The 60,948-nt window shown below is 43.0% G+C and overlaps 1 protein-coding gene across 3 annotated transcripts; it reads right to left on the bottom strand.

Annotated features, from left to right (window-relative positions):
- Positions 1–18,590: 18,590 nt before the first annotated feature.
- SERTM1 (serine rich and transmembrane domain containing 1) lies at positions 18,591–36,715 on the bottom strand. Of its 3 annotated transcripts, none has more exons than XM_063332871.1 (3): positions 36,592–36,715; positions 29,477–29,575; positions 18,591–21,957 (listed from the first exon to the last, which is right to left on the bottom strand). In XM_063332871.1, exon 3 carries the CDS (start codon positions 21,770–21,772, stop codon positions 21,449–21,451), a length of 324 nt encoding a protein of 107 aa, XP_063188941.1. In that variant the 5' UTR covers positions 21,773–21,957; positions 29,477–29,575; positions 36,592–36,715; the 3' UTR covers positions 18,591–21,448. The 3 variants fall into 3 exon arrangements, with proteins under 3 accessions (XP_063188941.1, XP_063188951.1, XP_063188959.1); XM_063332881.1 differs by lacking the exon at positions 36,592–36,715 and adding an exon at positions 32,718–35,552; XM_063332889.1 differs by lacking the exon at positions 36,592–36,715 and adding an exon at positions 33,422–35,552.
- Positions 36,716–60,948: the final 24,233 nt, after the last annotated feature.

Raw genomic sequence — 60,948 nt, 5'->3', positions numbered from 1 at the left:
AGTCGACAGCTTGTCTGTGATAGTTTAGGAAGCGAGGCCTTCAGAGAGCAGAGGTGTGTGGAAGTCATCTGTCCCAGGGTAAACCTCTGCAGTGTCAACACCTGAGCTCTTCAGTGTAGACTCCCTCGACTGCCAAGAATCGGTTCTAAGTCATGAAACACCTCCTCAGAAAACAAGCATCTGAATCAGGTCAGATGCCTTGGATCTTGGAATGTTTTGTTCCATTAACCCTATTTCCCTCCATTAATTGTCCAGGGAGACTGGAGTGGCTACTCCAGGAGTGGATATCTACATTGCAGATAACTAGGGTGGGATTCAGCTTGCAGATAAAGACTCTACATGTGGGTATTTACAAACAGTTTCAGTGCCTTGGCACCTGGTCTAGGTGATCAAAACCTGGTCAATACCACTGATGAAGCCTGGAGAGTTACACAACTGACCATTTACAAGAGTGTTTATGTTTAGATGAATAGATCCACTGTGTGTATTTACCTGTATATCTCACCTTCAGTAGGAGGTGTTTATTCTCTCTGGATAACTAGCAGTTAATAACAAACCACCCCACCCCCCTCAAACCCCAACCAAACAAAAAACCCTGTTTCAAGAGAATGAAAATTGAAACACTTCAAAGTAATTTTGATAGTGCAGGTCCCCACCTTGAGCCTTTTTTAACACCGTAATGTTTTGTCACCTTTTATCTGCTGATGTGTAAAAGATATGGCTACTTAGCACCAAGTGTATGTAGCTTCTGTTTGCTGTGCTAGACACAGGGCTGAGAGATGCAAAGCATGTCTGCCTTCTAACTGAACAGTCAAAGGAGGAGAGATCCTTCTAGGTGAGACCCTGGCCAAGGATTCAAGATACTGAGGTCCAATTCCTAGATTTGCCATATGCCTTTAATATGACTTTGGGAAAGGCATTTAACTTCCCACTTGAACGACCTAATCAGTCATCTGTAAAAGAGAAAAATAGCTGTGTTTTTCCCCTCTTGTTGTGTTTAGGCCGGGCATGCTCTGGGGGCAAGGATTGCCCTGCGTGCTATTGCAATCAAATAAGCAGCAAAGCCAAAAGTCCATTGAAACACACAGCAAAGGTGTCCTGGTCTGGTACACCTCACGGTGAGTCTAACTGTGACTCCTGCGAGCCAATGGTTTCCATTGCCCAACACGGTGGCTCCGTGGATGGTAAGTGATGGCTGCACAGCCTGACTGCTGCAGGAAGGATCTTGCGAACGCTGTGAAAAATTGTTGCTTCCTGAAATGGATGAGCCGGTAAACAGAGACTGCAAGAGTAATATTTTGGCAAAGGCTTTTTGTTCATGCGGTATGTGCAACACTTCTCTGATTTCAATGACCTTCCCCATTTCTTTACCATGTATGTAGATATATTCATGCCTCAGATCCACAGTGAGATCCAAGCTGGATGGTGAAATATTCCAAAAATCCTCTCAAAAAGATTTTGCTTTTATTGCTGTTTCATGCATTTTGCTTCAATTTAAAATTATCTATTTCTTTTAAGAAGTAGCTTTGCAAGTCATCACAAAAGATATTATCATTGACTGCTGAGATGACAAAGTGACCAGCCACATATTTGAAAACACTATTTTAAGTCCTCTAAAATAAAACTAAAGCTTTCCCCCGCTCCTGAATAATGCAGTCAGGCCTGCAATGTAGTATTTCATGCCCTGTTGACTTTTCCTTTAGGGAGACTCAGATACTCCCTGTTTTAGGTAGTCTTCTGTCACAGTCTTAATGTTTAAAAGAAAGGAAAGTAAAACACATTACTGCTGTACTCGGCTACCTCACAGGGCATGGCTTCTTGTGATAAGGCAAATGCCTCTGAGATGACAAAATACCTTGAAGTATTTATTTTTCAGCTGCTCTGGTTGAGTGGCTCTGATTCTCCATTCAAACCTCCACTGTCAACTTAGGTAGGACAGAATTTACTGTGGAAAACAAGTCTAACCCCAGCAGAAGTGATGAGGTGAGTTTGTGATTCTGCAGAAAATAGAGCCCTTCCACGACTTTCATACTTTTTCCGTTGCTTAATAGCAATATCAGCAAATATTCTCTCCAAATACAAGTGGAGGTGTGTATTATGCTCTGAATCTGTCGTGCTCAGAGGTTGCACGCCATGAGCTGGGAAGCTGAGTGCTTTCAGTGGCCAGGAGTAGGGTTATCTCTAGCACTGCTAAGCAATCTGTACCAGAAGGTGCTGCTCCTTTTATGAAGTGTTTAATTTCGTGCTTAAGGCTGGGATCTCAGGAATGCTTTTTATTTTACTTCCTCCCCACCGTCCTCCTCTTCAGGTCTAGACTAATGAGCTGCACGGAAGAACTGAGATTAAAGAAAACCTGCAAGAACAAAACAAAACAAAATGAAGAGAGAGAATTGGCTAAGGCGTTTAAGGAAAAGGTGTAAGTAGGAAAGCCAGTAGAAATGTAGCTGGAAGCGATCAAAGGACAAATGAAAAATATAACACATTTTAATGAAGGCCGCTTCCTATCTGAAAAAGGCTGCCAGAAAGGAAAACATCCAGAAAACAGTGAGGGGACTAAATTCGCACAAGAAGAGTTTTATCTGATGCTAAAAAGATTATGTCTATAATGAGAAAGAAAAAGAAGAGCATTTAGGAAGTAAAGGAGATCTAATAAAAGACCTGTTAATTGCTAAACCAGACATGGACTCCCGGAAAATATAAACATAAAAAAGTCAGTAGATTCAGGTCATATGGGGACTGTGGCATTTATGCAGCAAATGTAGGGTTTAATTGGGAGCAGCCACATTGCCAGTTCCGGCAGACCCCGAGACAGCTGAGACAGTGCTCGGGAGAAGCCATCAATACCAAGCAGCTTTAGTGATGCTCCCGGAGCTGGATGTGCTTCCTGGCCAAAGACTGGCTGCTGCTGAGACAAGGCAGAAAAGGCACATTTTGCAAGAGACTTCCAAGAGTTTTTTAAGGTTTGAACCGGGAAGAAGTGGATGAAGAGCAGCGAAGCAAACGCTGTCACTCCATGGATCTTGCACGAAGGGGAGGTCTTTTGCAGGGACTGTCTGTTAGTTGGTGGAATTGGCCTCAGGGAGCAGGAAACTCCCTAGCCAGGCAGCTTGTGCTCCAAGATGTATATGAACAAAAAGGGAAAGTCAAATGTAGTTTGCTTTCTCTGGAAGGGAGGAACGATCCTGGCTAAGTTCCCTTTGGATGGGGATAAGCTCCCATCCCTCATCATGCAATGGAGAAAATGCAGAGGGAGGAAAACTCCAAGAGATCTGTGAAAGGAAAGCAGGAGCCCCAGAGGACAGTACTGTAGACTTTCCAATGCAGCAGTCTGCAACTCTCCCAGCTGGATCTTCTCCCCAGTATCTCATGGCTCTGCCCAACCTCCCCTGTTGCTCCTAGGCCTTAGCTTTGCCTCAGACAGGCAAATTAGGGAGAAGAAAAACAGAGGAGGTAACAGCAGCAGATCTACAGATGTAACATGCCTAATTCTGTTGATAGCTCTGACAATTTACACCAATATAATTACAATTTAGTAATGCACTAGAGTCATTTATGAAATATTACTCTCATAATTGTCTTGATAGGTAATTTGATTGGGATGAAAACTCCCTGAATTGTAAACAAAAGGGTAATGATAAACATTGATGTATCAAGTTGGTGCTTGTCGACTTACTGCTAAGACTGGTATTACATGCAGGCTTGTTTAACACCTTATTTAATGATCTAGATGGAGTAAACAGAGTATTAAAATAAATCCCAAGGGCAAGCTGGACTGGGACAAGGTGAGCACAGCGGAGGCCAAGAAGTGGTGAAAAGATGCTAAAGGAAACGATGGCTTTGGGGTTAATGGAGTGGACCAGGGTTCAGTTTTCTGACTATATCACGCACAATTTCCCTCTGTCCAGGCTTTCAATGGCGCTGATTGATTTTAGACTCACCCAGATGGTTTGGAGGATAGGGGTGATGGTTTCTCTGTACTTTGTATATCCATGGGTTAAGCCACTGATAACTGCACTTGCTCCTTGAATTCTGCTTAATTGGAAACACTTCAAATACACAGAGAGGGCCCCAGGCAATCTCTTTTGTGGCTTTACAGCGCCATGGGCAAATAAATAACAATGATTCATGAAAAACGTGGGAAGAACAAAACAAAATGAAGTTCAAACTGGGAAAAGGTAAGACACAGTGTGTGGGGAAGCTCGGCTGAGGCAGAGATTCCCAATAGGAGCATGAAACCAGGGCAACAGTGTAACAAGGTTTCGTGAGATGAGGAGCAAAAAATGATTAAATGTGAGGTTGTCATGTTGTATGGACAATTTGGGGCTGTTTATGCAGAGGCACCTCCTTGCAAAGTGGGAATCCAGCAAATGCTCTCCATGCCTGTGGGGTGACAGGAGCTGCAACGTTGTGTGGGACGCTGAGCGTCTTCCCGGAAGCGATTGACAAATTCAGAGAAGAGCGGCAGAAGCGACTGGGAGGATGGAGGAGTTTGGCGGCATACACACAGGCACACAAATATGTAGATGTGTGTGTGAGAGAAAGTAAAATGAACCCATTTGGCATTGTCAACAAACATTTGCAGGATGTCAGACAAATCTGTGTTTCATACATAGGTTCTGAAAATCATCATTGGGAGGCTTCTTTTAGGCCGTAGCTTTGTGTGATCAAAGCCTTGACAAGTCCAAAAACCTGGACTGAAAGTGTTTCTTTAATGTTTTTAATCCAGAGTTTACTCCTGGATTTTGCAGGGGACCAAAATGATCCCTAAATAATAAATAAGGATGATTTGTTAATTAACACATTGTAATTCAACCCTGCAAAACCACAAATCTTTGGGGACTTCCAGAAAAGAAGGATGCAGTGGTGCAGAGGTCTAACTATTCAGATAGGGGATTTATGAAAACAAAATAGAAAGTAGCTGAAAGAACTTCGAAAATAACGTTTTCAGAATGCATATTATAGTGTTTTAAGAGAAAGAAAGAATCGTCTCTGAGGTGATCCCATCCCATAAAGCCTGGCTTCTAGGAATTCATTTGAATCATAAAGTGTATTAAAGTGTATTCAAGAACAGTTGTCAATTATTTCCTTTCAGAGAAGGAAAACCATACCATGAAACAAAATCCTCGCTACTGTATACTTACGACCCATTAAAACTCATGGACATCCTCTACTAAAGGAAATTGCTTTTGAAGGATTACTTAACAATTCCTTCACTGGACTTTAGCCCAGAGATATAAATTACTCAGAATTTTACTTCCAGATTATGGACGCAGATGTTTCATAGAAAATACTGATACATTTCTTTAGCTCTTGTATTACAGCTGTGGCCAGTAGAGAAGTCTCAATATGTCTAATGCCCTCAAGGAACCATGACTATTGCGTTCTCAAGTGTTAATTTATGGTAAGCATATTCTACTGCTTTAACTATGAGCTGTTTATCATTTTATCATACTGTACTTTATTAGGATTATGTTGTAAAACTTCGATGAAGATGGATCTGATATAGCACCCAATTATTGTTAATGTAACTAACAATGTTTTCCATTGCAAAATCCTGTTTACGCTTACAGCTGTATTGCCAGATATTATTTCTTTAGGCTGACAGTTCCTTACTAGGTGTCCAACTGAGATGATTTTTTTCCAGGGTTTCAAGAGGGAAAAAAAATAAAGAAAAGAGGAAAAAATGCATTATTTTTTCCCAAGTTCCCTTTTCACTAAGATTTTTTTTGTGTGTGTGCCTTCATGCACTGAGTCATGAATTTTGGATACTCCTTTTGAGTTTCCTATGAAAATTTCTCCAAGTTTGGGAAAATTATAAGGCCTAAACATTGAGCTAGCACATCTGGGTTTGTTGTGGGCCTGCTAGAATCAGGCAAATTCACTCCCTGAAGTCTTTCTGTACTATGTAAGCCCCCATCTGCTGACGTTAATGCCTGTGGGGCATTCGGTAGAACAAGTCAGCGCCTCTGCTGTGGGGCTCAAAGGGCTGAGCTGTATGTGCTGGCAGTTCCTTCTCCTGGCTGCCAGCTTTGCTATGATGCTGGACACCAGCCCTTGTAGCATGATGGGCAACCTTTTCATCCTTTTAAAGGAAGGTTGGAATCGTTTTTGGTGTCTAAGGCAAAAAGGCTCTCTCCAGATCTGAGTTTGTAGCTATGAACTGTGAGAGAGCAGTTGCATGCAAGCACAGGTTGTCCTACACTTAGGATGGGGAAGGAAAGGATTACGCTACGTTCTTCATCCCCGCTTCTAGGAGCAGTAATCTGCTAGTTTCGGAGAATCCCATGTTCAATCATACATCCTTCCCAGTGCTTGTATATAGGAAAAGGGCCCTGTATATACCTCAGGGATGAGTATTTTTCTTTGTAGCAGCCACCCTGGGAAATCTAGCTATATTTAAGAATGATTAGTATAGAAATGAAGAAATCATAGAATCATAGAATCATAGAATTGTTGAGGTTGGAAGGGACCTTTAAGATCATCGAGTCCAACCTTTAGCCTACCCTGACAAGAGCCATTTCTAAACCATGTCCCTAAGTGCCCCATCTACCCTTTTTTTAAACACCTCCAGGGATGGTGAATCCACCACCTCCCTGGGCAGCCTATTCCAATGTTTAATAACCCTTTCAGTGAAAAAATGTCTCCTAATATCTAATCTAAACCTCCCCTGACGTAACTTGAACCCGTTTCCCCTCGTCCTATCACTTGTCACCAGGGAGAAGAGGTCAGCCCCCATCTCTCTACAACCTCCTTTCAGGTAGTTGTAGAGGGTGATAAGGTCTCCCCTCAGCCTCCTCTTCTCCAGGCTAAACAACCCCAGCTCCCTCAGTCGTTCCTCATAAGGTTTGTCCTCCAGACCCCTCACCAGCTTTGTAGCCCTTCTCTGGACACGCTCCAACACCTCAATGTCCCTCTTGTAGCGAGGGGCCCAAAACTGGACGCAGTATTCGAGGTGGGGCCTCACCAGTGCCAAGTACAGGGGGATGATCACTTCCCTAGTCCGGCTCACCACACTATTCCTGATACAGGCTAGGATGCTGTTGGCCTTCTTGGCCACCTGGGCACACTGCTGGCTCATATTCAGCCGGCTGTCAACCAACACTCCCAAGTCCTTTTCTGTCAAGCTGCTTTCAAGCCATTCTGCCCCAATCTTGTAGCTCTGCATGGGGTTGTTGTGAACCAAGTGCAGGACCCGGCATTTGGCCTTGTTGAACCTCATACCATTGGTCTCAGCCCATTGGTCCAGCCTGTCCAGATCCCTCTGCAGAACCAACCTCCCTCAAGCAGATCAACACGCCCGCCCAGCTTAGAGTCATCTGCGAACTTAATGAGGGTGCATTCGATCCCTTCATCCAGATCATTGATAAAGATATTAAAGAGAACCAGTCCCAGTTACTAGTGATAGAACATTTAGTGATGATGAGAGCATTTTCATACAAAGGCTTTGTAAAGAATTGTGGCATCACCTTTAAGCACTGAAAGTAATTGATCTTTATCTCACCTAGCAAACATATTGCCCCAAATGGAATTTATACGCTTCCCTATTTAACTGTAGAGACCTTTCACGTTATGTGCTCATCAGGTAGGCACACTGAATTTACTAGGAGTCAGGAGTCGCTTGGAGAATCATTACTGTTACAAATCCAAAGCCCAAATGAGGTGCTGTATATGAATATCCAGATGACAGGTATGTGGCTAAAAATACATCTTGTCAGCTGTGACTTTTGTTGTACACCAGCTCCACTTAAAATTTGCTGCAGAGAACCAGGACAAACAGAGGCTGCCGGCAAGAAGTATGTGTTCCCTACCCTTTTGATCTAAAGCAGATGTTACCTATTATCAGCAGAAGGCCTGTCTTGCATGCTAAACAAAGTTGGCAATATTCAGTAAAGGGCATTGGTAAAGGTACACTGGAGAGGGAAGGGCCTGTATTATTTACCGCCGTCAAGTTACCCTCCTGATTCACTGCTGGTTTTATTGCGTAGGTTTTCTAGGTTCAGTAAATCAGCAGGAGGTGAAGTCACACCAAGTTACTGCACCAGAGGGTTTCGGATTGCTTAGCATAAAGCGCCACGTACCTAGGGCAAGCAGTAATTTTGGAAAAAAATGAAAGAAAATAGGAAAACCTAAAGAAAATAAGAAAACCTAAAGAAAATAGGAAAAATGTGCCTTCCTGAAGTACCTGCATAAAGGGGAGCCAGCTAAAGTCATTGCCATGTTTCATCTGAAAAAAAACAACATAATTTCCTTGTGTCATTGCTGACAATTTTGAGTCACTTCTTTCCCCCCGTAGGCTGAATTAATGAATGATGTGATTAAATCCACCCTGTGGACAATTTACAATTCACTGTCCTTAACACAGCTGATCTAGTCTTCTTCTTTATGGCTCCGGAGGTCTCTGTATGATGGTGCTCACGGTTTAGTTATCGACACTCGGTTTCTCAAAGCAGATGTTTTACACATTTTCAGAGATGTGGTTTTCTGAACGCAAATTAGTTGAAGTGGCAACGGAAATGGAAATTGGTGGTATTTGTAACTGAAATGAAAACATTCACATTTACCAATTGCTTTGTTTCTGGAGCTCTAATATAATGTTAACCATTCATCTTATCTGATTACATTCTCATTCCAGCATGCATTTCTTTTTTCCCATTAAAAGTCAGTAACTTGGGCTCTAAACAGCGGAAAAATTAAACACCAATTAAAGCAATTAGAAAAACACTAATTTTGTCTGCTGACTCTGGTTCTGCGTTCCCTTTAGATGCGTAACTTCCATGGAGGTCAACAGGAGGTCTATGTGCAAATGTGCATTAGGATCAAGTCAAGAAAGAAAATTAAATTAAGGTTTTATAAATAACTGACTTTTTGTTTTTTTCCGGATGAATTAAATAATTGGAAAAATTAATCACAGGTCAATCTGAAGTAAATTTTCTTCACAAAAACATGACCCTATTTTTGAAAAAAAAAATAATAAAAAAAAAATCTACTTTTAGGTTAAAAAAAAATTGTTTCATTTAATCTGTGTAGACATGCTTTGGATATTTCTTTTAAAATCAGAGATATTTGAATCACTTTTAAATATAGTTCAAAACAATTTTCTTTCAGAAGAGTGCTTGTTTCAAAAAAGTTGTAATAAAACATTTCAACTTATAATGCGTTTTATTTAACACAAACAATTTTGAAAGAAGTGCATGAAGCTCATCACAGTAAATTTTAACTTGTATTTTTCAGTGAACGGAGAAGATGGAAAAAGATAAGAAATATCTGCATAGGACTCGGCTGCAGGTTTGGCTGCGTGCAGGTTAATTCCAGTAGAATCATTGCCCGCTGCCTGCACATCATTTGTTTCAGAAATACAAGTGTCTAATCTTCTTTCTGCTGAAACCAGAGCCTCCTACCCTGCTTCCCGAGCTGCCACATTGTTTTAAGCATAGCAATTTTATCTATCTTTAGCTGTAAGGGCAAAGCAGAAGACAATAAGGTGAATGGTACTGAGTAATAACAGGATCTCCCAATGAAAATAATGACTGAAAGGCACGGTGGTCATTGATGGATTTTCAATGGAGTTGAGACATGGACATGACTGAAGTGAAAATCATTTTGATGAAGGTGATGTGGAGATGGGCAGAGCCCCGTCTTTGTGTTTCAGGATGCCCATCACAGTGAGGCATCAGTCACCTTGAGTACTATTATAATACAAATTACAAGGGGTAATGAAGTCAATGAAAGCTAATCATTTAACTGGGAAAAATGCCATTGAAAGTCATGCTCATAGCGTTACTCTTTTCCCGCCTCTCTCAGTTGCAATACGCGGAGACACAAACTGGTGCATTAATACATCTGCAAAACATCTTTTGGAGAAGAGAACAGGCAAAGTGATAGCGTATGACAGGCTGGGTTGGTGTCCCACCTCAGGAACCAGAGAGTGCTGACATACCAAAAATCCACTTCTGCACTGAAGGCTTGGAGTTACTGTAGGGCCAGTGATCTTCAGGGCTCCAGGAATGATGGTGGCCTCCTTCACAGACTTGGAAAGATCACTTTCCTCTCTTTGCCCTAGAAGAAGTGCATGAACTAGCATGGCTTCTACTTTTAGTGGGACTTTTACAACATTATGAAATAAAACTATCAAGGATAATGATAGGAACTGCTTGAATTGTAATGGAATCCATATTAAGTTTTACACCAAACTAGACTTTACTAGGTGCAAATGCTGGTGTTACGGCCAATAGCAATGGGCAAACTTTGCACTTCTACATTAATTTCTTCTCTGCTTATTCAGTGTTGGTCTCAGATAATTAACTCATATTATGAAATCGCAGAAAAATTAAATGGGAAGGAAGCTATAGAGATCATTTAGTCCAACTGCCTGCTCACAACAGGGAAACCTCAAAGCCAGAGCAGGCTGCCCAGGGCCTTCCCTAGGTGAGTTTTGAGTATCTCCAGGGATAGTGTTTCACAGTCTCTATAGCATGTACCTATAATTTATTACCTGATATATATACCAATACAACAGAAAGAAGATTGAAAGCATGTGTCTGCAGGGATGGATACAGATGGTTATGATGCTCCTAATGCTCTGAAGCTAGAAGGTCAAGAGGAGATCTGCTCTAGAGGTTATATAGGCTTATAGGACTGGGACTGCACTACACCCATGCAGGCGTATGGCCCCTACACCAGCGCTGGCCTGGGTCCAAGGAGCAGATGCATCATTGGGTCGTCTTGCACCCACTTGTGCAGAACAAACTATGTGGGCAAACACAGCTCTGGTGAGGGCTGGGGGGAACAGCTGGGTTGCTTCTATCATAATTTCTTTACAGTTTTAATTTTCAAAAAAGAACAGATTAAATCAACTGCAAATCCTGGGATCCTTGGGAATGATGTAAGACGAAGTCAGTCCCTCACTCCTGTACTCCGCCTTGCTCTCATTTGCTTATATTTCTTTATTCCCTTTGCCACAGTCCCTGTAGTAGCAGACAATGGCGGTGTAACAGAAGTGAGTATCTTCAGGTACAATTGAGGTCTGCTCTTCCAAGTTAATTTTATGTCTTAGCTTTAAAGAAAACAAAACCAACAAAGCAGGAAGAAAAAGGTTATAAAATTTTTTTTTCCAAGCAAGATATAGGCCACATATCTCCGTTAGGTGACCATGAAGCTGTCCGAAGGCGTTTATAGCTGGTCAGTATGCAGACGTTCAGAGGGGGAGTCACGCTATCTCCCAGCAGCTTCTGCAACATCCTGGCTGTGGGGAGAGGGGAGGCAGTGGCCAGTGGCCACCAGCCGTGGGCACCTGAAGCTCCCAGGACAGTCCCTGAGGCTGCCTGGAGATGGTGTAGGTGGAAGGAGGTGAGCAGCAGATCCTGACTTGCTCAAACCCCACTCAAAGCTCACGGATCCCAGCGTTACTGAAGGCAGAGTCAACCTGCTCATTATTTCTTGTCTGCAAGAGATGACTCTTTTTCTCCGTTCTCTCTGGCACATTTCCTGGAGCAGCTGAACACACGGGCAGAGCAGATACCGTGCTCCCCAAACACTTAATCATATCCATTCTCCTAATTACCCTTCCACTTATCTATTTTGCTTGGTGGGTCTCTAGTTGTAAATAGGAAGTAGTTAGTGGGTGGTTTGCCACAAAGCAATATTTCTTCTATTTTTTTTCCTCTTGTCTTTCTGCATCCATTTCTTTATGTATCTGGTTCTATTCTGACTAAACTTCCTTGGTTTTTGCTTTTCACTCTTCTGTCTGCTGGGATCTGTCCTTGGCCAAGCAAACTAAAAACCATCCTAGAAGATCATCCCAGCAGAGTGACTTTATGAGGACATCTACTCAGATGGATTAGGGCATGGGAGAGGGGAGCAGCAAAGCTCTGCCCTTTTGATGGCCGTTTTGAACAAATCTGGATGACAGACGCTAGGAGGACCTAAGTGAAAAAAAGCATTTATCAGCCAGTCTGTCTGTCTGTCTTACTGTTTTTTCCACATTCCCTTTCTCTCTGTAACCACCCTTGTATTAGAAAATTACATTCATTTTTTGTAATACAAAATCATGCAAAGCTATATTTTTTTGCTGTCTTCTCTTCCACTTGGAATGAAGCACTCTGACTCTAGTACCTAACTAATTGCTTTTGATCTTGCCGAGGTTCAAGCTACTGTATCTGATATTCTTTTTCATCGCAGCAGCCTACATTTCCACTTAATGAATGCTGATGAGTTAGACACTAGAAAGCGCCTTTGGTCAAACAGCTTGCCTTGTTCTGAATTCTCAGTAGATCCAACCAATTATAAATCTGTCAGTCCAATCTTCTTTACCTTCAACATGAGCTACAATGTTTTCTAACACAATGGGGAGTTTACCAGTATTTTTTTCTGGAAGTTTTTCTGGGGAGTGGGCTTGATTATGTTACATACGTAATCCCAGGGTCCCTTTTCAATACATGCATGTAGGTTAACCTACTGAGGCCAGCTAAAGCGTGCATCAATGAATCAACATTTTTATCTACCTACAACAGTCTTTATGATACGGAAGCCAGAAAAAAAACTTTGCTTCTGAAACTGAACTGCTGAAAAAAACAGAGATTCAAGAGGAGATGGCAGAGTCCTTTAGTCAGTAACATTTGACCCTACTTGCCAACAGCCACAGAAAGCCACTTGAAGACACCAGCTGGGCTGACAGAGGTGCGGTGCAAGTGTGGTTATGAGTAACAACAGAGGATGAGATGTTTGTTTTGTCGTTGGTTGTGTGCCTCCAGAACAACTTTGTTGGCCTCACATCAGTAACTGAGAACACAGTTTGGGCAAGGTGTGTAATACTTGCTAAGGGGGCACTTCACTGGGTTTGCTCTTTTGAAACATGTGGAGGTAGAAAACACACCTATGGCAACGGATGGAGTTTATTTAGGAGGTTACTGGAGTCACAGAGCCCATCAACCACGTGCAGCATGGACTTGCCCAAGCCAGGATCCCAGGCACAGTCCTTCCAGAGCATCTGTGCAAGGACCGGGTTTGCCCTGGGCCACCAGCCTGTGCAAAAACAGAGGATGGGGGAGAGTGTGGCAGTGTGGGAGGGAGTCTGTGTGCTAGACACCCATTCTGGGTGAGGACAGGACCACAGCAGCTCCCCTCACCTGCTGCAAAGCATTGACTTGCCCCTCGCTTTGCATCAGCAGGGCTGACAGTTTCTTCCATGCCTTGTAACACACACCAGGAAACTGGGACCACCTGGGTCTAGCAAAATTCTCTGGCAAACCTAACCCAGTCCTTAACACACTGTTGGGATCAGACATTGGTGTTACCCTTTTCCCCCCACAAGCACTTGTTTTCATGCTGACGGCTGAAATTGCAAACCTGGTAATTTCTTCATGAGTATATCACAGAGGTGTAATCTGGAATAGTGTATTTGCAAGTTCCCCGAAGATAGAAAAGTTAATGAAGGAAAGTTATCCCTGCAGTGATACAATGACGCGTTCACTCAGGAATTATTTTCTGAATAAACCCAACCTCTCATAGCATGAATGGAAACTGAAAACAATCAAGAAGCTGTTATGTTAATGAAACTGCTGAAAATTTATGTTACTCATTCTTCAGCCTTTTTACCATAGAGACTAGGCACAGTCCTGTGGGTTTTCCAACAGTGTCACAATAGCATGCAAAATCACTGTGAGGATAGAGGCATTTCTCATCGAAAAAGCCCTCTCCATATTTGTAAAGAACTGTTTTTTGAAAAGCAGTTAGTTCCAGATGCGCCGAAGCGCACAGCTACATTAGCAGGTGGTAGGATGAGATACACTAACTCAGTGTCTCCAGAAGACAAGGTACTTGTCGGGCCACAACGTTGGTACAATCCACATTTGGTGAAGCCACACTTGGGTCTAGGCTTTCAGGCCAGGCTGTCTGTGCCATCGGTCACAGCAGTCCCCATGCCTTCTCGGTGTCTCGGGGTCAGCAGGGGCTGCAGACCCATGGGCTTTGTTAGGGGTTGCCCCGAGGCGGCTGCTCTGGCTCCTGCCCTGCAGCCCTGGCTGTGCGGAGAGGCATCATGACAGCCTGGGAAAGCCTTTTGGTGGCATCCCAGATGAAGTGGGGTTTATTGAGCAATCCTTCAGAGATTTCAAATGCAAAGAGACAGCAAAAAAGCACGAGCGTAAGGGGAGGAGGAGGACTCTTGCATGCCCCGGAGCAGAAAATACTTTGCCGAAGGCCTGGTGCGCAGAGCAGTGACAGCCAGAGCTGCAGCAGGAGGGGAGGTCTTAAGAGGTATGCAACAAGGGGGGGCTTCCCGTGCATCGGCCGCTGAAGTTACTTGCCCAGGTACTAATGTCAGTGCACCCCTGCCTGTTACCTGTCCCCGCATGGCCCCCAGCACTGAGGATGGGAGGAAAAGGCACTGTGTCCCTCCAAGGGGATGGCAGCCCTACTCATCTTTTTGCTGCAGTATTGCCCATTTGTACTTAATTCACCACCCCATCTCACCAGAAGATGCTTTTCTGTCACTGCTGCCCATGTTTCTCCTACCACCAGGGGTCCTTTTTCAGTTTACTTCTGCCTCAGACATGTTAATTTGCATGTTTTTCAGGCTGCATCTCATTTTGCTCCCTGCCATGCTTCTGTTCTAGCTGGGTGTCTTTGTATTATTCCTTCGTCCTGGTAGGTGTTTGCAGCTTGTCCTAGTTTAATATCATCTGCAAGCCTCAGTGTTTGCTTCCATCTTCTGCATCCCCATGAAGATGTTAGGGAAGAGGGGCACAGTGGTGGGGGTACCTCGGCAGACAGCCCCTGCCACGTGGCTCCGAGCACTGGAGCAGCATCCAAGGAGCTGGATTCGCCCTGAGCAAACCATGCAGGGAACCTCTGACATACATATGTCCTTTGCATTTATCTCTTACTTGTCAGTAACTGCTGAGCCTGGGCTCAAGATAAAGCCAGGCAAATGATTTATTGGCTGTAACTAATATTCTAAGACAATAGACAAACTGATCTGTGTGTTTGAGGGGCAGTGAAGGTACAATTCATTAACAGCTTAGTCTCCATCTTATACTTTACTAATAATACTTTATGACAAAAAGAATGAATGTAAACATATCCTAGGACTTGGTCTGTACAACAAAACCAGTATGCGGTATTACAAGTGCAGCTTCATAAGTAAATACCTGTGGCATAATTTCACTGACAGACACCTACACCTGTTTATTGACGCTAAGGCAGAGGAATAAAAGTATAGAGTAATTATATGCCCCTTAAACCAGTAAAATGTCTTAGAAAAATCTGTGGGCAAAAATACTTATGTCAGCACAGCTGGAATAAAATGATCCATTTTTAATAATTCAACTAAATAGTTTTCCCACTGTTCTTTACAAATAGATATTTTAGCAAAAACATAGTTTTCCAAAGGAAACTTCTGAATTCTCTTTGAAAAAAAATTATACATTAGGTTATAATTAAAAAAACAGACTTCTTTTTGCTTCTAATTTTTTCACTGAAGCTGCTCACAGAAGTTACTTGTATTAAAGCTGCATCTTTTGGCAAGTGTGTTAACTGCTGAAACAAATGCACCCATTATGCTGTTGTCCAGAAGGCACAGAAGGAGAACTTAAACCATGCAAAGGAGCCCAATCCAATTTCCTGAAGGCTCATAGAGATCCTAGACCTGCTGATGGCCACCTGCCAGGATTTTCAGGCTTACAGTGGGTGATCAGCTCCCACTGATCTAAAACAAAGAAAACACCCAAAGAAGTGAAAAACAGCTTATCTCACCTAGTCCTGCATGCTGTCACCTGGGTGGTGATTGCCATGATTACACTAATGCCCTTACCTGACCTTGAAAGCACACACACGGGATGCTGATTTTGTCTCCAGTGCTGGGAGGAGCCATGAAAACATCTTCCTGTAGTATCAGCAAAGTGTCCCTGGCCGAGCCCCAGCCTGGGACAGCTTCTTGGCCAGTTTGGGCCACCCCACTCATGAGTGGTCTGGCAGAACCAGGAGTTTTATGGAGCTATGGTGTGAGAGCGGGGCTGTGATTGCAGGTGGGTCTTGTTTGCACGTCAGACTGGCTGGCATCACATAGTTCATTTAGTGTAAAGCAGCTTGAAGGCTGCTCTATGTTATGCCAAAGACAGAGGCAAGAGAAAGGCCATGTTTCTTAGAGGGGGGGGGAAAAAAAGGACTTCTTCAGGATACTTTTGCACCCTGAATTTGGGGCATGTAATCCTCTGCTCTAGACACAGAGTGGGGCTGTTGTCTTTGGGAGCGTACGAGGGGCTGCAGACATGAAAAGGCCATTCAGCTGGGAAAGCAGCTGGGATGTAATTCACAATGTTTCCTCAGACAACATAACAGATGCAGGGAAAATAGTCCTGTCAAGAAGAATGGGAGGTATATGGACTGTGTAAATAACTTTCCCATGCAGATGTCTTTCCCAGTGATCTCACGAAAAAAAAAGACTCTGAAGGAAAAATGGTCAAGTACAGTGGAGCACGATGCTCCGTGGGGATTCAGCCTCGCCAGAGTACTACAGGGTTAGACAGTGAAAGAGGAGGGTGAACAAGCTGCATGGAAGAGGAGTAAGAGTTCTTCCCAAGTTAAAAGGTATTTGTAGGAAGTTCTGGCAGGACTTTAAGCTTGGAGGGACAAACCTTTCAGTTCAGCTGGCAGACAGAGAAGGGCTGAAAGCAGAAAATTCATTCGGAAGAATAAACTCTCCACAGAGTTGAAGAGCTGCTAAGTGAAGAGCACGACGCTGTTCCAAGATGGCAGTGGGAATAACTTAGTAACATTGAGGATGGACGAATATGATGGATTAACCTGACAGTAAGGCCAGGGTGGCCAGCAGTGCAAGAGATTTGACTAAATGCAATTAAATGGACTGTATTTGTTGAACTGAAGCAAAATATTTTTTTTTCTGTGTGATCTAGAAACTCCTTCTGTTCTTTCCTTATCCATGCTTTATTGGTATTTTTCTTTCTACAGATTTCAAGGTATACTTTGCAGCTAGCTGAAGCCATGCAGTCTTGGAGTCATGGGTTACTGAAGCTGATGGCGCTATTGCAGTCTGAGGGCTTAGTAAAAATAAAAGGGACCCACAGCAAAAGCCGACTGTGAAATGTGAACCCACTCCACAAAAGAAAGCAGTAGAAAAGCTGGAGAAGTGTGTGGCCACAGGCAGGAGGAGGAACAGAGCAGCTCCTCAGTAACAAGTTATTGAACAAATCACCCCCTGGTAAAAATGTTGTTTACTCAGCTCCAGAGCTGATAAAACACATCAGGAGGAGGCAGCGAGCTAGAAACCACTGAGTTTTTGCACTGACATGAATCACAGAATCACAGTATGGATGGGCTACCTCTGAGGATCATGTAGTCCAGCCCTCCTGCCCAAAGCAGGGTCAGCTGCAGGCAGGTTGCCCAGGTCAACATACGGAGACTCCACAGCCTCTCTGGGCAGCCTGTGCCTGCGTTTGACCACCCTCACGGTACAACGTTTTCTTGTGTTCAGATGGAATTTCATGTATTTCAGTTTGTGCCCACTGCCTCTTGTCCTGTCAGTGGGCACCACTGAGAAGAGCCTGGCTTTCTCTTCTTCATCCCTCCCATGAGGTATTACTGTATATTGATGAGATCCTCCTGAGCCTTCTATAGACTAAACAGTCCCAGCTATCTCAGCCTCTCCTCATATGAGAGATGCTCTAGTCCCTTAATCATTTTAGTGGCTCTGCACTGGGCTCGCTCCAGTAGCTCCACATCTCTCTTGTACCGGGGAGCCCAGAACTGGACACAGCAATCCAGGTGTCCCACCACTGCTGAGGAGGGAGAAGGATCACCTCCCTCGACCTGCTGACAGTGCTTCTTCTAATGTGGCTCAGGATGCTCTTGGATTCCTTTGCAGCAAGTGTGTTAACGGCCCTTGGTCAACCTGTTGTCCACCAGGACCCCCAGGCTGTTTTCTGCAGAGCTGTTTTCCAGCTGATCAGCTCCCCGCTTGTCCTGGTGCCTGGGGTTATTCCTCCCCAGGTGCAGAACTTTACGTTTTCCCCTGCTGAACTTAATGAGATTCCCCTCTGTCCACTTCTCCAGCCTGTCCATATCTGTTTTGTTTGCAAGTGACAGAAAGAAAGGGAGACAGAGAGAGGGTGAGGTACAAATCACATAAATTTGATGAAAATCAAGAACCATATCTGGTTTTCAATTTAGCTTGGTGGAAAATCCCTGCAGCTCTAGCTCAAGTTTACACAAGCTCAGATTCTCAGGTTGGGTTTGTTTTTGTTTATTTTTCTTTTTTATTTTTTCTTTTTATCTTGAAGAATAAATACTTACTAATCCTCAAAAATGCCATTGTGCTTTTTGCCTGTGGCTTCTCCTGATGCTATTCTGTTGGATCCAACTTGTTTCTACTCAGATCTGTCCTGATGAGAACAGGTGCAACTCAGCTGAAATCACGATGACTGTATATAGTCCCATATGTCACTGCAGAGTGGAAAAAGAAATTAATAGCATCTAGTAAACTACAAAGCAGAATCAAATGTGTGGTTTCAGTTACCTTTGCTACTTTGTGCAGTCTGAAAAACACTTTTTGCTCTTGTGAAGTTTAATAACAGATCATTGAACAAAGCCAATCAGTTTTCAGCAGTCTGTATTTAACATTAAATGTCTCTACATCCACAAGCATAAAATCGTAATGGGAAACATATCTCTGGGAATAAATACCCATCTCAGACTGTGGTCTCATCTCTGGTTCTGATTAAATTCCTGCATTTGCAGCAAAGGAAGCAACAAATTTACAACTCTGTAGGTAAGAGAAGATAGTTGAACAGTTGCTCCATCTTGATTTACAGTTCATTTATTTTTATCTACCAGTCAACACACAAATACATTCTGTTGCAGGTTTGGGATTTGGAAGAGCTTTCAGAAAGCAAATAATGTTACCTGATCCCTTTAAAATAGTTAAGTCTTTTCCCAAGGGCTATCATCAATTACAGTGAAAAGTGACTTACAAGGACTTTTTGTCTAGATGAATAAAATATTCCAGAGACTAAATACATTCATCAAACCGGTTTGGCTCAGAGAACCTGCAGGCTTTAGTTCTTTATTAGTCAGCAAGATCTTTGACCTTTGTAAGGAGCTAATCACCACCATAAGTCATTACCACTTAATGTAGGTTCACTTTTAAAAATTGGAAACACCAACTCCAGCATCATCCGTCTGTGGCTTGGCACTGAACAGACGTGTTTCTAATGATTATATTTAGATGTGGCTTTCCCCATTTCTCTTCTAAAGCCTGTGCAGTTAATGGCAGAATGCAGGAGAGTATGTGTAACAGATCTGGTGTGGAGGTCTTCTGCAGTTCCCTGACCCCTCGGCCAGCTGGGCCATAGTGCCGTGTGGGGAGAGCAGTCGGTCACAGCTGTGACATTTCCGTACCCCTCCTTGGGTCTCTCCAGTGACTTGGATCCCGCCATGAGAGCAAAATTTGCATGGAGTGGAGTGGCAGGGCCGGGCTGTGCTCACACACTGCAGGGAGGACAGCGAGGAACGGCACAGCACAGCGTGGGGCTGCAGTCCCAGCAGGTCAAACTTGGCATTTCGAATCATTTCTTTGATTGTTTGGCTTGATTTAATTCCCAGCTGACCACCATATACTGTTCACGATGCTGCTAGTTATTTTACTGCAGAAATTGAGTGGTGGGTTACATTTCAGGCAGGGGGGAAATCGTAACCCAGAATCGCAAAGAGGAGTGAGATTGTGAAAGATCATCCATTTCTTACCCTCTCATCTCTGGCCTCTCCTTATGGTGATGGGGAAAAGGGGCAGAGCAACTGCCTTTTTCCTTCTGATCTCCTCGTACCTCGAGGCTGCACCTCAAATACTGTGTTCAATTTTGGGCCCCTCAATACAAAAAAGACATTGAGATGCTGGAGCAAGTCCAGAGAAGGGCAGCGAAGCTGGTGAGGGGTCTAGAGAACAAGTCTTATGAGGAGCGGCTGAGGGAACTGGGGTTGTTCAGCCTGGAGAAAAGGAGGCTGAGAGGGGACATTATTGTTCTCTACAACTACCTGAAAGGAGGTTGTAGAGAGGTGGGGGTCGGTCTCTTCTCCCAAGTAACAGGCGATAGGACAAGAAGAAATGGCCTCAAGTTGCAGGAGGGGAGGTTTAGATGATTGGATATTAGGAAAAAGTTTTACACTGAAAGGGTTATCAAGCATTGGAACAGGCTGCCCAGGGAAGTGGTTGAGTCACCATCCCTGGAGGTATTTCAAAGATGTGTAGACGTGGTGCTTAGGGACATGGTTTAGTGGTGGTTTTGGCAGTGCTAGGATAATGGTTGGACTCAATGATCTTAAAGGTCCCTTCCAACCTAGATGATTCTATTCTATGATTCTACCCTCTGCAGGTACACCTTGCACCCCCTGAGTGTCAGAGCACAAGCCTGCTTGGCCATTACGCAGATCCTTGTGTCCCCTCTCCACCCCAGTGTGCATTTGTGAAATTACAGGACACAATCCGGCCCAGAAAGTCCTCACCAGTACAAACACCCATGCCTAAAGGACAGTTACAGGAGCTATTCCGTTGCTAGCTGTGGTTGTTGTATGCAGATCTTGTAAAAGAAACCACTGCTTTGTACTGGTATCCAGTAAGAACAAACTACAGTATCAGTGAAGGATGCGAAGGAGTTGTGTGATATTTATGATTCAGCAGCAAAAGCTGCCCCCTAGAGGAACAAGTCATCAAGCAAATTAGATGCAATGGGGTCCTAAAAACACCTCCACACATTCAGCAGCGAGCATTGTTATTATAGTCACTTTACTACGTTAACCAAAGATATTCAAAAACTGAAATACAGAGACTTTATACAGAATGAGTTAGGAGTACAAATAAACAAAAGTAACATTCTTCAGGAAATGGATTTTAGTTGTGTTTTATAAACATCAATAAATACTGAAAAAGACATGAAAATTAAAAAAGAAACAATACCAACAACTTTAAATTGTCCCAGTATTTATAATTTAAGCTGAGTTTTTATACTTTTGCAATAGAGATTTCATCCACAAGTCCTTATCTAATTGAAAAAGGAAAAAGAAAAGTAGTCAGCACACTACTCATACAAAACCAGGGAAAGGGTCACAACTAGAGCAAAAAAATGACACATCCAGTTAGAACTGTATTACAATTTGGCAGGAATACTCTCGATGAACACCGTGTATGTGTGAGAAAAAGACAGCATCACTATTACAGGCATGAAACGATGATCGTGTCATTATCCGTTGTCCAAAATGAAGAAGAACATTAGCAAAAGGGGAAATGAAGACTAGAAAAAGAAAGAAAAAAAACCCAACAACTAAGGAAACCTTAAAAGCCACCTCTTCATAATAGTCTTCTAAGGCAAATGTTGCATGCACTACCTCCCCATGAAACTAGACAAAGCTCTTCCATTCCCCGTGCGTTTCCTTTCATTTAGTTTCATGAAGAAAGGTTTGAGAGGGCGGAGCGCTGGGAAGAAATACTACAAACCTCTAAATTAGTGAAAGAACTTCCAGCATCACTATTATATTCTGGGTAGGAGGAACTGGAAGAAATTATGTTTTTCAGCCTCTGAAGTGCAATGATCAATAGCAAAAGGAGAAAAGCTAAGAGACTAAGGAATATAGAAACATAGACATAGACGTTGGATAAACGGCCAGGCGATGAATCCACTGAAGTTGAAAGGGATGTGGGATACAGCTCCAGAAAAGTCCCATTTTCCATGTTTCCTACAAATCCAGAAGACGGGTCGAGTTCTGACATTTTTGGGTTTGTGTTTTAAAAATCACAACAGATCTTGGATTCAAAGGCAGGTTTAGCAGCATAACAAAGGGGTTATTTTAGGCAACCATTTCTTCATCGCAAGGAAGAGATAACAAGTCAGCCAGTGATGAAATTTATCCTTTACTGCTCAAGCCCAGGACAACGTAAGATGTTATCCTTTGGAACTGCAAGGGGAAAAAAAAAAAAAGCAAGATTAATTTACTAGGAGGTAATGTGATTTAATGTGCGCCTGAGACAATCTAGTTCTTAAGAGTTCCAAGTTATTATTCCTTAGCATTAAGCTTCAATTCTTAAAGCATTAGCTAACAAATATCTTTATATCTCTGTTTCCCAAAATGCAGGGATTAGGAGAAATCCTACCCATCAATGAATTAAAATTGACCCTTCCCCACTATGAGTTGTTTAACTGAGGAATGGCACAATCAAAAATGTACTTTATATGGGACAGGCATATTGGAATCCAGTTTTGTCTTGTGGATAAAAGCTATTCAAGGAACAAAAACCCCTCTCAGGACTTCAGCTCGCAATTTAGATGAGCAAGGCTGCTCAACACCGTGATGGATGACAAATCCACTGCCATTAGTCACTTACTCCACACTGCCTCGGCAGAAGTACCCAGAATGAGAAATTCTGCCAGACTTGCCTTCTTACTATATAAGAAACGGATCAAATGGTTTCAAAGATCAAAATGCAACTCGCTGTAATGCTGCCACAGGGATCTCAATGGCAGGCACATTTCTGTGAAGTGTTGCAGCTTCTGACACCTACAACATGTAGGCGTGGATGGGGCTTTGAGCAGCCTGGTCTAGTGGGAGGTGTCCCTGCCCATGGCAGGGGGTTGGAACTAGATGAACTTTAAGGTCCCTTCCAACCCGAACCATTCTGTGATTCTGTGATACCAGCAAAATCCCGAGGGAATGAGCAGCCCTGGCAGCTCAGCAAACACCAGGAGACTATCTAAGGGCAGCGAATGCAAATGGGGAAGAGATCCCATCTTTGAAGTGCCTCCAGCCACTTTGTGTTTGAACCTGGAAGCTCAGGTGCTGGCAAAGGTCAGAAAAGCACAGGACGCGTAGACCAGGGTTTGCTTAGCTGCTTTTCTTCAAACTGACATATTTAGTGCCCAGGTGCAGTCTGGAAGTGTAAGAGAAGGCTTGGTGATGCGGAATTGCTTGCAAAAAGCTGACATGCTATAGCTGAATTTCATGGTGTAATCCATTGCCTTTGCAAGGTGCAAGCATGTAGGAAATGAAGCTCATTTTCTGCCTATAATCCTCCACATGCAATATTTCTGTCCATCCATCCATGGTCAACCTCTCACTGCAGATATTCAGGCACCACAAGGAAAGGCAGCGAGCTTTCCTCCCACGAAGGAGACAATATCCATACAGAACTATGTTCCCACTGTGGTCCCTCTCATCTTGACCTTGCTTTCAGCCTCATCCTGCGGTCCCAGTTCAATACAATTATCTCTAACTCACAGTTAGAGGCTTTGAGAAAAATCTCACTGATTTTTATCGTGACAGAGAGAGTAAACACTGTCAGCATCAACCAGAAAGACAGAATCAGGCCCTTGAAGTAATGATTGTGAGTGTCTGTGGTCTCTCCTTCTATGTGTCGCTCAGCTGCCCAAGTGTTGTTGGGTTGTCTCTGAGTTCCCACCCAAGGGTCCCAGCACTGTTCCCGGCAATGGTCTGCCTTATCATTTTTCCTTTAAATGTGCTACCTCTGCTAACTTAGAAAAGCACCTCTTTCTTCAAGAGGCTGACACTTTTTGACACTAGGTGGGACCCAACCTGGACTAAAGATCCTTAAGTAGGATAAGGTACTTTTCTGCTGGTGCTGTTTCTTCTCTGAGAACACAGAAGCCTTGGAGGCACCCACTGAAAATGCTAAGAAGTTTGCTTTGCAGTCACTGAAGCTATTTGCATAGTTACCCACTGTACTATTGCACTGTAAATTAAATTTAGGAGGCTATGCTATATGCTGTGAAAAGACCCAAGTGCCTGAGTAAACAAGGACTACATTAAGCAGTAGGTAGAATCTAATTCTACTTTTTTAAACCCCAATTTATTTTCTATACCTCAGAACTACATCTAGACTACATAAACCAGGTCAAGGCTATTCTCTGGTCTCAGGGACAACTTGTGTGGTACACTGCATCAAGACAGTTAAAATCCCTTTTATCCACATGGACAGGATGGCCAAATCACAGCTGCCTTTGGGAATGAATGATGGCCAATCCTAGCCCCAAATACGTCCAGGCTTGGCGGGTGCTAGCTGGCCAAAACCATGTCAGGTGTGCTTGCTAATTCCACAGGAGAGATGATGACAGGCTTATTCCCTGACCTGGATTAATTTACTACTACGTACACATCCGTATTTTCATGGATAAAAGGTTACATTCCAGATGCTATTTTATTGTTTATTTATTGCATTTATTGTTTTATTACGGAGCTTTTGGTAGTCTCAATCAAGCATCCTGATAGCCTACAAGATATGCAGGAGTACAAAACTGCATCTGCAAATACCAGATAAAACTATTCTTACCCTGGTGGTATATAACTCATACTGATGCATAAAATATACTATAACAAAACCATTTTATGACCCTAATAGTATTTAGCCCCACAAGAAACAGTATTTTATGTACCTCGTGAAATAAGTCACAATAGACTGAACAAAGAGAGATCCTTATGAGATTATACTCCTTTTGAACTGTCTTTAATTTAGTGATCCAAAATTAACTAACGGAACAATACATGTTCATTTCATGTTCTGGAAGTAGTTAAGTGTGTTATAGCTAATTTATCCTTTTTAAAAGATAAGCTTTGATACAGAAGATGCTTATCCTTGATTACTCATCATAATGAAAAGCAGATCCATTATTAATTGAATTGCTCTAGAATAACTTAAGGAATTAATTCACATAAATTCTTTAACATGGCAGAAGTTAAAAGCCTTTAAATTCTTCACAAATTTGAAATCCACTACATTCTACTTTTACCATTAACAGTTTTGGCCCTGGTACAAGGGAGAACTATGTCATGGGACTTTCTTTGAAGTTAGTGGAAGATTTATGGTCTTAAAAAGGACTAATCAGAACCTCACAGATGAGCAGAGATCTGAGTGCTTTGCTAGATCAGAGCCTTTATAGGTCTTACAATGTCAACTGGGCTATTTTTAACTGAGCATTTCGTAGTGAGATCAGAGACACTGTAAACTCTGATTCCAAACGACTATGGCCCAGATCCTAGTTGCCTCACTCACACTGCGTAGTGATGTGATGTATAAATGAATCTCACCGTAAAATGTAGCTTCAGTTAAAGTGGCTCTTTGGGTAATATTTTTGGAAGGAAAAAAAAAAAAGTGTTGTTTTAATCACACATTTAAAAATACGGACCTAAAGTGTAAGGTCCTACTCAGTCTAAAAGGATTTTTACCAGCCATCTGTACCCTGTTGGGAGCAAAACAGCAAAATCCTACAGAGTGTGAACATATCTGAGTTCCTGACATCTCAGTAGTATTCATAGGAAAGGTACAAAACGTGTACGGAAATAAAATGGATCCCACCCTCATCCCTGATGATGTTCCCTGGTGCTGTTCCAGCATAGCAACCCCACTGGAGAGTGGCCAGGATGAGTGCAGGGGTGCAAATGCTGTTCTGGACCGAAACTCAGCTACACAGTCCTCGGGCTGCCCGAACCTCTGCCTCGCCGCGAATCAGACCTCCCAGCCTTCAAGAGGGGAACTCACAAGCAATTTTATTCAGCGCACCACAGCTAATGCTTCGGCTCAGGTTCCTGCTTTTGCCGGGAGACGAAGGTAAGTGGCATAACCATTTGTCTCTCTTACCCTAATCCTTCCAGGGGAATAACCCCCAATGAAGTCAGGTGTCAGCTTCACCTTCTTGTTTGGAAATTGGTTTTGAGCATTTCTGAAAACTGAACAGAACACCATTATAACATCTAGCCCAAATCTGGTCCCAAAAAAATGATTGGGAATTTTGTCACTGACTTTGAAGTGTAACGGCAAAATTAAGAATGGCTGACCCCAATAAATCCATTGTCTTTCTGAGAGCCGTAAACCCATCATGGAATTCAACTAATGAGCCAAAGTTTTCAAATTCTGTATTGGTCCCTACCTTTCCCTCATCTATTGTTGGAAAGCTGGGTTGGTTTAACGCAACGACTGAATTTGAAGTGCTGTTTTTGAATGACTGGAGATGGAGAGGAACCCTGACTCTGACAGGATAAGGCTTCCCGAATAACCAGTCCTGAAAACTCCTGGAACAGGAGAACCGGGACCTGTCTGCTGGGGAACTCAGATTTTGTGGTGTAGCTGGATCCAGATTACTACCTCAGAGGCACCTCTGCAATCCCAGGACAGGGATGGGTGGCTTGAGGTGGCTTCCTGAGTCATCGAGTCCCACCCCACCACTGTAGGAAGTCCCAGGTCATACTCTGCCTTTCCAACACCGTCTGACTTTTCCCGCTGCTATTCCTCCCTTGTTACACAGCCTTGCTGCTCTAATGGGCAAACTGCTTGGAGAGATTCACTCATTTCAGCAAAACTACTCACCGTACCAAGAAGGCACAGACCACCTTCCCGCTCTGCTGGTTTTAAATGCACAAGGGAGCAAAACCTTGCTCTGCTACGTCAGTCCCCAAATATGAGATCTGGCACACAAGGAAAGGCTCTGCTCGTGGTGTCATTTGTACATCCTCACTTTTCAACCAGAATCACTATTGAAGTATTTTCCTCCAGCTGGGCATTGTTCCGCCATTCATGCCCTCGGTATGAATCACTTTTCCCAGGCGAGGACAACCACTCTTCCTCCAAGGGCAGGGCTACCTGCAGATACTGCAGGCAAGCTCAGCTGGAGTTTTTCATCATTTCTTTTATCCCGTGGTAAGTGGGAGACAGGCAAATTGGCATTCACCAAAAGCAGGGCAAACTGGGTAGGTGAGGGATTAAGCAAGCCATCACTGTGTAAGAGGTAAATCCCAGGTACCATGCAGTATCATGCCTGGGTGGCCATGCCAAAGCTATCAACTCTTTGTATCTTTGATGGCACCTGTCATAAAACCTGTTTTTTGTTTTTTTTTTCAGAAAATGGAAATGGGGTCAGGAGCAGAGGCCTCATCAATTATCATATCCCCTGAGTGCCAAATTATATGTAACATGCAATTTAATCTTGAGCATCGCTGAGACAGTAGTCATCTCCCAGTTCAGTCTAAGGTGAATGTTAAAAGAGATTGCAGCACTTTCCGGGATGGCATGCAGTAAACAGAGAGCTTTTTCATAGTCCCAATGTCATAAATCCTTTACCAACCAGTTGCCTGCATTGTATTTCTCTGCATATCTTGATGCAACAACTCTATTTCTCCAGGCTCAGTGAAATATAATTTAATGGAGCATACCCACAACCACTGAGGCCCTAAAAATTGAGGAGCAGGGAGCAAAGATAAGTCTGGCAGATTCATTTTCTTGGGAGATTATCAACCATAGATAAACATTATGTTTTCTTGGTTCTTCCTGGCTTTTTGTGACTACAAACTGAGAAATATGGCTATTTCAGAGGTTTCATAATGTTTAAGCAGAGAGACAAACTGACATCAAAGAAAACCTGTGTTTTTATGCTACATAAACTAACATTTTTGTCACAATCTCCCATCAACTTTTTCTTTACGGATAGAAGGTATTCTGAAAAGTCATTTTCTTATTGTAAACAACTCCTAACAGAGGAGAGCTTAATGTGCTTTTACAAGAGTTACAACAGTGAGGTCCCTTGTCCTGTCAGACATCAATACGCTGTTAATTGTATCTGCCATCCTTCCCTAAAAAACTAAAACCCTTTTGGCTGATTTCAGCCCAATGTATACAGAAAGGCAGAGGATGAATGCAACAGAAAGATTAGATTTCTACCATCGTCTTCAAAGAAGCTTCTTCAAAGCGCGGGACAGCTGAAGAAGCTCGCCTGTCAGGTGTCCATGGATTCTGGCAGAAGGAGGCTCTGGCCGCCAGCCTTCATTTCTTTGCACATGCTGTCCTCCTGCGGATACAGTTCCCATGCTTGCACACACATGTGTCCAGGGAGACATGGAGATGAGGGTCAAAGAACAATGTGCCCACAAGGCATGACTTGAGACTGTCCCCCTGATGGGGAGGATCTGGTGCAAATGGCACTGAAATTACTGGCCATTAATGTGTCTAGGAAATGTCTAGGAGAGGGAGATTAGTTGCTTAGGTGGTACTCTGGATCTGTGCAGAAATTGCTTGCTCCGTATGAGCTCTTTGTTTTGAGTAGGAGAGGGGAGGTAGAGGACATTCATTAAAGATGACACTGATTATCTGTATGAAAGGACTCACAAGTGTGTTCTCTGCTCTCTTTTGCCCTTTTGGGAAGTTAAAGCCAGGAGTGAGCAGATAATGATATCATCCCCTCATGACCTGAAACCAGAACCCCCTCTCCTTCGTTCAGCATCAGGGCAGGAAGAGCAGGAGGAGGATTGTGCAGGTTCCCAGAAGAGACCCCAGGTGATAACGGTGGTGCCAGTTCCAGGACGAAACCTCCTCATCCCAAAAAGGTGTGTCACCCCCCCAAGTCCTGTTACCACAACGATTACTTCCAAAAGCTGGCAGCATGTTTTCACTAGATTTATTACAAAGATTAAGGTTTCTCATGATCTTCACTAATTCGATATACGTACGAAGGACAGTGAGCTTCTGCTTTAATTCTTTCATCTTCCCCTCACCGCCTTCATTTTCTACATTTATTTCCTGCATATAGCACTATATCACTACGTATCGTCCTTCCAGCTAACATGTAACGCCAAGCATTTAATGCCAATAAAAATATGTTTGCATGCTCATACTAAAGCGCTGAATGAACTTTACATACAGGGAACCCTTCAGCCTTGAAAGGCAATTTGCTCTAAGACTGGAAAAATGTAGCAATTTAACATCACACAACTAAATTAGTCAGTCGCTCTAGACAGAACAGAAGTGAGTAACGTTTTATTCCATTGAAAATGTAGGTAGGAAAGGCAAAGAATGTCTGCTAGACGGGAGTTTAGCAAGAATACTATCCTTGATACTTCTTATTCTTGCATAAATGCCTTCGCCAATTGAAAGACCACAAATAAGTAGGATGCTTCTTTTTCCTGTTACAGATGGAGCACAGAATCCCTTTATCTCTCTTACCTCTCTGCCTGGGAAACAGGATCAGTCTGATCAACTGACTCAATAAAACAGTGCACACAAGGAAAAGGAAAAACTATTTCCTGCCACAAGCAAAGTCTTCCTTTTAATTTATGATCTAATTTCATTTTTTATTATTATTTAATATGATTTAAATTTACGACTTTTAAAATCTACGAAGACAAGGGCCCAGATGGCTTGGTTGCAGGTTAAAATTGAGTTATATTTTGTTTGGGGTTTTGTGTGGGGCTGGGAAAAGGAACCTCAGAGTCATAAGGATACTTAGATTAATTCAGATTAATTCAATAGGATCAAATGCTTGTATCATTTACATTTCCCATGGATCTGCACATCATAGAGTTATATATAGTAGTGTGAAGCAAAGGCATCATGACCCGGGATCAGACCCAGAGCCTGTCAGTTGAATCTGCTCCTAAAAGTAAGAGAAAAACAAGGAAAGAGGATGAATAAAATACTTACAAGCAGGCAGATATGGGGATGCAAGCCAAATGTCCGATGCGCAGGATGTGGTTAGTTATCACGCCCAGATCTAAAGGGACTGCATGCTGAGTAAAGCCCCTATAAAAAAGCAAATTAAAGCTGAAGAGCTTAGTAATAACTGCGTTAATAAAAAAAGAGGGAGAAGAACTGCTGAATTTTGACTGCTTTCGGTGACAGAAATTTCAGAAGAAAACAAAAAAACTGGAATCCTGGCTTGTATTTTATTTCTGCTGGCCACATCCTTCTGCTGTCCAGTTACAGCACTGCATGAATAATATAAAAACCATGCTTATCTCGTCATCTTTGCTTTATAGCCATGCCTTGATAACACCTTTCTCTTCTTCTTTTGCAGAGTGCCTGAGGACCAAGACAGCCTGCTGTCCCCCGGCACTGCCTTAAGCACCGGAGCACTGTATCTGCCCTCCAATTCATTTCACATAATCCCCTAAAGACTTCTGCCAGGAATCAGGTCTTTCTGTATTACACACCATTATTTATTTATTCTCTTTATTTCAGACAATCTGCAGTTTAAGTCAACTTACCTGAAATCCCCAAACTGAACACTGTCTGTGCACAAGGGTAACTAGCAGATTTTGTGCGTGCTACATTCGTTCGATACCTAAAATTAAAATGTGGCCCCTGAACTGTTTTTAATAAAGCAAATTAAATTGGTTGTATATGAAGAAACAATCCCAGACGACGCAGACTGAAGCAAAAGTAGGGCTACTTTCAAAAAGATCCTCTCCCTCTGGGGAAGAAAAGACGCTTGCACAATCATTACACATCTCGGAGCTCTACCCTTTCAGCACATTTGGTTTGAACTGCATTAGAGAAGCAGATCTCTGGGGTTGAATGTTAATGCATTGTTGTGTTGCTTTCATCCCTTCAATCACTGCATCACTTATGGTTTAAGCCTGTCCAAGTTCAATAAAGAAAATTATCTGGTGCAGCTGTTAAAAGTCAGCATTGTTGAAATACAAATGTTTTGATAACACTGATTATACTAATGTTCCACCCAAGGGGAGCCGGACGGCTCCCTGACCCCCTCCCTGTGTAGAAGGAGAGGTGGGAGGCTGCAGGTGAACCCCGATGTCGGCTTCCCCGGGGATGGACCCAGCACAGTCTCCGGATGGGAGGGCACGCACCCCATTGCCCAGAAGCACACAGGCTGAGGCAGGTGGTGGTACTGGGATGGAGAGGGGGATGCAACAGCCCCCGTATACCTTTTCTCTGGCAAATCTGCCTCGTGTCACAAAGAGCTCGATCCTCTGCCCCTCAGTTTTGTCCGCTCGTAGCAGAGAGCCTTTCCCTTCCCTTTGTTTCTTTTAGAGCAGGAAAAGAGGCACGGATCTCTGCAACCAGGACTGTATCTTCAAACAAGACAAATATAAATGAATTTGCTTCTTCTCCAGCTCTCTCTTGTCTCTGCAGGATCTTCTGTAGTTCACCTGCCCCCAGACACACAGAGCGCTGCTCCTGTCCATTTAGCCCTTCATTCAATGCAATGCCTCCATCCCCGGCAAGGCGAAGGGAACAGAGCCTACCAAATCTTGAGCTGATTAAACACTCGGGAGATGCAGTGCAAAACACAATACATCCTCAAGGCTCTTTAAATGCGTGCATTCATATTCAAATGACAAGCGTACACAGTGAGATGGAGAGGTCTGAGCTTTTAATTACCTTTGAAGAACACAGAAATATTTGGACCAGAACATCATTTGCACCGGTCTTACGCCCTTCACAGCTATTTTCACAGTCTCAGCTGCAGCAGCAGCCTACAGCCAAGGCTCGCACTGACCATGTTCTGGCACAGCAGGATTTGGCCCAAACACACTCCCCATCACCAATAAGATAAGCAGGGAGCAGGGACCTATCTGTTCCCTGTATCTCTTGGGATGTGAATGGGGAAGGAGTCTCATGGCTGTACATCTGGGACATCAGATGGGGAAACAAGACCCTCCATGGTCCTGCCTCCCATGGGAGTGTGAGTCTGAACATCACCCAAGGGACACACAGTTGCCAGGAAAATTAGTGTCCTTCCTGTGTTAGTTTGCTAATAATATTTATTTCCCACTTTTGTTGAAAATTTCCTGTGAAAAATTACAGGTTGCTAAAAAAAATTAACCCAATAAACCTCAAAGTTCCACTCTTCCTTAACCACAGTGATGGGTCATATTTGATTTCTCAATGTCTAGTCCCAGCTTTATTCCTTTTATTCCCGCTCTGAATAACTTTTGTTCCTGTTGGCCACTTTCAGACAAATCCAGCCCCAGGCAGAAACCTCAAAGACAGTCAAGCTCCTACAGTTTAATGACAGCAGATGATCAGGAAGGGGAGACATGAAGGTTCACATAGCCATTTGGTTCCTCCTAATAGCTTTAGGTCTCAGTAATTGACTTCTACAGTCAAACACTGCCATTGAGATGTCACTGCCAAAGTAATAGACCGCGGGTGCCCATGGAGACAGCAGGCTGTAAAGGAGGTCCAGGGCAAGGTTAGCCAGGGGAGACGGAGGAATTGGTGAGTATCAGGATTCCTTAATTTCTTCATTTTGTGGAATGACTTCTTGTTTGATTTCTTGGAACCCCAAAATTTGAAAGTTTTGTCCAAAGAGAAAATGTAGTGTAGGGTGGCATGGCCGCTTAAGTAGAAATGTACATTTTCACAGGGCAAAAAGAAAGGAAGGTAAAAAAAATTAAAAAACAGTTAAAGCCCGTTTCCCTCAGTGGAACAAGTATATGAAAATATTTCAACTGCTTCTGTCTTGTCATCTGCTTTCATAGTTGAGTCATCCCCTTCCTGCCACCCCTCCTTGCAGGGGCTGCAATCGGCTGTGTGGAGTATCCCAACACTGATAAGCCTCTTGGGAGAAGATGCCACCCAGCACATGTGGGGCGGTGGTGATACAATTAATCTCAGAACAAACAAAAGTTAATTACGAGCTTTGTTAGCTCATACCTGACTCCTAGCGCGGGGTCCCGATAACCACCTTTTGTATTCAACACAAGTGGACCAGCGCTGGCCTCCACACCTGGGGGAAAGCGGCCGATGCAGCGGAAGGCTGTGAGCTGCATTCGCCCTTCCTGAAACTGCATGGGGCAGTGCTCCAGCTCCTCCACATCACCATTTACTCAGAGCAAAACCTACCAGATAAAATATCAAGCCCCAGGGCAAGCAGTCCTTGTTATCAGAGCTTGCTTTCATTCTCCATCACACTCACCTGTGAAGCTAACAACTTGCAGGGCTCAGACCCTCAGGTTCAGCATCCCTCCAGGTAAAGGGGGAGAAAAAGCAGCTGAAATATCAGGCACGGTCCCCTTCACCTACCAGGAATAAAGTTTCAGGACAAAACGTGGCTAAATCTGGAAGTGAATGGATTTAAGGTCTCTATTTTCCCCCTCAGTGCTGTGGCACAGCATCCTGCCAGATGACGGATGAGGTGGCTGCACACAGGAGTGTAGCTGGAAGCCTCCGTCTCTCGCATTCCATGGGTCATGTCCACCCCTGGTGGGCACATCGTGCCAGCAAGTCTCAGGAGCCCTCCTTGTAGACTTCAGCAAGGGCCTCTGCTGAACAGTAAGTGGCCCTTAACTTCACTAGCAAAGGGATTATTAGTTCTTAACTAATGAAGTTGTGACCCAGTAAGTGGAGTCCAGAGTGATAAGAAAACACTTTCCTATGGTAAAAGTCAGCTGACACACAGGCTTCAATATATTTTATAAAAACAAACAAAGTATATGGTCCATATCAAACCCTAAAATGTCAAGGCAGATTTCATTTTAACCTCCCAAGAAATCTCGGCACAATACAAAGCTAGGACAGAATTTTGTACACTTGATTCATCAGAAACCTCTGTTAACATATCGTTTTGTTTCAGAATTTTTTCTCCCCCCCAAAAAAGCAGATTCAGTACCGACTACGTACTGTGAACTTAAATGTCAAGGGAATTTGAGGCACAGATGTGCTATCACAGTAACTCCAATCGCTGTAACTCTGCTTCCTGACTCCGGTGCCTCAGCCTGCTTTACCAAGAGACGTAAGAAAACAGCCTTCTCCTTTGATTCTCTGTTTCCCCTCGGTGGTGTAACAGAAAAGATCTCCATCCTCATGCCATTCCTGATTTTACCAACGCAGGCTGCAGGGCCTCCCTTGACAAAGAGTCCGTGCCATTATCGTATCTGTATTTGTGCGCATAGTATTGACACGTTGTCACAGTTTGCAAAACAGTCTGCAATAACTTACGCAAAGATACGACACTATTGCAAAGGGGGTTGCAGTGAACCACGCTGTGATGTGTAAGCATAAGGGGGCAGGGTTGCACCTGAAATGCCAAAAAGAGCGAGTGAGGAGAACATGGACTACGGAAGGAGAGCTTCTGCTGGTGTGCGACATTGCCTCGCAGGTGTCCTAGCTTTAGAGGACACTGTTGTGCTCAAATCCAGAGCCAGACTAATTCCAGTGACAGGGATGGTGGCAGCACGGGTGAGGGCTTGTCTCAGCATCTCACCAGACAGCCGCTGAAGGCATCACAGCAAAAGCAGACGTGCTGGGACATGTCAAGGAAATTAATGAAATGATGGATAAGGTGCCTACACGAAGCTACAAGTAAGCACAAGGCAAAGCTCGGGGAAATACAAAGGTGGTAGCTTGAGGGAGACAGATGCTGAGGGCTGACCAAAGCCCAGGGGGTATGTCTTGGTAAAGAGGTGGGACATCACGTATGGGGAGACTACGGAGGACACTTGAAGCCTGCGACTGACATGTCCGACACAGGGGAGAAGGGGGAGCAGGACTGACAAAGAGGGCAGAGGCAGCCGAAGCGGCAGGCTAAGAGGTGGGTTTTTGCAGCAGCGCCGTGGATCAACTATGCCGTAACAGGATTTCCTTCACACACGCCAGGAAAAGGAGGTAACCGCAGCCATGAAGACACAAGGGGAGGAATGCTTGCAAGAGAGTGCAGGAGGTAGAGGTGAAAATGTCTTGACTTTTTAGTATTTAAATTCCAAGTCTCAAACCTATCAGAAACACCACATTTTTCAGTAACTTCTGGATGTTCTCTCTCATTGAACTAATTCCTCTTCTGCTTCTGCGTAGATGGGGCGCCAGGAGGAAAACTGCACTGCTTCCTGCCTCTGATGTGGAATTTACAGAATACCATTTATAATTTGCGCTGCACCAGTAAGACCCAATTATGAACCAAGACACTTGGCAGACACAAGCTGTCCCAGTCAGCCTTTTACATCTGAAAATGCAAACAGCAATAACTTCCTAAGCCAGATATATTCATATACATAATACGCACCTACTTGGTGATAGTACTAGAGTAGATTTGAATGCTGAAATAGTCCAGGACCCCTCCCTTCCCCACCAGTTCAAGGTCTTACAGCATTTCTCCTGTTGACAGCAATGCACACGTACTGGCTATAGCAAGAAGCAGTCTGCAGGCAGGCAAGCCTGCACACCAGAGCAGAGGAAAGCTGGGGAAACACAAGGGAGATGGGGGTGACAGAGCCTGCCTCTCCTTCCCCCACCTTGGGTGATAGGGATGACCCAGTCCGAGGATGAGGTGGGGTGGGGAAGGAAGACAGCCGGTATCCAGCTACAACCAGCAGTGACCATCCCTAAGGGGGACAAGCCCTTCTAGGCATTATAGCAGAGAGGAGGCCAGCGGTTTCAGATTGCCCTTCATTTCAGTCTGTTCAGGCACGGAAAAGTCAGAGCGGGGTCAAAATGACAGTAAAAGCAAAATCATAAGGAAACAGACATCAGCCCTCCAGCTGGATCCCTTATCAGAATAAAACTGCCAGTACCATGTACATTCTATATGGTCCAGATTTTATACATTTCTCCTGTTCATCTTTCTCCCATTCTGCTACAATTACCAGAGATTTAAATTTAATAATACTCAGTGTGCATTCCTAATTTTCTTTGCTTATATAAATGTTAATCAACATGGCAAATGCTCAGCCCTTTACCACTATTTTCACAATTTCCCTCTAACTGTTTAGCATTTGCAAAGGTAGGAAGAGTTTGCTTCACTTGCTTTCTGTCCCAAACTTCATTACCTACTGAAACGATACTGTAACAGCCTGCAGCTTTTAGGTAGGCATAAAGTGTTTGGAAAGGGCATGTTTTTGTGCATCCATGCTGTTTTTCTTTTTCCACGTTGTGCTGTCTAAGCTCAGCTCTTCTCCCAGTAGGTCGGATAGGCATTTTACAATTTATTTGCAGAGGGAGCAATTCCTTTCCTGTCATCTTCCTGCAAACAATGTGAAAGAGCACACGGGTGGCAATCCACGCTTATACCCCCAGAGCCAAAAATGTGCTTGCACAGTGATGACCCAACGCTCTGCACTATCAAACCCCGCGTCTGCGGCATCTTTCAGAAATGGAAACCAACCCGTGCCTCCCTTCTCTCGGCATCCCTCCTTCCCGAAGCAGCGCACCCCCAGACGCTGTCCCCACGCTCTCCCAGAGCGCTCCCCTCTCTGCCGCCAGCAAAAGCAATTTCTCCAAAACGGAAAAGTATTCATTCAATTCAAGCACTTTGACAACCCACGAAGTCAGTAAGGACAAAAAACAGGTTCTTTCCAAAACGCGTTTGGGAACGACCAAACACAGGCCTAACACATACCTAGGTTAAACGCCTGTGAAAATCAGATGCCCTTGATTACGGAACACGAAAGACAAAACATTCGGAGGGCTCTGCCGGAGCAGCAGCCGCCCGTGAGGCGCGGAGGGCACAGCGGCATCCAGCCCCGCTCGGGAGACCCGCTTCAGGGCGGGAAGGCACCGCTCGGCACCGGGCAGCGATGGGCAGGGACGGGCAGCGATGGGCAGCGGTGCTCGTGGGCTGCGGGAAGGTGAGCGACACTTCCCAGCGCACCGGGCCAGCCCTCCCCAGCCCAGCCTCAACTCAAAACCCGGGGGCACGAATAAAGCGCAGGGGAGAAAAAACCACCCCAAACCCGAAGTTGCCGACCTCCCCTTAAAGGGGGAGAGGGACGGACCCCGCCGAAATGCTTCGGCTGCGGCGTAACCGGCAGCGCGGCGTCCTCCCTCCCTCTGTCCCTCCCGCACCCAGCCCCGCTCACCGCGCACGGCCCCGGCTCCGGCTCCGGCTCCGGCTCCGGCTCCCGCCGCCGTCCCGCCGGCCGCGGAGGGAGCACCGCCCCCGGCCCGCCCCTCGCCCGTCCCCGCCGCGCTGCCCGCCCGCCGGCCGCCGACCCCAGCCCCCGGGGCCGCAGGCGTGGGGAGGCGGTGGGTCCGGGGGCTGGGGGACAGGCTGCCAGCTCAGTGTGTGAGTCCGGGCAAGGTGCTTCCTTCACCTTGCGGGGGGACGAGCCCCCTCCGTCTTCCTGCCGTTGGGAGGATGAAAGTCACCGGGATTTATCGGTCATCGTACAAACCCACGCCGACACCTGGCTCTTGCCGTCCCACGGGCGCCCCGTGGGATAGACCGCTGAAACGCGTCGCTCTCGGGCTCCAGAGGCTGATCCTTTTCCAAAGAGAGACCAGGTGAAGTCTTTGCCCCGAGAAGTTGTGGATGCCTCATCCCTGGAAGTCTTCAAGGCCAGGTTGGATGGGGTTTGAGCAACCTGGTCTAGCAGGAGGTGTCCCTGCCCATGGCAGGGGGGTTGGAATTGGATGATCTCTCAGGTCCATTCCAACTCTAACCATGTTACAGTTCTATGATTCTACACCTAAGTGGGCAAAGCAGCTCATGGGAAATGCGGGCTCCTCAGGGGCAGAGAGTCTGCAGAGGGTCAGATAGCAGCGCCACAACCAGGGGCTGGGCACAGCGAGGGAGTGGGTTAGAAAAACAGGCTCCCGGGGAAGTGGAAACTCGCAGGTGTCTTTCCGAAAACTCTTCCAAGTTTTCAGGAAAGCTGCTGAGGCCCTCAAGGATACTTTGACATCATTTACGCAGGACTGAATTAATAGTCATGCCAAGACCAGCTGAGATAATGCCTATACAGTAGCGTAAATGAGAACAAAATCTGGCTTCACTTGTTCATTTGGAGAGTGACTTACCTACAGATATCACGTACTCTGGAATCAAATATTGGGAAAAAGCTGTCTGGATGGGACACATTTCCTTCCGTGGACACTGTGGGAGGAAAGGCTCAGCTGTCTTCTGGTGCACTTGTCTCATCCACTATGATTTTTTTTGGCCAAATGACTTTACTGTGGGTTATAAATCAGTGATGAGCACTGTGAAGAGCAGATGGGGAGTTTAATGCACCCTCTGCAGCTCAGTCTTGTGTCTGGCTAATGTCCATGTGCAGTTCTGAAAAGGATGTTGGAAAAGGTTGTTCTTCATTTTAAATTGCTCTTTGGGAGCTGCGCAGTTTGTAATGTGCTGCGGAGGCACTTCTGTGAGATGTGCTTTCTTTGATATAGTCTATAGAGTTTCAGTAGAAGAGTAACTTGGGATGCCATGAAAAAAAGTCAGTTTTGGTTGAACACGACATATGAATAAGTAAATAAAATACAAATCTTAAAGGGGAAAATCACTCCCAAAGAATGAACCAAATTCCTCTTTGATAATAACCCGTCAAAGCAGTGGCATACAAAAGACATGGATTTGTCTTTCAAAAATGCCCTCTCCGTATCTCACCTGTGAAAAAGGAAGTCAGTGTTTTTATGGTTTGAGGGTTTTGGGTTTTTAGGTTTGGCTTCTCGGGGAGAAAAGTCATGTGCATGGTATATGAACACAAGAAGAATAGAGTATCAGTTGGTGCTATGATATCCCTCACCTGAAAGCAGACCACTGGCTCAGTTCAACTTGCAGCCGCTGCAGAAAAGGGCACATTTGACAGTGGACTTGCTGGTTACACGAGCTGTTGAGGCAATAACACACAAAGCCGGTAGAAACTGTAATGAAAGGAATATTGTAGACACCTACCACACTACTGGAATGATTAGATTAGAGGTGAAGAATCCTGCTGAAACCATTAAAAAATAATCTTGAGAATTTTCTATATACTTTCTTATTTGTATACTCAGACTAGAGGGCTCTTTGGTACCAGTCCCGTGTCTGGGATGTCACTGGATGTAAACAGAGACAGATGGTGGATTAAAGTTCTCAACATTGATTTTGCCATATAGACAGGGGCCCAGGTGCAAAACTCTAAGGAGACGGGAGAAGCAAAAGTGGTAAAGCAAAAATGTTTGAATCTTGACAAAAGAAAGACGCCAAGAGATGCACGTCTCTTATAGCTCAATTATTCCAGCAGTGGAATTGCAAGCTGGGACAGACAGCAAGAATTTCCCCCTGAGGTCAAGCGGGAGGAAGAGGAGAAGGGAAGGCAAACGCAACAGAACTGAAGTGGCTGCCAAGCCAGGCATGCAGTTGCTAGCACTGGCCAAAAAAACCGGTGCTTTCTAAAGAAAAGAAATTGTGATCCCTTGGACTTTTCTTACTTTAGTGGATTGTAGTTCAAAGCCTAATCCACTGAGGAATGAGGAGATTCCTAAGTCCTTCTACTGATGAATGTTCTTACCCCACAGCATCAGCATAGTCACTAGTAATCCTTGGCTCTGGGAGAAACTCAGGAGCCAGATCCAGCTCTATTCAGTACGTCTCACAATCTCAACCTATGTAATATAGGCTAGGTCGTGTCATCCTAGCTTGTATAGCTACAAAAAGATACCAGCACTCAGGCAATGAGTGGGAATTCATTTTTTGCAGCTGTGCTCTGATTTTTCACTCTTTTCTTGAATAAAGCACCTCTCGAGGGGAGAGGAATAGTGTTGCTAGAAGTGGCTACACATTTGTTCAGCAGAGGAGAATGGGGCAGAAAGGCTTTTGTGCTTCTCGAAGGTCACTGGTATTTTCTGATGTTTTTTTAGCTTGGGTTACATCACTGATGTCCTGCCGCTCTTTGTCCATTTGCCGTGAGCTGCTCGGTGACATTGGGTAGAGCAGCACCAGAGGAGTTGTCAGCAAGATCATGCCTCTCGCAGTCAACTCTGGTGGCTGCGTCAGGACCTCACGCAGAGGCCGTGGTCGTGGGAAGCGCTGCAGCTCCAAAGTAATTAAGTTGCTCTTTTATTGCTCTTCCTCCTTCTCGCTTTCTGTGCAAACAGCACAGTATGAGCTGGCCCTTCCTCAGGACAGTATTTTTCATGCAAAATGCATCTCAAAATGTTTTGCAAAGATAAACTGTTCCGCTAGAGCATTACACAGGGAAAGAGAAACAGGATGACAGAAAAGTTCTTTTCAGAGGAGGTTTGAAAAAAAGATGAAGGAACAGCAAAGCAGAAAATTGCATGGAGAGTCTTCAGACGGTGAGAACACAAAAAAAAGTCCTTACAAAGCCATTTTAATTTTTTTTTTTTAACGCATTACAGTCAGCTATGCTAGCTATCCAGAGCAGCAGGCTGAAGGTCTGGAGAGAGCTCTGGATGGATATGGTTGCCTCTGAAAGGGCACATTGAGGTAACATGGCTTGACCAATGCTTAGTCCAGTTGGGCCTCCAGAGCTCAGTACCATTCCTGCTGCTCCTTGGCTGTCTGTGAGACAGCATGGCTTTAGTGGATTTAATGGCTTTTCTGTCTTAAAATACAGAAAAGTATGGGAAATTACATGTTATTTTTGTTGTTGTTGTTATAATTATTCATTGTTACTGCTTTGATGGGTCTTGGTATGATTCTCTGTACCTGCTCAGAGGCTGTAGGTGGTGGAATAAGCAACTCTTGATGCCCCTGCTCTGCTGGAACGTCTGCCAACAGAGTTGTTATATCCACTTCAAATGTCTGTAGGGGATGCTGTCTGCTTGGCTTCACTATGTCTTTTCTGCTTTAGTATTCCTTCCAGGTGTAACACAGCTTGAGAAGAAACTGATACAATCCCAGCCTTCTGTGGGCTTCTACAATGTGAAATGCGGAACTTTTTCTGCTGTTATGAAATCAGTCAACAAAGAAATGTTTTATCCAAATTTATCCCTTTATCTTCGTGGTTCTAATCTGTAGCTGGCTTTTTTTTGTCCTCACCAAGACACTGTAATTTATATATTGAAATACATTGTTGGGTGCAGCTCACCCAAATTATGCATCAAACAGTGCCGTATTTTAAGGCTGTGAAGATGAGTCTTTCTGAAATGCTTGAATTCACTTTGTTGTCCATGGGAAGTGGTAGGTGACTCTGAAAACCTCCAGAGGGAGTTCTTACAAGTTTGAGCTAAGTTTGAGCACGTGAGTTAGGTGTACATTACCTTTTCTGGTGGCCTTAAATCCATTTGTCTTTCTCCTTTTGAGTATCTAGGGAACTAAGAGACTTCCTCAGAAAGGGCTACTTCATTACACCCCTAAGATATAGGCACACATCAGTTAAATGAGCTAAATCCCACCCTAGAAAATCAGATCCTCAGCTGGACAGATGAGATCTTCACTTTAAACACTTACATATAGAGAACACAAGTCTACTAAGAGCCAGGATAAAAATAAAACCCTTTGCTATTTGGGCCGATAGTCCTTTCCCCAGAAATGCTGGCTCTCCTCTCGTTCTTCGCTGAGTTCCCAGGGGAAAGCAAGTGAGTAGCGACACCTTCCTGAACCTGACCGTGTCGTCTTAGCGCCTGGATTGTACTCAGCTTGTAGCACAGCCTCCAGCATGTATTTTGTCTTGTACTTTTTGTGAACGTGGTGGCTGAAAGCTAATTGATTTGCAGGGTAACGTTTTCCGGTACTGAAAAGGCTTCTACACTACAATTTACATAAACATTACTATTTAATAATGGCCAACACTGCAAATAGCAAAAGTCTTTAAAGACTTATTGAGCCAATATTTAACTTCTAATTCCTCCATCACATAAAAGCTACTTGTTAATGCAAAGACCAGCTAAATGATTTTTAAAGCTCAATTCACTCTGTCGTTAGATGTTTTTAAAATACTGTTAGACCACTATTAGACCTAGAATTCTCCAGATACCTCTAATCTTTTTAATTACCTGCAGTCATTATTAAGAGTAGTCACTGCAAAGTTCATTCATTCTCTCCATGCTTCCTACTAATCCACTTAGGAACTTTGCCATCGAGCAACCTCAGGAGAGGTTATCTTTAATGAGAGCCCTATGGAATAACGGGCTATTCATTTCCCTAAATGTCACTTGTATAATATTAATATATTCACATGCTAATAAAAGGACAAGTGCCTCGTGTACTGCTTACCAGTGATATGAAACACTGGCATGGATCAGCGCTATCTGTTAATAGTTAACATTTATCATAGAATCTTTTTAATGTTTATAAGTAAGTCAGCTGTTTGTTTAGGACATATCTGCAGTGAGAGGTGCATTAAGTACACGGATAATGTCCAAGGTCAGACGGTGATGTCGTCTCATGTCCAGGGACTGTTGCTGCCTCCGAGAATCAGGGTGCATGAATAGCCAACAGCAAATCCTGTAAGAGAGAGCCAGATGAGAAAGTTGCACTTGATTTTAAAGGCAATGAAATTCATACCTACCTTGTGATAAATAATTAATTCTGCAGGTACTAGAACTGCAAAAACTTGTTTTCTTAGGGAATTGTGACTTGAGGCTGGTGACTTCTGGTCTTCACAAAGACGCAAGCTCCACTTGAAGCTTCAGTAGGCAGAGCTGTTACAAGGTGGTGTGTGTGTGTCTGTGCCTGTGCGTACGTGTGGTTTTTCTGATGCCTGATAGCACTTTTCTTTCTGCCTGGAGAACCATGCTGTTTCTTGCCCTGAGTTCACATGGTCTAGTTCCCCTATTTCAGTTAAGCGACTTTTTGTTTACAGAAGTACTGGTAAAATCAGATGAAACCCATAAACTGTGGCATCTTGGGCTTGATTCAGTTGCCCACAGAGAGCCATCCATGACATTTTAGATATCATAGGGTACCTGAGGCATTGTATGGTGCTGGTAAGATATGACAAGGGCCTGCAAATTTCTTACCTGGTAACTGGGAAGCAGGCAGGATGCGTAAGGGCATCTCAGACAGCACTGAGCTGAGCCGAGCCCCTGAGTAGTCCACTGTCTATAATGAGATCTTGGGCACTCAGGTCACATAAGACACCCCCAAATATTCACATAAAATTATTTTAATGCCAAACCAACTCGCACCTTCACCCCCTTTTTTTTTTTTTTTTTTTTTTTTTGATTACTTAAGTGAGGGGCAGTGAACTGCATTCTGGAAAGGGTTTTGTAGTCTCATGGATCTCACTGTAGGGTCAGAAAAGCTTTAAGTGCCAAATGAGGATTTCCAAATTCAAGTCTTGTCCTCTACATTTAATCTCCCTGCAACCCCCAACCTCTCCCAAAAGCATATCACTGTACGGGTCAGTACAACCCCTGTTTTTCATTGATACTGATGCCCTTTACTGCTATAATAAATTGGTTGTTATGCTCATATTATATGTATGTGCATTTTTATGTGGGCAGGCGACAGCCTGAACGTGGCCTCCAAATTGTAGAGTCTGGTCTCAACTATATAGCGTGTTTCCTCAATTTCATTGCTATATTCACATAATTAATGAGTCAACACTATTCTCTGTAATACTTATTGATAAGTTCCCAGATCAGAGTATCTTTCCTTATAATACACACTCAAAGTGCCATTCGAGGCATAATTTTGTATTAGGTCTTTTCACGGACATACTCTTGTCTGCTATTGCACATGTATCCACTTACAAGTACTGGATACACCGGAGGCAGAGCTACCCTGGTATTCCTACCTGTGATGTCTTATTGTTGATGTCATTTTAAAAAGACACATATATGGCTGTTAGTTAATCAAAACGTTACAAATCTGATGCCCATGTACTCTGCAACCATTTAATACCATTCTGTCAGAGCAGAAGTGCTTTAAAGTGAGTAGAAATGTGATCTGAGCTGATTTTAAAGCCTCGTTACACTGCCAGAGCACTCCAAAGTGGCCTCAGTGTAAATGAAAATCAGGACCTCCATCACAAAGATAAATGATCCAGTAAAAAGATGAATCTCATCCCCACTAAATAGCAGAAGCGATGATGGAAGAGACGAATCTCACCAGGGGCGTCCTGTCTGAAGCCTTACAGAGCTGGCTGCGGGGCAGGCAGCGAGACAGGAAAACAAACCCAAAGCACAGGCCATATCTCATGCAGAGCTGCCTTTTACCCAGGGAATGTAGCACAGCGACTGCAGCCCATCTATTCATGTGTGTCAGATGAAGTAGAATCATAGAATCATAGAATCAGAATTATGAAATGGTTTGGGTTGGAAGGGACCTTTAAAGGTCACCTAGTCCAAACCCCCTGCAATGAGCAGGGACACCTTCAACTAGATCAGGTTGCTCAGAGCCTCATCCATCCTGACCTTGGACATTTCCAGGGATGTAGGATCTGCTACCTCTCTGGGCAACCTGTTCAAATATTCCCAAAGGGGGTCTCTATCTCTTTAGAAGGCACATTTTTTTTTCTTCTTTTTTTTTTTTTTAATACAGCAATAAATTTTGAACTGAGGAAAACATTAACCAGTTTAAGCAAGAAAGCCCATTAGAATTCAAAGAAGTGGGAAGTTTTTTGGTAATTTTAGAATTTTAGCATCTCAAAGGTCAATGGCTGCTGCTTCTTTTTGTCCCTGAGGGGTAACGTTGCCTTTTCCAGCCGTGTCCCTGTTTCATCAGAAACAGAGGAAATCTATGAACTGTGTGATAACCTTAGCTAATTATTCAGAGAGTGGTAACATAAAATGCTATGACATTAGCACGGAGACTGAATAATTCTGATAATGTATCAGTGCCTGAGTATGCAACTACAGAAGCCAGCCTAGGAATATATACTCTGAGAAGATCAGCTTTTCATTTCAACCCTATAATGAAATGCAATTTCTGTCACCAACCAAGAGTGAAGAAATAGCAGCTGTTCCTGCCTTTTTCTCTGATTTATTCACATTTGAAGCACTGGGGGGGGGGGCGGGGGGGGGGAAGTGGATTCCCTATCGATTCAGAGTCTGATAATACCAAAGGTAAATAATCGCAGCTTAGCTTTGGCCAGAAACACCAAAGATATGCAAAAGGGACAAAAGCTCTTTTTCTTCCCCAAACAGCTATGCTAATCGCAAGTGCAATTTTCACAGGCTTTTTGATTGAGACAGTATTAAAACAAGTTGGATCTGATTCTGAGAAGTACTAAACATGGACTTTGTAATACATGAGAACAGTCCTTCATTGACATTAACATCAGATCCTTTGCCTTTGGCATCCCTTGACTGCAGTCAGGGATGCTAAAGCATAAGACTGATAGACAGAGAGGCAAATAACTCTTCACTGGAAGTGTGTATCTCCTTATAGAAAGCGGAGTTTTGCAGTTTTCTACACTCTTACCCTAAAGCAAGCACATAATATATGCTATGTTATGCAGCCATGCTTCAGACCACTTATAAAGTACAGTTCCCTTATTCCTGCCTCCTTAGGTTCTCCTTTATAGTTTCTCCTCAAGTTTCAAAAAGAGAACTCAGGATACGGATAGTTATGCTTTATTATCCAATTTTATGTGTACCTATCCAAATGCAATTCTTTTTTGCCATTGCTTTTTGACTGTATTTCAGATCAGAGGAAGCCTGACAGACAAGCTCTTCCTGTGTTGCACCTTTGAGGCTTGGAAGCTCAAAGCTCTGCTGAAGTATGAACAGGAGCAATAAAAGGAGATGCCTGCTCCAGCCATTTGGAGGGATAGGTTTGTCCGTGAAAGGCAGATTGTTTAGTTCATACTAGATTTCAGTGTTATGTTTTCTAGAAGCAAGTCTATTATCCATGGCTAACCAACACAGAGAGGGTACTGCAACACTTGTGCCATATGTAAGTTGTGTCACGAGTACAATCATCTCCTATATTTTGTCAGTCTGATTAATTTTAATCTTAGATTTTTCCCTTTCCTGGATTTCAGTTTTTGCTATCTTGGAAAACATTATTCTTATTTTTAAAAACCACCCAAGGTGTATGGAGGGCCAGCTCTGTGGTGGGAGAGACAGGCGGCATCTGGACGATGGGACCTGTCTTGGTGTCTCTGATGAGACCTCTCCATCGCGTTCCTCAATGTCCTTTCTTGTGTGCTAGGCTATTTGAGAACTCTTGGAATGAAAGGTGCTATAAAAATATTTTATTTTCTAAAGATTTGTTATTAATCAATAAAATGGAGCAAAACAACACATCACTATTGAGAAGACTGGGATGACTGAGAAAGGTGGTTTAGCAGTTTCAGGATGGTGGGCTAACAGCTGCACCCTGGGTATGATTCACTTCTCATATAGTTTTATGCATGTGGAGTTCCATGGCCACCAGTGATTCACATGAACGGCAAGAAAGAGAGAGCCCTGTAAGGAACCCGAGCCCTTGCAAGGAGCAGTCACCGCACACTGACTGATTTATTCCTGTTGTCAGTCTGGAAGATAGTTTTCTTGAGCCAGGTTCCCAGTATTGAAATCCGTGAAATTATCCTGTTTGGCAGCTATTTCTTATTGTTAGCAGAAGAGCTATGTAAAATGAATTTGTGATTTGGTTTATAATTTCCGTTCCAAGTTGTTCTTAGTAACTAATTGAAGGAGTTTGGCTGGTGCCAGTTTTTCACCCTCTGCCACAACAAGCAGCCCATCATTGCTTAGAATCTGTTTTGTCATGGAATTACTATTCCACCAGCTTTTTATGATACCACTATTTGTTGCTTTCTCATAAATTACACACATACCTGTATGCATACATAGTAGTAAGATGCTGGGTTTCCTGTTAAAAGGTAATTTCATGTCCCTGGTTATGGTCACATAAGCTGTGAAGGACTTTACATTTGGAAGCAAGAAAACGTCAGAGTGCTATTTACTCAACCTTTAAAGGTTTGGACATGCTGTAGTGTAATGGATGCAAAGTCCTCAGCAAATAACATTACATTTGAAGGAAGGATTTGACTTAGTATTTCTGTCACCCTTAAGCTGAAGTAACTGTTTTTAAACTCTATAAATTGGTTAACAACAAATGAGTTGTTACTATTATGCATAAATGCTGATTTCTCAGAAGATAAGTTGAATATAGGATTGTTATTTTTTTTCCCAAGTAAAGAGAAAAGCATGGAAAAGTAGTTTGAAAAATTCACAAGCTTTCAATGGGGGGTGTATGCTGGAGCCTTTTCCCTGAGGTCCCTTATTCACATTGAGTAATGTGACTGAATTACCGCTCAGTAATGACCGAAGTCTTTAGTTTTACCACTTTCTAGTTATTTGCTGGTCCCTCTGACTGAAGACCGATTGTTTCAATCCATCCACCGTGCCAAGTTAAATGCATTAACACAGCACTTTTCATGTCAAATCACTTTACAAAGGTAACAGTATTAAATGCACGTGGTAGCTCTAAGCCGTACCTGTGTACTTTCAGTAGGCTACAGCAATAACCCCACGGAGGCTGGAACCCTATGAGCTTGCTTGACCACTTTGACGTATTTGTACGAATGCCAGAGACACTGCCTTAAAAAAAGGTCTATCAAAATTCAAAGTTATCACCTGAATTAAAGCAAAGGCATCACACTTTTCCCCAAAGTAAATCCTTATCAAACTATTGTTCCTGTTTTCTATCATGCAAGTTGTGATACTATAGCTCCTGGATTCCTATTCATCAAAGTGCACTAAGTTATTAGCTAATACCAGAATAATTTTTTTTGGAAAAAAAATTGTTTACTAATATTCCTGCCATTTCTGTATGTTTATATATACCTGAAATAACACTTTTGTGTTCAGTGAAAGGACAAACGTCTAAAACCAGAACAAGCAACACAGAGTCCAGATACAAAAAATTAACTTTGTTAGTGATACATTTCAAACTAATTCTATCTAGCATTGCCTTATGGAAGAGTCTTTATTTTCCTCTATTTCTTACCCTGACTTGCAGGTATAAAAATTTCCTCTTTTCCATCCAGGAGAAACTACTCCCCCAGCAAGCCCTCGCTAACAACTGAGGTGAGCGAGGTTTGGATCTCTGTGCCAAGCGAGACAAAGCAAGGATTCCTGTCCAGCTCACCTGCCACAAAACTGAGTATTGTCATCACTCTGAGATTCTTTATTTCTTTTTTTTTTTTTTTTTAGCTGAAAAGCCCTTTACTTTGTTCCGAATCCTCAGGTTAATGCTGTGGTGGAAATATAAGAATTACCCTTGCACATCTCCTCTTTCTCCTTATCTGTCTGTCTGGAGAGCCCTGTGTCCAGGGCTTAGACTTTAAGCACCTTGTTCAGCAAGCGGCTGCTTCTCTGTGCTGCTGAGAGAATGGTGGGTAGATAGGCAGCCTTCACCTCCCTCGGGGGAAATAAGGGAACAGAACATCCACCTGCAGCCACCCCACATCCCTTCCTGGTGGCCCCATGGCTCCCTGGCAATGACCACAGGATCCTTATTTTTGTCTTTCAGTCACGGTGTGGGTCGCTGGCCCACTGCTTCACCTGCCCCCACAGCTTGTAAATTTTAAAGAACTTTTTGAGACAGCTCCTGCAGCAGTCCCCTGCTGCTCAGACTGATGCTCTTTCTTCTGACCCAGCCTGTCTGTGGTTTTAATTATTTCCCCTTCAGGTACGTGCCAGCCATAGACTTCTGAAATTGAAAAAACAGCCCAGATTCTGATCTCACACATCAGTGGAGCTGATGCCAAGTGCATGGGAAGGGGACAGAGACTTTAAATCTCCCTACGTGGTGTTATGAGTGTAGTTTTTCATGCAGGAACCAGGAGGGGTGCTGGCCGCGACAACCCTTTCCTTTCCCAGGGCTGGGTGTGGAGAAGGGCAGTGGTCTCCCCGGGCAGTCAGGGTCCTGGAGCCCTCAATGCAGGGCAGTCCCGGTCCTCATCCTGCTCTGCCTGTGCTGTGTGGCCTTGGACAAATAACCCAGAGGTGCTTTCAGACAGATTTCTATGGTCCTTCTGTGCACCTGGACTACAGCCCCTTAGTTCAAGAAAGAAATGTGTGCAGCAGTACTGCAGGTGTCTCTGTTCATCAGACCTTGAGAGGGTCTGTAGAGACAAGTAGAAAGGCTACTCCAGCACCTGCCATGGATTCATCTCATCAGACATTGCACACTTCAATGTTGGACACCTACACTTGTTATGTAGCAAAGGGAGTATGGGATCATCTTCTCAAAGCACCTCTTGCTGCTGATCCAGATCTTCTAAGTCCCTTGAGTGATGGGAAGGACGTAGCTGGGCTGTGATGACTTCTGCCCATGCTTAGGCCCACAGCAGCTCAGGTTTGGGGCCAACGTGTTACGTGGTGAAAGGCAGCTAAGAGCCCTGACCCTGTAGGCTGCTGAACTTGAAGAGAAACTAACACTGCTGGTTGCTTTGCATGGGCTGCAAAGACACAGGTGGACACATATTGACTACCTCAGAGAAACCTGCATGTTGCCAGAGGCCTGCAAGATCTCAAGAAGCCGTAAATGCTGCTTCCTTTCTCTGTTTTTTTTTCACACTATATCCCATGGCAGGATGATAAGGCCAGAATTTATCCCATAAGCCGTGACAGGGTATCGGAGTTTCTGTAATATATCTCTATTCTTACCTTGGAAAATAATTATAGTATTTAAAACTGCCATCTGCAGCTAAGACGGTAACCAACCTGGAGCCCAAGCGTGTTTGCTTCTGTAGGAAGTCAACCGTCATGTATGAATATGCCTCTTCTCTTCATTTATCCCTCCCAGCTGTGCTATTTTATGAATATTCTTTCATTCATTTAATCTTATTCTGGAAGACACTGAAGCATTTCTAAGAGGGCACTTAATTTCATTAGCTTTTCTGAAAACAAAAGCACAGCATGAACACCTAAGTAGAAAAATTAAATTACTAGATGCAAGTCAGAGGAGGGAAATGCCCTGATACCAGCTTTACAGACTGCAGACTCTTTATAAACTCATCACTGTGGTAGCTAAAATTATAGCCACAATTCCAGTGACCAAAACTTTGTGCAAGAAGGAGCAAGACAGGGTGACTTACTGCTCTGGTGCTTTATGTGTGTCAGGAGAACAAGGCTATGTCTGAAATTAAAAAAGCTAGGAAAGCAGTCTCATATGGTCCTCTTCTATTAATCAAATAGTTTCACTGTAATATTGAACACTGTTCCTCTCTGAGGTATATTTTGTCTCCTTTTAGCTAGAATAGTCTCTGAAAGCCATGGTTGCCCAGGTGTTTTCTTCTCCAGTAACTGAAAACCCTGAGATTAATTTTTTTGCTTCTGAATAGAACTGAACCAATTGAATGCTATTTCTCCTCTGAATAATGCTAATAATCAGCTAGATACATGCAAATTTCAGGAATTCTCTCATAAAGTTTAAAAACTTAGAAATTATACATATTTTAAAAACATATTGTTTTGTTTTAGCCAGTGGGAGTTCATCATCAAGGTCTTGCAATTTAAAGAAAAATAAGTTCTTTTTGAATCCACTCAGCAATAGTAGTATACATCCACAATAACTCAGCAGAAATCAAATTAATTTCTCTGATGTTACATCAGTTGCAAGAAATAAAAACCTTAATAAACTTTACAAATTAAAGCTCTCATAGATATTTATGCCTCTACCTTCAACATTATTGCTTAAATTTCATCCACAAAACGCTGATATTCATCAGCTGCTCAAAGAAAATGTGTTTACACAAGCAGAGTGGGTTCTTGGATGGGTAACATAAGATTTAAAATCATAGAATGGTTCAGCTTGGAAGGGACCTTAAAGATCATCTAGTCCCAAGCCCCCTGCCATGGGCAGGGACACCTCCCGCTAGACCAGGCTGCTCAAAGCCCCATCCAGCCTGGCCTTGAACACCTCCAGGGGTGGGGCATCCACAGCTTCTCTGGGCAACCTGTTCCAGGATATTAGTCCTAATATCTAGTCTTTGATATTAGCATACAAATAGAGGATATCACAGGTAAAGTGTCATCTGGTTACTGCAGGAGACTGGGAGTAAAATAACCTGGTTTGTAGCCTTGCTTCTACCATTGCCAATCCTGTAAAGTGCTGGTTGCTCCCAACACCTCCCAAAACCAAAGCTGTGGTTGTTCACCCTATTGCATGTAATGCAGGAAATAACAGCAGCTGTCACAATTAAAATGTTGGATATCAACGCTAATAAGAAAGTGACAATCCTAGCCTTAATAAGGGCTGAGAAAGCAGCAAGGTGCAGCCTGGAAACAATCCTGAGCCCTTGGTACAGTGGTTTCAGAGTGGAGCAAAGATGCAGCCAGGGCCGAGTCTGGCCAAACTCGTAGCAGCCATGGGCACTGCTGGCAAGGCGAGTTGATATCAGCCTGTGCAAGACGAGATGAGATTGCCTGACCTCCAAACGCTACCACTATACAGATAATAGTAAATAATAGTATTTCTGATCTCAGGTCACACTCTGTAGGCAGAGAGGGACCTAAGATATAGAAAAGTAATAAGCGTTATATTGGCTCTAGGCTTTTGTCAGTATTTCCAAGTTTGGAGCCAATATAAAGCCTGATGGTAGGACTCTTCAATGTTATTTTACTTAAAAGCTAAGCAGGATGGTAGCTGATGATAAAATTACTAGTCATATGTACATTCACTCAGCCGTGAATTTAAAGGGAATTGAACGGATAAATCCCCATCCATTCAAAACAAATCAAATGAATGATTTGATTCTTTTTGAACGGTCCAGGTTCCATATTTTGGTGAAAAAATTCATGCAAAACCATATTGGATTTTTGTCCTTCTTTGGGTCTTCTGGGCTGGATATATTGTTGCTTTTGATTATCAAAAACGTTAATAATGAGAGAGTCATCAGCAATGACAATGGGACAGCAGTGGTTAAACACAGACCGGTGACAGAATTTTGTCTCTTACAATATGAAGTCTAATTAGTGTTAATATATTCTGAGAGTTAAATTGCACCCAGTGTTTTGCATATGGAAGTACAGGAAAATATCATTTAATAGCTTCATAGATCAAAGTGCTCTGTATAAGACCTGGGTACCTGCTACACGCAGAAGCAGCAGCTCCAGTTGGGGGTTTGCAGCCCCTCTTCCAAGTGAACACCATGAGGGCACACAGGAGGTGAACAGAGGTGGGGGGACTGGGAGGGCAGTGGGGGGACCTAGGGATGCAGAGGTGAACCCCAGATGCCTTATAGAATCATAGAATCATAGAATGTGTTGGGTTGGAAGGGACCCTTCAAGGTCATCTAGTCCAACCCCCCTGCAGTAAGCAGGGACATCTACAACTAAGTCAGGTTGCTCAGAGCCTCATCAAGCCTGGCCTTGAGTGTCTCCAGGGACGGGGCCTCCACCACCTCTCTGGGCAACCTGTTCCAGTGTCTCACCACCCTCATTGTAAAGAACTTCATCCTAATGTCTGATCTAAACCTACCCTGCTCTAGTTTAAAACCGTTACCCCTTGTCCTATCGCTACATGCCCTTGCAAACAGCCCCTCCTCAGCTTTCTTGTAGGCCCCCTTCAGGTACTGGATCTACACTTTTTAAAGAGCAGAGATGTCTGAGCACACACATCTCACACAAATTATTTCTACCTTTGACAGAAACAAGTGAGCCAAAAGGACTATGCTTGAGGTTGGTTTTAGAGAAACTTTGCTCAGAATATATAATAAAAATAAAGGATATGCTGTGATAGTCTTCATATCATCCCTATTCTATATGCATGCTAGATGTCAGAAAACAATAATCTTCTCTGTTTGTTGCAATGACTTTAATGCACACCACATGAATTTTATAATATAATGCTTGTAAAATGTTTTGAAAACATGAAGTGCAAGTGATAAGGGCTGTTATTGTAATGGATGCCTTAATTTTTTCATAAAAGGCATATAGCAGAGAGTTATAAAGCAATATTGTGAAAGACAAGGAGCGCTTACTAATTTGATGGTAACAAATAAATAACGGATAGCCATTGTTGGAAGCTTTTGCTTCTTTGAGTAGAGTTATTAATTCTTTAATATATTACTTCTTTATCCCAAGACTTAGATGGCTCTTTGCAGGCCTGAGTGAGATGGATTACAGCAGAGGGAGATGGAGGGAAGGTAGAAGAGGAGGCTGAAGAGCAACAACTTGTGTATGGATATTTGGTTAGTTAAAGAGGAAATGTCAGCCCATTACATTTATTCTTAGGGTTTCCGCTGTGCTGTTTGGTCCCTGTACTTGGGAAGGAAATACAATACTAGATGAGTCCCGACGCAGCGGGATATCCCATCGGTGGGGTTGGGGTTTCAGAAGGGGGAAAATGTGGGCGAGGACCCAGGCATGTGCAAGCGGGAGTTTCCCGTAAATCCTTTTAGGATGCCTTGGCGGGAAGTGGGGGTGGGGGAGAGAGGGGGGCAGACATGATTTAGGAGTCTGAGATTCCTATGTAAAATACAGGGGATCCTGAGTGGAAACCATAATTTCTGTACTGCAGAGCTCTTCTTTAACCACTTTTTTTTACAAAGGAACAAACTTATGTCCCATTAGATCAGATAGGTGAATTTCAAGCCTTTTTAAACTGTATCCTTCTTTTCAGTTCCTTATAAACTTTCTTTTTTATTATTTTGTTTGCTTGCCTTTTTGCTTTTCTTCTTTCAGCAGGAAGTTATTCTGTCACAGAGTCAGTCCTTACAGTTCTTGCCCTTTAGTCATCAACTCATCTGCATGGCTTGGCGGTGAAGTTGCTCTCCTGTAATCCGAGGCTGTTTGCAAAGCCCTGCTTTGCATCCCTCAGACAGGGAGCCGCATTTCCTAAAGGTTCATTTTACTTCTGGAAAAACCCCAAAGACCTGCTCTGCACTCCTTAATCAATAACACCCTCTCTAATTTACCAAGCACGGTAAGCCCAGCTGAAGGGTGAGTTGCCGCTGCTATTTCAGGTTAGGCATCGGACTGTCTGGGACTTGGCGGTTGCCAGCTCACCCAAGGGTGAGCTCTGAGAGAGAGATAAATTGTTTTTTTCCACCTTTTGCATCATAGTTTCTGCTGCTGCTGCTGCAGAAGTCACTGTGAAAGTGGCTGTGAGTGACATTCCCTAGGAGTTGGAAGAGACTGGTGTCGTCTTAACATAAACTGGCAATATGGATGTGTACAGGTATATTTGGCATCAAGGAAAAATTATATGCTGGCGGTGAGGAGGGGAGTAGCTTTCATGCCTGGAGCAGAGGGAGCACTGCCAGACGGTCGCCTTCCTGGGAAAACATCTCTGTGTGGCCTCAGAACACAAGGAAATGCCTGCAGAAACCAGAGGGCACCTCGCAGGCCAGTAACATTGTGCTTGATGTTTGGGGGCCAGTCAGAATTGCTGACAAACTCAGGTAAACAGACAACTAAAAGTCAAGCTGAAATCCGTTAAGGGGAAATAGGAAAATATTTCTTCCAATTGTTTGGGACCTGACATGGTTCAACAGAGTTTTAAATCCTTCTAGAAGGTGACTCTCCTCTTCCAAAGTGAACCTTTCCCTTTCTTCCCAATGGTGTTCTTGTTCTGCTGTGAAAAAAAAAGTATTTTCATTTAAGAGTATGTGGGGATCTATAGATTAACCCAGTTGAGTCAGATGTTCATGCTTTAAAAAATTTAAAAATTTCCTTTTCTTAAAACTGATTATTAATTATCTGATAGGAGGAAATCTGCTGTTAAATAATCCTCAGGCACAAGTTTAGAATGCTTTTAAACTCAAAGAGAAACTATTTCTTCTGTCATTTCCTAGGGCTTGTAATCTATGTTCCACTAATTAACACACTTTTTGAATTATACATTAGCTCTTATTGCTGTGTAGCACACTGACTGATCCACACTTTAGCTTTTTCTCTTTTAGCCATCAGCCCCTGTGAATCGGTTTTTCTATGGTACCACTACAGTCCATCTGGGGTGATAACCACCCTGTCTTAACTGTCTTCAGCTCCGTTTGAATGACTGGAAGAAAAGCAATGTGTTTGTGCATGGAACTTGTTCTTTTTCTCCCCTCTCTGTTTTCTGGTTTGTTTTGTTTTTTTTCCTCTTAGGCTAAAAACCAACCTGTTAGTAGTAGAGCTCTTGAGGTAGGATGGTTTGTGCCATTCTCTGGATGTAGTTAAGGAAAACTTCAAGTCAGAGCTAGAAAGAGTCTGATAAATCTGATAAACATAGATCTGAGAAGGGAATTAGCGAAGTGGAAGAGGGGTGACTGTGCCCATCCTGCAAGGATGCAGATGCCAGCTGACCCAGCAGCCATTGAATTCCAGAGTTTTAATGGTCTCATCACCTTTTCCCGTGCCCATGAATATTGCACATCTCTTGCAGATCTTCCACATCTCCACATGTTCCACATCTCTTGCAGGTAACACTGGTTACCCCCAGCAGCACCCTCCAGAAATAAAACCACGGCAGCAGCAGATTGTGTGTCAAAGGCAAGTGGTAACTCAGCCCCACAGACAGGTGTCAAAAAACCTGACAAATATTAACCAAGGCTTCAGAAGAGTTTAAAGCTGTTTGATCTTTTTTCTTCTTGTTTACAGTCTGGCTTGTATTTGGAGCATTACAATGTTTCTCCTTCACAAAAAAAAAATAATCCATATTGGTATAATAACACCTGATTTATAAATACTCGTATTTTGGAGCTCAAGTATACCTATCAAGAGTACTGCGTGCAGCTCTGGAGTCCTCAGCACAAGGACATGGACCTGTTGGAATGGGTCCAGAGGAGGGCCTCAAAGATGATCTGAGGGCTGGAGCACCTCTGCTATGAGGACAGGCTGAGAGAGTTGGGGCTGTTCAGCCTGGAGAAGAGAAGGCTCCAGGGACACCTTATAGTGGCCTTTCAGTACCTAAAGGGGGCCTACAGGAAAGATGGGGAGGGACTATTCATCTCGGAGTGGAGCAATAGGACGAGGGCTAATGGTTTTAAACTGAAAGAGGGGAGATTTAGCTGAGATGTTAAGAAGAAATTCTTTCCTGTGAGGGTGGTGGGACACAGGAACAGGTTGCCCAGAGGAGCTGTGGATGCCCCATCCCTGGAAGTGTTCAAGGCCAGGCTGGACGGGGCTCTGAGCAACCTGATCTAGTGGGAGGTGTCCCTGACCATGGCAGGGGGGTTGGGACTACATGATCTTTAAGGTCCCTTCTAACCTGAGCCATTCTATGATTCTATGATATATCACAAATACATCATGTTTGCACACATGTAGTGCTTGAAAAGCACTACATATATGAGTAGAAATATGTATGCATATGTGAATACATCATTCCAGCCCATACTAACTTATTTTAGTGCTTTTTTTTTTTTTTTTTAAATCCAGAAACCATTTATTTGTAACCAGAAAGAGAAGTTCCATACAGAGACATTTTTACATGGTTACATTTGTATGTACATGCATACACATAGCAAATGAATATTTGTGAAGTGGAATTCTTAATTTTGAATTATGCGAAACAGACTCATTTTGGCTTTTATTCATTTGTTAAAATTTGCATTCTTTCATATTTCATGCTGACTATCAGGGGGTTTTAATTGCTTTTAAAGCTAAAAATGGAGCCTCTGCTAGTGTTTTCAATCAACTGAATATGGAAAAGAGCCATTACATTTGCTGAAATCCAAAGCATTTTGATAATGTATCTCGTACATCTTCTTAACGGTGACAGAGAAGATTGTGCCAACAGCTTCAAAGAGTGTAAGAATTTCTCCAGACCTTCAGAAACTTTTGTTCTCTGAATTCCTTGTAGCCCCAATGCAGAGCAGCAGGCAAGTGCTCTGATTGCTTTTTTGTGTGTGTTCTGGCAAATCTTCTCATCCAAAGCTCTCTTCTGAGCAGAACCCTTTTATAATGCTCTTCCTTCTCTTGAGTATAACAGTTTCAGATTATTTTCTTTTCACACACTTTTTGTTCCCTCTTCTAATCCTTAGCACCAGATTTCATTAGCATGGCTTGGATTCTTTAATTTTACAGATCATTATAAGTGATATCAAAAAGACTAGTTTCAACACAGGTAAGTGCAAAATCTCAGCATGTATTTGTGTTACAAAGGTGTAGCCTACATAAAAATGCAGGTGATAACATCATATTAGTTATTTGCCAGTCTAGGGTGTAAAGTGTCGGTAGTTTTGTGCCACAATAGGAACCAATGGCCGCCTCTTTCCTAAAACTTTAGTTTAGGTCTGTGTCAGAATACTGAATGGTCACCTTCATCTACATGGCTTCTTGCCCTGTGGATTTTCCAATGTCTGATAATATGACTGAGCACACCCAACAGGCTTTCCCTCAGTCCATTAACTAATTCAAACCTGTTCCCTCCACCACATTGCCAATTTTCAATAAATTAATGGGATTTAGTAACACTGAGATTTTTTTCACTGAAATTGGCCAATGTTGAAAAGATATAAAGAGGCAGGAAGTTATACACAGATGAGACAGACGAGATTACGTCAGCTCCACTTCCATAGGAAATCAGGCAGGTAATCTCTAAAATTTGCTTTCTTGTAATATAAGAGCCATTGCTGCTATAACTCTTTACAAGAAAATGCAATCCCCTTTTCTCATTCTACTTGCCTCTACTCATTAGAGGGTTAGTGGAGTTTCTCTCATGGCCAAGGAGTCTAAATAAGTAGGCTTCTGCAGGACTGAGGTCTTGTCCTTGAAATTAAAATACATATAGGATATATTTCTTCACTTCCCTGAGGAAGCAGATTTATCTTGATCATAGCAATAATACAGGGCCCAACCCCACCGCCACTGTAAAAAGGAGTGTCCCTTACTCCTGAGAATATTGTGTTGCACAGTTGGGCTTTATTTTTTCTCATGTCCTTGTAAAGCTATTCCATACCTCAAAATATCAGTCCTATTTCTGGATCAGTCACATCTTTCTTCCCAAATGCTATTTTGAAGAAAACTGCTTCTGGCCATGAACTTTTCCTTTTGGGATGTGATGAAGGGCTGTGATGTGGGACCTGGTTCTGCATTTGTTGTGAAAGCAAAAGCATCTCGGAATAGGCTGGGTTGTCAATGTGCATGAATATCTGAAGTCACCTACACCTCCAACATATCGGTGTAAACCACAATTATGGGTGTGCGACAGGACCTTTTTGGTGGAAAACACAGCCTTAAGAGGTCATATGTATTAAAGAACACTTTTCTCTACAACAAGAATATTTTCCTGCCAGATAAAGGGGAAAACATTTAGAAAAGTTAAACCCGCATATAGGTAAAAAATTGTCTGTTTCAAAAAAACTTCCAGTTCATCAACCAAAAGGGATTGATAATTCATCAGATAACTGACATAACTCAGTGTCAGTTAATGTTTTTCAGTAGCAACAAAATAGTCCCTATATTACCAACAGGAGAGATATCTTTAGAGTTGTTATGAATTCATCCTGTTCTTAAGCTACCAGTTTTGTTTATTTGTTTTAATCAGATAAGATATTTCTTCACAGTCTCACAAACCTCACCCATCTTTTTTTCATCTTGATTTGTTCCTAACAGCTCAGATTTTGGCAAACTTTCAAAGGCCATTGTACTGACACTGCTTACCAAGGCGGTCCTGCTTCTCGGGCACCTGCATCTTGTGTCTGCTGGATCTGTATGTGCGAAGAACTGAGGTTCCAAAGTTAAACTATTCATTAGTTTCAGTAATAAGACTTAGCATAAAAGCAAGGAATCAATGAAACACAGCTCTGGTTTTGCACCATAGTTTATGTCAAATTTGACCTGGTATTAAATTGCAGAAATACAAGTAAATTAATGTTATCTATATTAAAAGTAGAATATCATTATTTAGGGGCTAACTAATATGTGTCATTGGTTTTATGCACTAGAAAAAAGAATTCCACCATTTCTGCTGCTCTTTCAGTTGGTGTTACCACAATAAATTGTTCATATCGTACTTTGTACTTACTATTCTATTTTAATTTACTCTGGAACCTAAAGACTTCCAATTGAGAAACTCATCTGTATATCTGAAAAACACATGCTTGCACTGACTCCGTGGTGCAATAATACAACCTTTCACTAGCCCAAGTGGTGTTACACCTTCAGAGTATTTTAGTGTGCAAGATGTGTTCAGAACATTACACTTAATTTTTATACATTTATTAGAGATATGTGTTTTTAAATCAACATCACATACAAAATAATTTCAAGTTTTTTTCTACTTTATGCATAAAATTGCTTATTTTAGTACAACAGCTATCATTGTAATCAAATAATACTCTCAGTTTTAAGGCTGGTAGGTTTGTATATTATGTCCAAAGCTGACTTATTTATATACCATGTCAAATTCATTCTCACAGTGGGGTCCCCTTTAGATAATGGATGCACTTCAGGGATTGGAAAAGGAATAATTATAGCTCATCCCACGCTGTCTCATATATGAAGAGTGAAAATGAAATCTGGAGTAAGGACATTGTGAGCAAGAAGACATATATCTTCTACGATAACAGTTACTAAGCAATATTATTCTTCCCTTTTTTAAAACACTAATTCCTGCAAGTATCTTCCTGTTGAGGGTCAAAGAATCAGTTAATTAGAATTAGAAACAAAGAATTAGTTAATTAGAGTCCCCTGTTAATTACTTGTTATTTATTTGTTACTAGCAGAGTTTTCTTTTTCTCTCTAACATTAAGTAGATTTTTTTATTTGCCTGTGTCAGCTGGAGCTAATTTACACAATTTTATAGATGCATCTCCCAACATCTACTCCTGTTCAGCGAAACTTGCACCCACCTTTCTGTTTTCCATAGTCAAAAATCCTGTTCCCAAATAACTAATTATGGGAGGTGCTGTATGAAGAGGATATCCTGATCAGGTATTTGCTGATGGTTCCATTTGACATCAAACAGTCCATGGCCTGGGTCATAACGTAGTTTCACTTTACAAAAATAACTTGATCACCTCCATTGCTTTCAATGTTACTATTACTTTTGAGTGCCTCGTTTCTAAAAAGTATGAGTGAACTCACAAAACCAAAAAATAGGAGTATGACCCTCTTATGACACAAATTATCTTCGCAATGCAGAGCACCAGAGCAAGAGCTGATCTCCTATGTCAAATTATTTTGCATGTAATATTTGTTTGCGAAAATATTTTGTTGCAAACATATACTTTTTGCAAGAAACATCCACATGTGTCTCTCTAGCATGTGGTTCCCCCCACAGGCGACTGAGCATTTTTGTTTCTTCACCCCCTTATCACTTTGATGGAGACGCTATTTGTCACATTCACTGAGGTGCCTCTCATTTTTAGAAGGCTTCAGGGACTTGCACATTTCCAGTCCTTCACATTTATAATGAGAAATCTTTTCAACAAAAATCTGATGGTGCAGATCAGGCTTTCTACTGTGACGACTATGGTCAGAAAGGGATATGAAACTTGTTCTGCTTCGTGTATTAACTGTCAGTTTTCCCATAAAATGTGTTCCCTGGCCCAATTTTGCTTTGACAGATCGACTCCCATGGACCTGCTTTACCAAGACTTGAGCAATGTGAGGCAACTTCTTTTTGTATGGAAAAATGAGTCTACTGCAACTGACACTTACAATCCTAGATTACATTTCTAGGAAAAAAGAAGCCTGTCTGCAGTAAGTGGTTTTCTGTGTCCAGACTTTTCTCACACTTCAGCAAGGAAGATATCATCTGTGGCATATTTTAGCTTATTATCACCCAAGTTATCTCTGTCAGTCGCAGCAGTTAACCACGCAATGCAGGTGAATCCTATAGAGCTGATGGAAATTAAACTAAAAACTAGTACTTTGGATTATAGGTGTTTTGAACTTCTGCGTATTTGCCTAAAATAAATATGTCTTTAATTTATCCAAATAACTATTAGGGTGCTTTCTTTCCTTTAACCAGAAATAAGCTTGGTTGGAAATGTTTTGAGGTCTTATTAAACCAACTGGCAGAGCAGATCGTGCTCTATTATTTGATGAAGTGCAAAAAAAGAGTGTTCCTGTCCCTGCTTGTAGGATTAATTAGTACATATATTACATTATTTTCACAGTATTTTTCCTCATCCAAATATGATTAACAACATTCTATTTGCAAGAAGCTCTCTAGCCCTCTCCAGTCTTGGTTCGCCAGAGACGCTATTCACACTGCACACTCAGTTTTATCTACACAAGGATATGTCAGGTGCTCCTTGTTTGCCTTGTCCTGTTTTTGCAGCTTAAATTTTTGCCTTCTTCCTAGTTGCATGTAACCTGAGAAAATTCCTCTTCCTTTTCTTCTTTCATTTTTCTAAAGTCTGTGCCAAAATTTCCGTTGACCTGAGCTACACTTCCCTCTCATTGCTGTTATTCATTGCCTATTCTCTTCATTTAAGCTTCCATGCAAGTTCCATGTCTGTGTTTTTTTATTTGGCTTCTTTGGATCCCAAGAATCACGAAGGATGTACCTGGGCCACCCACCACCTTCCCTTCTGTTTCTGATTTCCCCTTGCCATAGTGCAGTGTTTGGCAAGACCAAATGGATTACAAAGGCTTATTTTTGTTAATTGTGCAGTTGTGACTGCTGGTATCTCCTGCGATCATATTAGGTT

Source organism: Chroicocephalus ridibundus, chromosome 1, assembly GCF_963924245.1.
Source record: "Chroicocephalus ridibundus chromosome 1, bChrRid1.1, whole genome shotgun sequence".
NCBI classification, from domain to species: domain Eukaryota; kingdom Metazoa; phylum Chordata; class Aves; order Charadriiformes; family Laridae; genus Chroicocephalus; species Chroicocephalus ridibundus.
This window is presented reverse-complemented; position numbering and strand designations above follow the sequence as displayed.

Coding starts and splice junctions, on each gene's coding strand:
- SERTM1 (XM_063332871.1), bottom strand. CDS start 21,772: ATGTCAGAACTCGACCCGTCTTCTGGATTTGTAGGAAACATGGAAAAT.